The 66,479-nt window shown below is 32.6% G+C and overlaps 4 protein-coding genes across 5 annotated transcripts; 1 reads left to right on the top strand and 3 right to left on the bottom strand.

Moving 5' to 3' along the window:
- Positions 1 to 7,737: 7,737 nt before the first annotated feature.
- On the top strand, positions 7,738 to 11,479 carry LOC107868275 (GTP-binding protein YPTM2). Its single transcript, XM_016714931.2, has 8 exons — positions 7,738 to 7,923; positions 9,577 to 9,649; positions 10,101 to 10,148; positions 10,234 to 10,281; positions 10,509 to 10,580; positions 10,669 to 10,824; positions 10,928 to 11,031; positions 11,122 to 11,479. Exons 1-8 carry the CDS (start codon positions 7,910 to 7,912, stop codon positions 11,216 to 11,218), a joined length of 612 nt encoding a protein of 203 aa, XP_016570417.1. The 5' UTR covers positions 7,738 to 7,909; the 3' UTR covers positions 11,219 to 11,479.
- Positions 11,480 to 20,233: 8,754 nt separating this feature from the next.
- On the bottom strand, positions 20,234 to 23,222 carry LOC107865261 (pentatricopeptide repeat-containing protein At4g16835, mitochondrial). The gene has a single exon (XM_047393989.1). The coding sequence runs from the start codon at positions 22,383 to 22,385 to the stop codon at positions 20,391 to 20,393; it is 1,995 nt and encodes a 664-aa protein (XP_047249945.1). The 5' UTR covers positions 22,386 to 23,222; the 3' UTR covers positions 20,234 to 20,390.
- Positions 23,223 to 23,231: 9 nt separating this feature from the next.
- On the bottom strand, positions 23,232 to 28,091 carry LOC107868260 (RGG repeats nuclear RNA binding protein A). 2 transcript variants are annotated; one of them, XM_016714913.2, is made up of 7 exons: positions 27,659 to 28,091; positions 25,289 to 25,613; positions 25,077 to 25,142; positions 24,845 to 24,977; positions 24,368 to 24,526; positions 24,209 to 24,256; positions 23,232 to 23,716 (listed from the first exon to the last, which is right to left on the bottom strand). In XM_016714913.2, exons 1-7 carry the CDS (start codon positions 27,852 to 27,854, stop codon positions 23,531 to 23,533), a joined length of 1,113 nt encoding a protein of 370 aa, XP_016570399.1. In that variant the 5' UTR covers positions 27,855 to 28,091; the 3' UTR covers positions 23,232 to 23,530. The 2 variants fall into 2 exon arrangements, with proteins under 2 accessions (XP_016570399.1, XP_016570405.1); XM_016714919.2 differs by lacking the exon at positions 25,077 to 25,142.
- A 12,262-nt stretch (positions 28,092 to 40,353) lies between these two features.
- On the bottom strand, positions 40,354 to 42,187 carry LOC107868255 (phospholipase A1-Ibeta2, chloroplastic). Its single transcript, XM_016714903.2, has one exon. The coding sequence runs from the start codon at positions 42,081 to 42,083 to the stop codon at positions 40,431 to 40,433; it is 1,653 nt and encodes a 550-aa protein (XP_016570389.2). The 5' UTR covers positions 42,084 to 42,187; the 3' UTR covers positions 40,354 to 40,430.
- Positions 42,188 to 66,479: the final 24,292 nt, after the last annotated feature.

The following is a 66,479-nucleotide window of genomic DNA, read 5'->3' as shown; positions in this document are numbered from 1 at the left end:
AGTTATTGAAACAACAGATGACAGAGATGTACCAAGCTTGGTTGAATAGACAAGCCCCGCCTTCTTCAATCCCTGGACTTTCGACTTCAAATGATCCATTTTACCCACCAGGATTTGTCCCATTTGCTAATATGTCTGGTGTTGCTGGTACTTCTACTATGCGCCCACCAAATCCGTCTGTCACAAATAACCTGCTTTTTACTTCTATAGCACCAGCTACTGTGGGTACTCAACCGACAGTACCAAAGAATATAGGGGAGCCAAGTCATGATCTGTTGTATCCTCCTGAAATGACTTTCAAATCCCAAAATCCATATTATTATGCTTATCAACATGATTCTCCAATCATGATTGAGAAGATTGTTAAAAATGAAGAACAAGAGAAAGTTGCTAGGAAAGTAAGAAGTTTGGAGCAGAGTATGAGAAATATGCAAAGATTAGGTAGACCAAAAAGTATTTCATACAAAGATTTATGTATGTTTTCAGACGTCCATTTGCCGCTAGGGTTCAAAATGCCAAAGTTTGACAAATATGAAGGTCATGGAGATCCTGTAGCCCATTTGAAAAAGTTTTGTAATCAATTAAGGGGTGTAGGAGGAAAAGAAGAACTATTGATGGCTTACTTTGGAGAAAGCCTGACAGGAATAGCTTCTGAATAGTTTATTGACCAAGACATTTCCCGTTAGCACGTATGGGATGACATGGCTTGAGATTTCGTTCAGCAATTTCAATATAACATTGAAATAGTACCAGATCGCACTACGCTTACTAACATGAGAAAAAAGATGACTGAAAGTTTTTGAGAATATGCTCTCAGATGGAGAGAGCAGGCTTCAAGAGTCAGACCATCGATAAAGGAATTTGAAATGATCGATATCTTTCTGCAAGCACAAGAATTTGATTATTTCCATCACTTACTTTCTACTATTGGAAGCACATTTGCTAAAGTTATTAAAGTTGAAGAAATGGTAGAGAATGGAATAAAATCCGGAAAGATCATTAGTCAGGCCGCTTTGAAAGCAGCAACACAGGCAATTCAAAGTAGTGTAGGAAGTTTCGGGGGAAAGAAAAGAAAAGAGGATGTAGCAACTGTCGTGACAGGTCCATGATAAAATTGGAGAGGTGCGCGTCACCCTAAGCACAAAATCCATTATATTTCATTCCATCCCCCTAATATCCTATTTACAACGCACAACCATATGCTTGGGATCCTACTTACCCACAATAGCGTGCACCAGGCATCCAAAATCATCCACCGATTCCACAAGTTCAAAGAGGCCCTCCTAGGTCTAATTTTCAACCTAGAGCAGAATACAAAAGAGATAACATGGGCAAAGATAATTTCACTCCTATTGGAATATCTTACACCAGTTTATTTCATAGACTAAGGAAAATGAATGTTCTAAACCCAATTGAGACAAGGATTCCAAATCCTCCTCCGAAGAACTTGGACTATTATAGAAGATGTGAATACTGTTGTGATGCCCCAAGGCACGACACAGAGAAGTGTTGGTATCTAAAAAGATCCATTCAAAGGCTGATTGACACCCAACAGATCATGGTACAAAGTTCAGATGCTCCAAATGTCAATCAAAATCCGCTGCCAGATCATAGTGAAACAAACATGCTCGAAATGATACCCAGTGATGAAGAAGCCGCAATATCCTTCAAGCCGATCATTAAAATCAAAACTGATTCGAAAAAATCAGCAAATGTTGTAGATTTGACAAAAGAAAAAACTGCAGAAGCGGAGGTGTTAACAAAACCCAAATCATTGAACGTTCCCTTGGTGGTGGGGAAAGAAATTTTAGGAAATATTGGGTCAAACCAAGTAAAGCCAAAACTCATTGTTCCTTGAAGATCCCCTAAACCTCTCTTAATCATAAAAGGAGCTCCTATAGCTCCTATTGTTATTAAACCAGTGTCACAATTGCCTATGGTTAATACTAAGGTGGTCCTTTAGAACTATGATCGCGTTATGGAGATACACTAGGGGAAAGAAGTGATTGAAGATGTGGATTGAAGTAGGGGGATTAACTCGACTTGGAAGATGTTATGCCCCAGTGGAGTTAAGAAAAAATAAACAGGACCCTCCTGAAGAATGGGAATTTACTTTTGAACAGGACCCTCCTGAAGAATAGGAATTTACTTTTGAACAGGACCCTCCAGAAGAATGGGAATTTACTTTTGAACGGGACACTCTTGAAGAATGGAAATTTACTTTTGAAAGGACCCTGCTGAAGAATGAGAATTTATTTTTGAACAAGACTCTCCTGAAGAATGAGAATTTACTTTTTGAGCAGGACCCTCCTAAAGAATGAGAATTTATTTTTGCTCAGGACCCTCCTAGAGAATGAAAATTTACTTTGTGCACAGGACCCGCCTGAAGAATGAGATGTTATTTTTCTGTTTCACCTATTATTTTTAGTTCAGGAATATATTTTGAAAAATTAGAAAAGGAAATCTAGGAGCTCGCCTGAAGAACAAGTTGAAGAAAAAGAAAGTACAGGAGCCCGCCTGAAGAACAGGGTGAAGAAAAAAAAAGTTCAAGAGCCCGCCTGAAGAACAGGGTGAAGATAATTAAATAAAGTTAACTTTAAGATATTTTTTTTATTCTAATTTAAAAAAAATAAACAAAAATTAAAAAATCTTTTTCTTTTATAAATTTTTAATAAATAAATTAGTAGTTTTAATACTATTTTATTATATTTATATTTGTCTATTTATAAATTGTTGTTATATTTTGTTAAATATAAAATTAATTAATTTATTATTATTATATTTTTTATTTAATTTTATTTATTTATTATTATTATCTTTATTTATTATTATTATTATTATTTATATAAAAATAAATAAAAATATATATAATAATGATAAATAAATTTAAATTTTAAAATCTTTCCTTCTTATCTGCTAATGAACTTTCCCTCCCAGAAAAGTAATTGTTCCCCCCAAAAAATAAACTACTTAAAGGACTCTCACACCCCCTCCCCTTTTTTTGGAGAGAGACTACGTACTTCATCATCAACAATATCAGGTAAAAAGCAAAGTAAAACAAACTCAGATACTATATGACAGAGAAGAGAGAAAAACATCAGACAAAAGAGAGAAAAGAAAGAAGTTGGAGTTGAAATTCCGTTTGAAATTTTCGGTGATGAATCTTCTTGTTCAGTCTAAGTTATTCAGGTTTCTTTTAAATTTTGTATTTTATTTCATAAGTTTTGTTGCTAAATTGAATTATATCATGATTGTTGAATTTATTTATTTTTTTAGTAATTTGTATGAGTTGGTTATAGTGTATGTATATTGTACAAACCGTTAATAGTAAAAGAAAAATTTATTATGCAGTAAAATATGTGATTTTTTTTTTCTTATTTCGTATATGATGAAAATTGAATAAAATTATTTACTCATCTTTTCATACACACTTTACTGTTCACAGATTTAAAAATATAGATATTTAGTTTTTCATCTCATCATTCATGCGTACATCCAAAATACACTGACTATTTGTTTTATGTACACATCTAGACACAGTAAGGAAGGATAGAATGAAAAAAAAAATATAGTGTAAAAATCTGAGAAAAGATTAAAGATTTTTAAAAAAATCTCTTGAATTTTCCGACAAGTCCCTCACCGAAAACTACCCAAAACTTGCCGGAAATCGCTACATATCCAGTCAAATTCACCCAAAACCACTGTTGCCGTTGTTCCAGCCGACGAAAACAGCCATCAGCGACTGTCACCGGCGTCGATCTTCTACCTCTCCGGCGAAATTTCAAGTGCTGAACCTCCCTCTCTCTCTCGCATCGACGAATTGTCGAAACCACCAGATCTGCTGCCGTCATACCATCACTGGCGAGGAGCAGCCGCCACTCCTCTGCTCAGTCATCGTTCCCGATGGTCCAACGATACTTTTCTCTTTTTCATCGTATCACAGTTGACATATATAGATGTAAATATATATATATATATATATATATCAGAAAGTTGAAGTACTGTGAATACGTATGTGAGGATAAGAGGATCTTTATATATATATATTTTAGTAAATACCTAAGTCCCACCCAAGTCTTCATATTTTAAAGTATGAATAAATTTGATACTAGAAAAATTTGTTAAAGTGAAATATCATATATTTCAAATTGTTTATTTATTTATTTTAAAGAATGTATGTTTAAATTATATTTCAAGAATTTTCATGTTTGATTTATCTTATAATATATGATTTGAGTTTATTTAATTTAAAGAGATTAAATTTTGGGAATAATATTAAATTAAACATAGTATAGATAGATTTGAATATTTTATTATTTTACTAATAAAATTTAATAATTATTTATTGATTTAATTAATGGTGTTAAATGAATTTTGCTTTAATTTATTATTAAGAATTTAGGTAAATTTTAGACGCGTTTTAATATCTTCGTCTCAATTAAGAATGCGGCGTACGCATCTTTTCGAGACATTTAAAATTCAAGGATGTAAAAAATACACCTTGGCTAATACTTTTCTAAAATTAACTTGACAAATATTTTAAACTTTCACCGATTTATTTAATATGAAATAATAGACGAGTTTTAGTATAATAAAATCATTTTCTTGCACCAAACCACACAAGTTTACTACTATTATAATTAGTTGATAGTCGAGATATATGAGATCAGGAAAAAATGAGACAAAATTTGTTATCAGGTCAGAAAGTTCGACTGATTGTAAGATGAGCTCATAAAAATTTATCACTTAATAATAATTTTTTTAGGCGCGATATATCTAAGGCTTAGTTATTACTGAAAATCGTTAATTTCATCAAGCTTCTCGTAGAAGTACAAAATGTTATATATTGCCAATTGAGTATTATATTTTATTATGAGTAAGTTTAAAATTTCAAATAAAGGTACACATATATCCTCTTTTTTTTATATATAAGAATGAGTATGACCAATTGTATTTATTTTGAATTTGACTTTTTTAAACAACTAAATACGTTTATAACGTTTACACTCTAAGTAGTTAGCTTATGTTTAAAGTTGATGACAAAAATTATGTAAGTAAGAAGTATATGTCTTCAAGTTAAATTCTTTTTTTTTTCTTGTGTGGTTTACGAGCGATTGCATAATGAGGGATTTATTTAGTGCGCACAAAGTGTTCACCACAAAATACTCACCACAGAGTGCTCATCTAAAGGGTAGAGACTGTGGCAAAGGTTGTAGCAGCTGCGAATTTTTCTGGAATTTTCAAAAAAAAAAAAATCCTTTTTATATGTACGTAATTGAACTAGTGGAGTCTCCATTAAGAAAAAGTGAATTCATTAACCTCACTTTGAAAATGAGCTGGCTAATTACATGATTTAATCTTATACAAATGAATCTCTAAATTATTTTATTGGTAATTAAAGTACAATATTATATTTTGAGACCAAATTATTGCTTCAATCATTTGACATTTCTACAGCTCATTCCACTCCCTGCCCACATAAACTAAATAAATTCCTCTAACAATAAAATCTCAACTCGGAATTTTAAATAATTTTCTAGCATGTTCTATATTCTTTTTTCCTCTAACAATAAAATCTCAACTCGGAATTTTAAATAATTTTCTAGCATGTTCTATATTCTTTTTTTGGTAAGGTAGATAGATTAAATAAATAAAGTTTAGTACAAACTATATTTGTATACTCGCAAAATATTCATAGGAGCACATTTATTCCTTAAAACATAATTATATTATTATTTTTAAAAGGAAAACATAAAAGAGATACATATATGAGCTCAGATTTAAAGTCAACAACGACGTTTAGTGAAATTAACCATTTAACTTATTTATTATAAGCTAAAATCAAATTGTTTAATTTACAATTTTAAATTACATGTATTAAGAATGACGAACGATCGAATTTCTTAATTAAATAATGAGAATCAATCAAACTATCCTTTGCCCCCTTTTTTTTTCCGAGTAAATTATAATATCTTTTCTTCAATTATTTGAAACTAAAACGTTCTTAAAATTGTTAAAGAAGCCTCAATAAGTACTTCAATTGTCCATTTTGTCTTTCTATAATCTTTCTTCACACACAAAAAGATCCATAAATTGAGTCTCAAAACGTGTCATCTGCAATTTCTTTGATGATTATCAAAATAGTTCTTCGAAAAGTAAACAAAAACCAAACTAATACACAAGCTTAGAATTAATTAACGTGATAATTAAGTTTGTATTTTCTTTTATTCCAAACGTTGCCGTAACTCTATCTGATTTATTTAGACTTCTGGAATAATTAGTTCACAGCATTTGAATATATCTCCCTCACGTTCTCTCCATTTTTAATTTTTTTTTCTCCCATTATATTTAAAATCTTGCTACAATTTTTTTTTTATATAGCTTACATCAATAGTGTAAATGAATTTTTATTATGGATATAGTTCAACCAGTTATATCTAAGTTACTTATAATTTTATATTTCAAGCTTTATATCAATGCTCATCCATACAGCTTAGAAAATCCAACATTTCAACATGAGGGAAAACTTGTCATATTAGAAAATCCAATAATTTCAAATAAATAAACTTGTCTGTTTTATGCTGGAAAAGAAAGCTTTTTTCACACCAAAAAAAGCGAATGAAAAATTTAAGTATGTAATAAGTATTGACTAATCAGACTTAATATAAATATCAAACATCATTTATTGCACCTTGTAATATAAATAAAATCTAAAATAACATTCTGAAGTTTCTGAGTTACATACTTATTAAACAAAGATGTCTCTTAATTTATTTTTGATCATGCTGTAAAATTACAATTGTTATTGTCATTTCTTATCCTTCTAAATATTTAGGTTTTGCACATCCAATATTTTTCGAATTTTTATCTGATTACTTTGGTATGTTAATGGTAGTATGATGAATCAGTGGCCTTTTAAAATCACTTTCATATCATGAGGATCCCACTGGATCTGTAGGTTCCAGAAATCAGATTAAGAGGTTCGAATTTTAAATTCGATAGATATTAATTGATCGTATATATTTTATTATAGTTTTATGATTCAGAATAATATCCTTGTATCTAATTGAATAATTTAATGATTTTCTTTCATAATTGATATTGTTTAGCTCGGAAATCAATATGTAATGAAATTCTATTTGCTTTTCTGATCAATATAGCAAATAATAGAATAGAATTAAGAAATCTTCTATTTAGTGAATAATAATTTTTTTTGTTGACAAAAGAATATCATTTTTATTTCAAGGTGAGGAGTTTGATTTTTCCTATCGACCTATTTGTTTGCAGATTTACCATTTAATTCCTTTTTTTCTTGAAACAATATTGAAATGGGAGCAGGTTTATCCCAAAGTTGAGAACTCCAAAAGTGAAAACTCAAATGTTAAAAAAGATAAAAATAATTACGAGAGTTCAAACGTGATTTGAATTAGTCGGACTTCAATATGAGTATCGAGTACCGACTAAAAAACCAAATTTAAGGAGAAAAAAAAAAAGTGGCCTGAACAACATATAAAATAAAATTAATAAAAATGAATTTCATCATGTTCAAAATTAGTAAAATCAACTCCATAAAATCACATAGTAGTATTTAGCAGTCAACTTAAGGCTACTACAAAATGCCCAATTTAGTAATTGTATTGCCAATCTGTATGACACGTGGCAACCATCCATTTAATTGCCACGTCACGCCAACCACCTCCAATTTTTCTTTAAAATGAATTGAGACTTTTTTTTCTGCCAAAATCATTATTTCATCATTTTTGTCCCTCCAATTTTTTCTCTCTCTTTTTCTCCGGCGACCCGTTTTTACTCCGGTCAGTTATCCGCCGGAAAATCCTAAAATTCTTGGTGTACTCACAGCTTCTTCAATTGTACCTCCGATCCCCCACTTTACATTTATTAACTCATCATGAATCCAGAATAGTAAGTTCTATTTTTTATATCAAATTTAGCTGTTTTTTTTAAAAAAAATTATTTATAATTTTTTCTTTTGTAACCCTTTTTAGATCTGTTTTAATTTTGCCTCGTGAAAAAAAGAAAAAGTCAACAAGTTTCCATTTTTGCCCCTTGTTTTTGTGGTATTCTAGTACATGTTGGGGTGTTTCTTGGTTTGTTTAAGGTTGTTTGGATGTGGGGGTTGAGCTAAATTTCTAGATCGGGAATTATGTTGGTTGATTGATTTTAAGCTATTTGAGTTGACCCTTTTTTTTTCTTGGTTGGAAAGCTTAGGAATTAGTGAAAGATCAATTTTTTGTTCATAAATAAGCATTAGTTGTAGTTATATATATTGATTTAATCTTTTGCGGTTCTATTTTAAAGAGATCAGTTAGCTATGTGGTTAAGTATCAGCTATTGTACAAATTTGGGAACTGAATTGTGAAGTATGGAGGCTGTTAATGTAGATCATTCAATTATTGTCAGTCCTAAATCCTTCTCGTAGCTTAGTCAATGTCGTAGTATGAAAAAGAAAAATCCTAAGGTGTGTATGGTCGGAGCTAAGAAAATTTGTGATGTGTTTTTAGAGAATTTGTATGCCTATTCATGGTTATTTAATGTATATGTAAGTTGTGTTCTCCTTTGTGGTGTGTTGCGGTTTATCTTAAGTAGTCATATGTTGTTTATCTGCTAAAACTTGTACAAAAATTTTAGGGTACAAACTTCTGTTAACAAGGTTTAGACTTGAAGAACGTATGTTATTTTTCTATAGCTCGACTGATATGTATGTTTGTTCTTACTTTAGTGGTAAATCAACCACAACATACCCGGTATAGTCGCACAAGTGGGGCTGGGGAGGGTAGGGTGTACGCGAACTTCATTCCGTAATGCCCTATATCTGGAATTTCATGGAAACCCGCCTAGAATAAGCAGAGAGCTGAGCAAAACCTATAACTCAAAGAAATATGGAAATCGTATTTTTATTCTAAATGTAATGAATGAAATTTAATAAGGGCTTTAACGGGATATTAGGTTACATTACCACTCGTCTAATAGATGAATGCCTTACTTAACTTCTAGTACTTGTGTTAAACTTTGGGTGAAGCTTTACCATTGGTAAAAGTCAGGATATATCCACATTATTGCAGGACTACTGCAGAGGTTCTTTTCCCATGGAACTGGTAGTGTGTATTTTCTGCTATTTGATATATTTAATGTTTTAAATGCTTTATTTGTTGTGTCTGTTGCTTGCGTTTAAGAGTATTAATGCTTCTTGGTGTTGTAACTTTCATGAATATTTTTCTTGATAAGGTAAAGTATAACTTCTCGCGAATATTTATCATGGTCCCCTACTGACTTTGAGTAAACAATTTTATTCAGCAAACATAGAAATGTAACACGAGTCTTCTGCATGTCATAAACAGTACCTGTTTTAGTTTGGGGAATTGGGGTTGGGAGCGGGAGATATTATACTTTTTGGATGCGAACGCAATGGGTCAATGTTAAGGTGCTCTGTATCCTTGACTGAATAACTGCAAAATTGTGCCCGTGTCAATATGGTGCTACATCAATCTAATGAACTTGTTTTTCAGGACGTTTTTGAACTTATGTTGCTCAACTGACATTACATTCTTACTGCAGCGACTATCTTTTCAAGCTTTTGCTTATTGGAGATTCTGGTGTTGGAAAATCTTGTCTGCTCTTGAGATTTGCCGTAAGTTATTGTTGAATTGTCTGACCACTCTTCTTTTCATACATGTGAAGATATTTTTTCCCCTTTTGTGCCGTCTTGTATTAGTTTCTTGCTTGTGGAACTTGTTTCCCCGGATATGCAAAGTATTTCTCCTTGGCATTGTGATTTTTTTTAAAATTAGCCCTTTTGCTGCTGGTAATCACCAAAATGCACTCTCCCACCCTCAAATAAAAAATATACATGCGCAGACAGATGCCTATGTCTTTGTGTATGTCTAATTTTCTATCTGCTTTTGGGTGTTAGGAGTTCAACTTATGTAGGGTGAACTGCTGAAGCAATGCTTCTGTTTCATTAAGCATGATTTGCTGACTTGAATGTCAAATACAACTACCCCATTATTACATTGTAAAGTTTGACAATCTTTGTGGAAGCAAATAGGCTTTTCTCATTGTTGGTTCTTTTCTCTTTTCAGGATGATTCATATCTTGAGAGTTACATCAGCACCATCGGTGTGGACTTTGTAAGAGAACCTTCCTGTTCTTTGTAATGTCTCTTATAGTAATAGTTAAGCAGGATATTAGTAACAATTTTCTTTTTTCTTCTAGAAAATCCGCACAGTTGAACAGGACGGGAAAACCATTAAACTTCAAATTGTAAGTATCGAATTCTTCCTCCACCATTCATGAGAAGTTCGCATGCATTATGGTCTTTTATTTTGATAATAATGGCAAACGAAAAACAATGAGCCATTCCCTATAGTCTGCTATGCTTGCTTACTATGTATATTAACCTTAAATTGTGATCCATTCTCCTCTTGATTTTGTTCCTTTAAAAGGCTAATGTCTTTTCTGATGCATTTTCTCCTCCCTGATATATGCAGTGGGATACTGCTGGTCAAGAGCGTTTTAGGACAATTACCAGCAGTTACTATCGTGGTGCTCACGGCATAATCGTAAGTTGTGTTTCCTCAGATATTGTTTTCTGACATTGTAGTATCTCATTTGTCACGAGGTCTTACTCTGATGGCATCTTTGTCACAGGTGGTTTATGATGTAACCGATCAAGAGAGTTTCAATAATGTCAAGCAATGGTTGAGTGAAATAGATCGATATGCAAGTGATAACGTGAACAAACTTCTGGTTGGAAACAAGTGCGATTTGACAGCACAGAAGGTAGTTTCGACAGAGACAGCTCAGGTAATCAGTCTGCCCCCGTCATTGGTTACCTGAATAGTTTGTCCAAGGATGCCTCCATCTTGTTGAGCTGTATTTCCCAAATTGATGGCCAACCTTTTTGTAGGCTTTTGCTGATGAGATTGGCATCCCTTTTATGGAAACTAGTGCGAAAAATGCCACCAACGTTGAGCAGGCTTTCATGGCTATGGCTGCTTCAATCAAGAACAGGTTTGGAAATTTTCAGTTGGAAGTTGCTTTCGTCATAGTTACAGTTTGCTTTTTTCTTGAACGGAAACTTAATATCCTATGCATTTGTAGAATGGCAAGCCAACCGGCATCAAACAATGCGCGACCTCCAACTGTGCAGATCCGCGGACAACCTGTCAACCAAAAGAGCGGCTGCTGCTCATCTTGAAAATACGACGACGCTCTGTCGACTCGATGATGATTCTAATGTGGCATGTAAAATTAGTCTCTCTTAATGGCTCGATAGGACACGACTATTCACCGTCGTTACTTCCTTTCAGACACTTCTTCAAAACACTCAATTCTTTTCAATGTATTTGGATAAACAATTTGTAAGAAATCTAGAAATATTGGTGACCACTAGTATTTGCGTTCTATTCTTTGGACCTTCATCAAAATGGTTTAATATGCAACTGTTCAAGTTTAGCTATTGGTGTGTGTTTCTGTGCTTATGCTTTTCCACGTGGTTGGTTGATTTTTTTTGCTTTATCTGTATGTTTTGATAATGGTAAGTTGATTATCAACATCGACCAAACTGATACATAGATTTCAACTTCTTCTCTAGTCATACCAGTTTAGCCATAGCTACTAATCACCATGTTGAAAGAAAGTTTTTCTTGTTAAGTCCTTGCAACGACATTAAATCACAGACGAATAATTCAAAAAAGCAAGAGACATGTTGAGAAATGATTCAAAAAGATTCTTGATCAAGTCTTCAGGAAGTTAGTGAGTTGTTTGTTAGTTTTCTATATTCCAGAAAGTTGGATAGTACTGCAGATTATTAGCTAGTCAATAAATTAGTGGGTTAGTGGACCTAAAGTTTAGAATTTTTAGTTTATTGTGAGCCTATTTATAGGCATGTCTCTTTACTTTCATATACAATCAGAAATAAAGAAATCATTGCAGTATTTTCTTCTCTTTGATCTGTTTATGTCCAGCTGTTCATTTAGCTTCTTTTTTTCCTTTTCAACAAATCTGGTATCAGAGCCTAGTTTCTTTTTGAAATGACAGTGAATTGTGAGGTTTCACAACCACTCATGCCAATTTTTACTGGTGGAAAGTATGAGTTTTTGAGTATCAAAATGAAAACTCCTTTCAAATCACAGGGGGTTTGGGAGCTGGTAGAAGCAGGCTTTGTGGATCAAGCAGGCTCTGACGAAGAGGCAGACAAATTGAAAGGGATCAAAAAGAACGACGCCAAAGCGTTGTTCCTGATTCAACAAGTAGTCCATGACATAATTTTTATAAGAATTGCAGCAGCAACTACATCTTCGGAGGCATGGAAGATTTTGAAGAAGGAATTTGCCAAGGTGATTACGGTAAAATTGCAGACTTATCGTCGTGACTTTGAAACTCTTTAATGAAAAGTAATGAATCTGTTCAAACTTATTTATCTAGAGTTTTTTCTCTTGTTAATCAACTGAAGTCTTATGATGAAAATATATCTGAGGAAACTGTTGTAGCAAAAGTTTTAAGGAGTCTTACTCCAAAGTTTGAACATGTTGTTGCTGCGATAGAGGAATCTCATAACTTATCTGATTATACTTTTGATGAACTAATGAGTTCTTCGCAAGGTCATGAAGAGAGGATCCTAAGGTCACATGAGAAAAATAAAGAGAAGGCATTTCAGGTGAAGGGGTGATACAAGCACAAGGAGCATTAAAAGCACAAAGTATGGTCTAAGGGTCAAATCTTTGGAATTAGCAAGCAATTGAAGACTTTTCAGAGTATTTTGAAGCCTTGGTCAAGAGAAGGAAGGAAGGGAACTTATACACTCAAGAGGCACCCCAAGTGAAGGGTATTGAAGTCATTATGAACTCTAAAACAACACTCAAGAGGCGCCCCAAATTTCCTCCCTCATTAAGGGCATTTTTGTCCATTAAATATAATAGTATAAATCGACCATTTTACTTCTCTTTTCATTAGACTTTGATGAATTGAAATTGAGTATTACTCATATTTTTTAGCTTCAGTCTTGTAGTTGTAGCTCTTAGAATCTGAAACTAAGGTCCAAGAACATTTGAAGTTAGGGTTTCACGTGTTTTGGATGATTTGTCAAGAAAGGTGTGCTTGAGGAAGTGTGAGTCCTTTGGGTCACCTAAGAGGAAGGTTTGAACTTTCATTTGTAAGGTGTGTTTGAAGATTTGATTCACCTTCTAGTGCTAATCATATAGTGAAAGTAAGGGTCTTTCTATCTATCCTTTAATTTCAAGCATTCTTCTTCTTCATCTCCATTCTATGTGTTGTTTTCTCTTTATTTGATTGCTGGAATTTGCATCTAAGTGACCAATTTCGTGTATAGCCTACCTTTGGGCTATCATTTGGTATCAAAGCCTTGGTTAGGGTTGTCCCAACATCCCTAAATCTTGATTTTAGTGTTCTTATTAAGAAAATCCCACAAAAAGAGTCAAAAAATCCGAAAATCTCAAAAAAAAATTGTGTTGTCTTGTTGTTTGTTGTAGATCCGAAATTTCCAAGTTGGATCTACAAGTTTTTATTGTGTTTTGATAGTTTCTAGTGTTAGATTCTTGTTCTCTAACACTAAAAATGTCTAGATCTACTTTTATAGTGAAGTTTGGTTGAATTTGAGCTTGATCCACCATTGTTGTGCTTTATTTGAAGCTTTTGAGGTGGGATCTTGTTTTTAGTCATCTTGTTTGTGGCATTTTGTGGCTGATTTTATGTTGGTTGTGTTTTTCTTGGCCTAAGGAACCTAGATCTAAAAGAAAATTCAGATTTGAAGTTCATTTGCTTGTTGGTCAAACTTGGTCAACACTTGAATATTCATCTTGTTCATCTATGATCTTCATATCTTAGTGAAGAAGAATATTCAAAGTGTTTGTTTGATCCAAAAGAAGGGAAGAAAGAGAGTATGCTTGTTGTTAGTCCAAGAATATTCCCTAGTATATTCCTAATCCATCCAAAAGAAAGGACGGACCAAAGGACAAATCAAGTACACTTGTAATTAATTGGGGGGGGATCATTTCGTTTTAATTTCATTTAGAGTCTTGAAAGGGCTCCAAATTGTTTACTTACCCCCTCAAATCTGAAAATTCTTCTTCCCAAAGTTGATACTTGGCCGAAACATGGGATTGGGAAATGAAAAAATTTGAAAAAGAGTCAACCAACCACGTAGTGCCATATCATCACTTGTGATCAACCAAATTCATTTCTAAAATTAGATTTTTCTTAGTTTCTCTTTTTTGATTCTAGTTCCTTGTGTGTTAAACTCTATTACTAATTAGCAAACTAGTAACTACCTACTAGGTTGAGAATTAGTCTTGGGTCCGTTTGATTCGTATCTTCGATTTTTTGTGTGCTTTTTTCATTTTTAAGTCGTAGTGTTTTTTTGGTTCAAGTCCGTGCATCACTTTATTTAAGTCGTTTCAAACAAAGATCGATTCTGATCAAAAGCTTCTTACCTCTCAAGTATTGTCGATTCTCCAACACTTGTGAAGCCAAGTGTGAGGTGAGGTTGAGTGTGAGTAAAGTGAGGCTTTTGAACTAACTTGTTTGCTCGTTTTGTAGATTGTGTTGCTTGCTGTTTTTTTTGTTCTTTTAGGTACATTTCCCATGGAATCCAAAGGTACTACTTCCCAACCTTTGGGAAATGATGCTATTGGAGCCTTGATGGCTCGGTTTGAGGCCTTTTCCCGAGAAATAAAGAATGATAATGATGCCTTGAAAAGTAATGTGGATTCTATGAGGGGTGAAATAGTTTCCTTGACAAGTGGTGTGATTAGATTGAAAGCGAGGGTTGATAGATTATATCCACCAAAGCCTCCACAAAATGTAAACCACCAAGTCCCAAATCCACTTTACCAAAGACCTCACACTCCACAAAATTCCATGCCACAAATCCAAATACATCACCAAGGTAATCTAATGCCTCCTCCCCAAATCCACTAAACCAAAATCACCCCATACAACTAAGAAAAGAGATGGAGATAGAATCGAAGGGTGATGAGGTCGGTTTTAAAGATGGAGAAGCTTGATGTTGAGATTCAAGAAGAGTGTGAAGAAAAGAAGGAAAAGAAAAGGGAAGTCGCGGGTAGTGAGGTTGAAAAGGAAAAAAATTGCTTGATTGTGGGTTTTGTCTACAAAGAACCTTTGTCACTACCTAACTCAAAAGCTAGCATTTTGCCTAGCTTTGATTCTTCTTATGTGCAGGTACTAGAAGAAATGATAATCAAGAAGGATCCAAAGGGAGCTCCACATGAAAGCATGAGAAATGAACTAGAGGCTCAGTTGACCAAGAGCGCCAAAAAAGTGGGCTGCCCAAGCCTTACCCAAGGAGACTTTGCTACCCTCAACACTTCTTTGAACTTCAAATATTGTGATTTAATGTCTAATAAAGTGGTTTTGGGTTTGCAAGTGCATAGTTCTTTCCTTAGTAACTCTTTTGTTATGAATAATGACCAACTTTCTCTTAAAACTAGTTCACTACTTGAGCATGAGAATGGTATGTTTGAGAATTTCCTAGTTAGTGATGATGCTTGTATTGATGATCTTGGTATTGAACATGGACGTTTGAACTTGTGCAATGAAACCCATGATATTAGTCTTGTTTATAGTGGTCTTGTGTTTGTCAAAGTTGTGCATAATGTCTTGAATGATTGTGAACTTGATAACCTAGTGAAAGGAATGGGCCATCTAGACTTAAACCTTTATCATTTTCTCCCATTTGACCCCGGCATACTCTTGAGATGTGAAGGTTATAGTTGTTGGTTGTCCTCATTTATTCTTGATATTGAGGCTATTCATGTCTTTGGTATCCTTTATGCTAAGCTTTTTATGTTAAAAACCAAGGATATGTGTATGTATGTTAAGTGTGAGCAACCATGGGTTGATGATATAAGTGTGGTACTAATGCTAACACTCCTACTAAGGGGATTTTGTGTTTTGTTTTTGCTCACTTTTTGGTTTTGCAAGATCTGAATTTGAGGACAAATTCCTTCAAGATGGAGAGGATGATACAAGCACAAGGAGCATCAAAAGCACAAAGTATGGTCTAAGGGTCAAGTCTTTGGAATTAGCAAGCAATTGAAAACTTTTCAGAGTATTTTGAAGCCTTGGTCAAGAGAAGGAAGGAAGAGAACTTATACACTCAAGAGGCACCCCAAGTGAAGGGCATTGAAGTCATTATGAACTCCAAAACAACACTTAAGAGGTGCCCCAAATTTCCTCCCTCATTAAGGGAATTTTTGTCCATTAAATGTAATAGTATAAATCGACCATTTTACTTCTCTTTTCATTAGACTTTGATGAATTGAAATTGAGTATTACTCATATTTTTTAGCTTCAGTCTTGTAGTTGTAGCTCTTAGAATCTGAAACTAAGGTCCAAGAACATTTGAAGTTAAGGTTTCATGTGTTTTGGATGATTTGACAAGAAAGGTGTGCTTGAGGAAGTGTGAGTCCTTTGGGTCACCTAAGAGGAAGGTTTGAACTTTCATTTTTGAGGTGTGTTTGAATATTTGACACATCTTCTAGTGCTAATCATATAGTGAAAGTAAGGGTCTTTCTATCTATCCTTTAATTTCAAGCATTCTTCTTCTTCATCTCCATTCTATGTGTTGTTTTCTCTTTATTTGATTGCTGGAATTTGCATCTAAGTGACCAATTTCGTGTATAGCCTACTTTTGGGCTATCATTTGGTATCAAAGCCTTGGTTAGGATTGTCCCAACATCCCTAAATCTTGATTTTAGTGTTCTTATTAAGAAAATCCCACAAAAAGAGTCAAAAAATTCGAAAATCTCAAAAAAAAATTGTGTTGTCTTGTTGTTTGTTGTAGATCCGAAATTTTTAAGTTAGATCTACAAATTTTTATTGTGTTTTGATAGTTTCTAGTGTTAGATTCTTGTTCTTTAACACTAAAAGTGTCTAGATCTACTTTTATAGTGAAGTTTGGTTGAATTTGAGCTTGATCCACCATTGTTGTGTTTTGTTTGAAGCTTTTGAGGTGGGATCTCGTTTTTAGTCATCTTGTTTGTGGCATTTTGTGGCTGATTTTATGTTGGTTATGTTTTTTTTGGCCTAAGGAACCTAGATCTAAAAGAAAATTCAGATTTGGAGTTCATTTGCTTGGTCAAACTTGGTCAACACTTGAATATTCATCTTGTTCATCTATGATCTTCATATCTTAGTGAAGAAGAATATTCAAAGTGTTTGCTTGATCCAAAAGAAGGGAAGAAAGAAAGTGTGCTTGTTGTTAGTCCAAGAATACTCCCTAGTATATTACTAATCCATCCAAAATAAAGGGGGAACCAAAGGACAAATCAAGTACACTTGTAATTAATTGGGGGGATCATTTCGTTTTAATTTCATTTAGAGTCTTGAAAGGGCTCCAAATTGTTTACTTACCCCCTCAAATCTGAAAATTCTTCTTCCCAAAGTTGATACTTGGCCGAAACATGGGATTGGGAAATGAAAAAATTTGAAAAAGAGACAATCAACCACGTGTGCCACATCATCACTTGTGATCAACCAAATTCATCTCTAAAATTAGCTATTTCTTAGTTTCTATTTTTTGATTCTAGTTCCTTGTGTGTTAAACTCTATCACTAATTAGCAAACTAGTAACTACCTACTAGGTTGAGAATTAGTCTTGGGTCCGTTTGTTTCGTTTCTTTGATTTTTTGTGTGCTTTTTTCATTTTTAAGTCGTAGTATTTTGTTGGTTCAAGTCCGTGCATCACTTTATTTGAGTCGTTTCAAACAAAGGTCGATTCTGATCCAAAGCTTCTCATCTCTCAAAGTACAATCACAAGATCGACGTAAGCTTGATGAAAAATGTGAAAAATGTATCTTTGTTGGATATAGTACACAATCCAAGGCTTATAAGCTATATAATCCAGTGAGTGGCAAAATTACGGTCAATAGAAATGTTGTGTTTAATGAAGATTCAAGATGAAACTTTAATTCTGAAAATGAAAGTTCAAATATTCAATTATTGCCTTCTGACAATATTGTTGATCAAGAGTATGTAGCAGATCCTGGTTTGGCAAATCCATCGACTACCTCATCAGTTGCACCACCAACTTCTCCAATATTAGAAGAACCTTCAGCTGAGCCAACTCCATTAAGAAGATCAACAAGGGATAGAAAACCAAATCCCAGATATGCTGACAGTACATCTTGTACTTTTTTTTGCTTTACTTGTTTCAGATCCTATTTTCTTTAAAGATGCCGAAGGAGAGGATAAATGGTGCAAAGCTATGGAGGAAGAGCTGTTAGCTATTCAAAAGAATCAGACTTGGGACTTGGTAAATTTGCCTGAAGGAAAGAAGGCTATTGAGCTTAAATGGGTGTTTAGAACCAAATATCATGCAAATGGCAGTATTCAAAAACACAAGGCAAGGCTTGTTGCAAAGGGTTATTCTCAACAGCAAGGTATTGACTTCGACGAAACTTTTCTCCTGTTGCCCGCTTTGAAACTGTGAGAATCTTTTTAGCCTTGGCTGCGAAATTAAATTGGCCATTGTACCAATTTGATGTTAAATCCGCCTTTTTAAATGGTGATTTGGAAGAGAAAGTTTATGTCTCACAACCTGAAGGTTTTGTAGTAAATGGTAAAGAAGATAAGGTTTACAGGTTAAAAAAGGCACTTTATGGCTTGAAGCAAGCGCCGCGGGCATGGTACTTCAAAATTAATTCTTATTTCCAGGAGAGTGACTTTGAAAGGAGTAATAATAAGCCTACTCTTTATATAAAAAGAGGAGGTAAAAATGATTTTCTGGTTGTATGCCTTTATGTAGACGATATGATATATATGGGTTCAAGTGAGTCTATTGTCATTGAATTTAAAGACTGCATGATGAAGAATTTTGATATGTTCGATTTGGGAATGTTGCATTACTTTCTTGGTCTTGAGGTGAAACAGGAAGTTGATGGCATATTTCTTTCACAAAGAAAGTATGCAACGGATCTTTTGAAAAGGTTCAATATGGTAAATTGTAATGTTGTTGCTACTCCGATGAATATCAATGAGAAGTTGTGTCGTAATGATGGTTCTGAAATGGCAAATGCAACTTATTTTAGAAGTCTGGCTAGTGGTTTGAACTACTTCTCTCATACAAGACCAGACATTGCTTTCTCTGTCGGTGTCGTATCCAGATTTATGCACAATCCAAGCAAGCTTCACCTTGGAGCTGCAAAGAGAATACTTAGATATATCGTTGGGACATCAGATCATGGAATTTGGTATTCTAAGGTAACAAGTTTCACATTAACTGGATTTACTGATCGTGACTATGCAGGCAACATTGATGACAGAAAGAGCACCTCTGGTTTCTTGTTTAATCTTGGATCTAGAGCAATTTCATGGAGTTCAAAGAAGCAGGAAATGGTGGTCTTGTCAACTTCAGAGGCTGAGTATATTGCAGCAACTTCTGCAGCTTGTCAAGCAGTTTGGTTAAGGAGACTTGTTGCAGATTTTAATCAGAAATCAGCTGGTGCGACTGAGATTTTTTGTGACAATAGATCTGCCATTGCGATGACGAAGAAGCCAGCTTTCCACAGTAGAACAAAGCACATAGATGTTCACTATCACTATATTCGAAATCTTGTTTCTAATGGAGAAATTACTTTGAAGTCTTGTGATACAAATGAGCAAGCAGCAGACATCTTTACCAAATCACTTCCGCAAGCAAAGCACGAGTTCTTTAAAGGTCAACTTGGAGTTTGCAGTTTTGAATCAAGGGGGAGTGTTGAGAAATGATTCAAAAAGATTCTTGACTTGTGCTGCAGATTATTAGCTAGTCAATAAATTAGTGGGTTAGTAGACCTAAAGTTTAGAATTTTTAATTTATTGTGAACCTATTTATAGGCATGTCTCTTTACTTTCATATGCAATCAGAAATAAAGAAATCACTGCAGTATTTTCTTCTCTTTGCTCTGTTTCTGTCCAGCTATTCATTTAGCTTCTTTTCATTGTTTAAAAATATACATGAAGTATCAAAGCACAACTCTGCCTTCTGAACTACCACCAGTTATTAGTTCAGATATGAACACTTGATAGTTGAGAAGATTTGGTTATAAACACTTCCAAATATAAAACTCGCAAAAAATGGATATTTGAAGTGTATTTTTGACCATTCACCAGATAAAGATGCTTAATCGTAACATATATATACTTGGAAGTAAATACCTTTGACTCGAAAAAAAAACATATATATACTTGGAACTTCTACAAAACTATATGTCAGAATAACATCTGAAGAGAAATGCTAAAAACTACAGAACATCTTCCTTTAAAAAAACACAAAAAACACTCTTTTCGTCTTAAATCGAATAAAGAATGGAACTTTTTCCTATAAAAATGTTCTCCCTCTTAAAATAGTTTTACCAGTAATCACCACACGAACAAGCTCCATTTTTGAAATGGTGAAACCTAGTTGTATCTCTAACAATGATTTCCCTATTTTCTATTGCTGATATAACTTTAGTGGCTTGGTGGCAATCTCCACAAACTCTTAGGTTCTTGAAAATCCTAATTGGCATTCCTGGTGGTAACTTCATTAAACCAAAGGCAATTGCCAGTTTCTCACTGTGCCACAGAAGTAGCTGCTCTTTCTGTTCCTCCCCAACATCGTGTAATGAAGAGCTGAGATCAGGCACATAACCTGCTAACTTCATTTTCCTCTCAAGATCTTTGAGTTTCATACGTATGCTTTCGATATCTGGATGAAGTCTATCACCTGATCTGAACTCATGAACCACTCTCCCAACCTCCATCCAACTATATCCTGGTGTTTTGATAACTTTGTTCTCTTTCATTGATTTTCGAACTTTAGAAACACCTTCCCATTGGTTCTTGGCTGCATACACATTAGCAAGTTGAACATAGCCTGCTGCATTTGTAGGTTCAAGGGCAAGTAAGTTTTTGGCAGCAAACTCTGCCACTTCTAAGTTTCTGTGGATCCTACAAGCACCCAAAAGTGAACCAAATAGTGCTATATGGGGTTTGAATTGCATTTTTCTTATCAAATCCACAGCTTCGTTTAGCTTGCCAGCTCGTCCAAGGAGGTCAACCATACACGTGTAATGGTCTGGTTTTGGCTTAACACCATAAGCACTTTGCATTTGCTCAAAATATTGAATACCAAGATTGACCAAACCTGCATGGTTACAGGCTGATAAAACTCCAACAAACGTTATCCAATCTGGTTTTATCCGTTTACTCTTCATCTCGTCGAACAAGCTAAGGGCCTTCTTACTTTCCCCATGTTGAGCATACCCTGAAATCATTGCGTTCCAAGTGACAACATCCTTTGTCGGCATCTCAAGAAACAACTTCCACGCATCCTCCAAAACTCCACATTTGCTATACATGCTAATCAATGAAGTCCCCACCGTCATATCCAAGTACAGAGGGGACTTGACAACATGCTGATGAACTTGCTTACCCAATTTCAATGAAGATAAATTACTACAACCTAGTAAGAGACTACTCAACGTTGAGTCGTTCACCTTTATACCCGATCCCATCATTTCCTTTACCAACTTCATACCGTCCTCTGCCCTCCCATTCTCAATGTAACCCGAAATCATGGTGTTCCACGTTACCATACTCTTCCCCGTCATCTCCTGAAACATCTTTTCCGCCATTTCAATGTTTCCAGATCTCATATACCCCGTCACAATCGCTGTCCTAGCAATCACACCTTTCACTGGAGCTTCCCTAAACAACTCCAACGCCAATTCCAACTCTCCACACTCAACATACCCAGCTACCATAGCATTCCAAGTAACCTCATTCCTCACCGGCATTACCCGAAACAACTCCTCCGCTTCACACATCATCCCATTTCGACAGAACCCCGAAATCATAGTATTCCAAGAAGCAACATCCTTAACCGTCATTCGATCAAAGAAACTCTTCGCAGCCCCAATATCACCATTCCTCCAATAACAAGCTAACATAGTATTGTATGACACAACATTTGGTTCAGGAATTTTATCAAACAGTTGGCGTGCTTCTTTAGCATATCCATTTTTTCTTGAAAACCCAGCCAAAATTGAATTCCACGTGATCACATTCTTCACCTGCACGCTCTCGAACACTCTAACAGCAGAATCTAAATCCCAACATCGAATAAAACTGGTAATTTTCTTGTTCAATAATACAACATTGTCAATTTCAAGCTGATCATTTCTTGAAAAGTTTACGTTACTGGAGGGTACCAATTGGCACTTCCGCGCTGAAGGCGATGCTTGTGGGTTCGAAATGCCATCTGGGGTTCGAGAAAAGGAGGTGTAAAAGAGAAAAATATGGTGATTATACGACAAGAAAGTAAAGGAGGAAATTTTGTTTCTAAAGTGAAGTTGATAGTACATTTGTCTTGTTTGGTATTGTGTTGGACCTATGTGTATCAACTTCTAAATTTTATTTAATTTCATGTATTGATGCAAATATTTTTTACTCCAACTAAATTAGTTACAATGTAGAACACTTGTATCAAATGGATTGATTATAGTATTTATGGTAGTATTGTTCTGTTACTGTCTATTGTTTTGTGACTGGCGATTGTTTCTTGAGCTTCTATTACTTTTGTTTTGTGCCGAGAGTCTATCGAAAACATACACTCAATATAAAGAATTGCACAGACTCCCTCCCCAAACTCTATTTTGTGAGAATTCAATTCCAAATTATATACCAGAACGGAGCTAGGGGAACGTAAGGAATTCTCCCAGATTCTGTTTAATAAAATTATTTTTGACATATATATAGGGCTGAGCTAGCACTCGTGCTTGCGGGTTCGGCAAAACACAACACAATAGCTTTGATGTAAACCCTATATTTGCGTCCAAAATCATCTTAATATGCATAAAAATGATGAATCTAGGTTTCAACAACATAACCAATATAATCGTGGAGGGAAGAGAGGTTGTTTTGCGAAAACTCTCAGCACGCAAAGACTATGGAGGATTTTATGCATGTCAACAAAAACCAGCAAGCCTTGCCACCAAATTGTTTGTACATCCCATGTAGGCGGCTATGGCTACAAGTTTGCTATTACGTTCTATGCAGCAATCAGCATTAACTTCCATGTGGGAGACCTGAGACAGAATACAGCCTCATGGTTTGCGAGCAATTACACCGTGAGCATACAAAGGCTGGAGCAATTTTCCGAAAACACACCCATTTAAATTCTCCAGGCTTTTTAAGTGAATTAGAACATCTCAAAGGAACAAAATTGTTTTCAATAAAAAACAAAACTGATCCCACAACTAAATCAAAAATGGATCTAAAAAGCCTAATTATGAAGGGAAAGGGTATTCATGCATGTCGAAAGTCAAGAAAGACAAAAGGGTGTAAAACCCCCATAAGACATCTAAATTTACACTCTTAAAACAAGAACAATAAAGTTCAGATGATCTAATACATGAAATCCCCCAAAAGAGTTTGGAGATAGTGATGACAGGCCATCGTCGAGCACAAAAATGTTGAAAGAGCTCAGATGGCAGGTCCTGCAGCAGCCTTACTTGCCACCCAAGGATGGGAACTGGCCTACATCCTCAATCTTAGGGGCTGGAGCACTGTAGTTGCTACCGCCATTACCTCCAAAGCCACCTCTTCCACGGCCACCACGGCCGCCCCTACCACGACCACCGCGATAGTAACTTTCCCCATCAGCAGGCTTCAGGAACTCAGTTATGCTTTGGGTCTGCAAATCAATGAAATATAAGCTCAGTACAGCAACAGAAATTATATTTTCTTCACTACAGCAGCAATCTTGCACTTTCATTTACTCCACTTTTGCTGCAAATTACTATATTTAGATTAAAAAACGGAAACAAAAAGTTCACATGTATCGATGTAGAGCTACACAATATACATTTAAAACAGCTTCAACTCGTCAGGAAACTACATATTCCAGCACAAAATAAGTGCACAAGAAGCTACACAAAATAAAGAGATTGTCTGACCAAAAAATGCTAAAGCTTAGTACAAGCTTTGGATATCAAATCACTTGTTTCTAGCAGTGATCCTCACAGAAATTGTTAGGATGGCACTTGCAAATAAAAGGACAACACATATAGAAGGAACCAGGATCAAGCAATAACGGTACGGACTCTCCGTGACAAAACAAGATTCATGTAGGAATGTGGCCAGAATTCTATATCACTAGATTTAAATTCACAGTAAAAAAACATACCTTCTTGGCCTTTTCAACTGCCTCTTTCCGCTTATCCTTCTCGGAGACCTGACGGATCAACAATTGGCAAGCTAGATCAGTAGACTGACAGACAGCATTATTGAGATACTGATAAAAGACATCAAAGCAACAACAAAATAGCATCTGCCAAATGCTCACCAATTTGACGAAAACTTCATCATCATTCTTCTTGTTTGATAGGAGTTGCATCGATTCAAATTCCTTGTCCAAATTAACCTTTCTTTCTTCAGGCTTCAGAGCCAGCAAAGCCTTCCTCTTCTCCTCTCTTACTTTCTCATACTCCTCGAGGGTCATTTCCTACAAAGCAAGTCAAAATCAATATTGAACAGTACATTAGCTCAATTCTAGCTATTTACCAGATTATCTGCAGCTACTGTTACAGTACCAAGTCATTCTTCGTAAAATGGGCTTACATCTAGTTAAAATCATAGTCAAAACTATGGACCCGGTTGAAATAAGATCTCCAGTCTGAAAGATGGAACCAAAACCACCCCAACCCCAAAATAGCAAGATAGTGAAGTATGACGAAATGTCAATACGCCATGATGAAAGATTAGGTCACTTTAAAAGGCCAAAAATATGAAACTCATCTAGAAACAGAAAAGTAATAGTTACTTTCTCCTCCGGCTCCTTCTCTTCAGTCTCAGCAGCAGGAGTATCCTTATTGGCATCTCCAGCATCTTCCTGTCCAGCTTGTTTCTCAGAATCAACTATCTTCTCTCCTTCATTAACAGGCTCCTCTGTCTCCCTGACAATTGAAACAGAGAAAACCATTAAATAAGAAACAATAACTGGCGAGGAAAAAGGAAAGCAAGATAAGGAGACCAAATGAGATGACAATGCTCACGGTGCAATCTCATCTGTGGGCGTTCCCCAGTTCCCTCGACCAGCTCCCTCCCGTTTGAAGTCATTCCTATGCAAAACATTATAGATGCATATCATGCATTTGTGAAACCAAGTGTTGCCAATTTAACAACATAAATAAAATTTGAATCCTCCACAACCAAAAGAAGGACATGGAATTTGGTCACACAAAGTACTTCCAGCAAAACAACTTACCCATATCCCGTTCCACTTCGTCGTTCAAATACTCTGCGAGGGCGATCACCATCTGCGCCTTCATCATTACTAAAGCCGCCTCGGCGTCCCCCACGGAACCCTCCACGAGGGCCACCATATCCACCACCTCTCCTCTCAAACGGCCTTCCAGACTCCCCATCTTCTGGAGCTCTATACCCTCCAGAAAAACCATTGTTGCTGCTAAAAGTATTGTCACCGTCAGCAAAATCCTGGTTAAATCCACGTCCCCGTCCGCGACCACGGCCTCCTCCACGTGGACCCCCACGGCCGCCTCCTCGTTGGCCTTCATACCTGGACTCCTTCACTGCTTGTAAAACATAGCACATATAAGCAACGGGAGTACTATACACCCTCCGTTTCTATTTAATAAATAAATATGAAGGATTTAACTTGCGAAACAAAGATGTGAATACAACTTCATATTATTAGTGATGATAGAAAATTTTGACATAATGGAGCAAAAGCTAGTGATGGCATAGGATCATTTTCAACCTACTTTATCCATACAATAAAGACTGCAACTTCTCAACACAAAACTACAACATCATTAATTCCACCAATTACAAATATAACCAAGAAAAGTACTCAGTCAATTCACTTTTACTTGTCTAGTGCTCCAAAAACAGATCTCCACTTTTCCTTTATCACATTTAATATAACAAGAAAAGAAATTTATTTTTTCATATTTACCCTCAACATTAATTACTTATTCAACAAATCATTTCGCAAAACCTAAAATCATACACCAACTAATACGAAGTGTAAACTACTCATATTAATCGTTGTTTCTCAAGGGTTGTGCAAATTTCTAAGTGGACAAGTAAAAGTGAAGGGAGGGATTATAAGACTACTCAAATCAATCAAAAATAACAATACTCAAATGTTGGTCAGAATCTATACAGTTGGACTCGCAAGAAAGGAAATATGACAAGTAACATACAGTTTGACTCTCGGAGGAAGTACCACAAAGCAGCTAATAAACGAACAAAAACAAAGATAAACAAAACGAAACAAGCCAAAATACTGTGAAACATTATCAATTTGCTCAAAAACGACAAGAGACTCGGGCAATTCATCTCACTAGCTACGTTATCCAAACAATAAAGACTAAACCTTTACAACACAAAACTACAACATCGGTACAAATTCGCCCAACCGCATTATACAAAACCACTCAAAACCCATTAAAAAACACAGTACTCAAAAGGATATAACCAAAATTACCAACTTCAGAAGGAGACAAAGGCCGTGTCGGAAACGTTGCAAAACATTATCAATTTGCTCAAAAACAACAACAGACTCAAACAATCACCTAATTAAATACTTTATCCAAAACAATAAAGACTACAACATCATAACTAATTCCACCAACCCCATTAAACAAAACTACTCAAAATTAACTAAAAATACAAAACACTCAAAGGGGTGCAATCAAGAAAGGGTATAACAGAAAAAACCAACTTCAGAAGAAGGTAAAGGCTTCGCGCAAAACATTACAAAAAATTATCAATTTGCTCAAAAACAACAACAGACTCAAACAATTCACTCACAAACTAATTTATCCAAACAATAAAAACTAAACCTTTACAACACAAAACTACAACAACAGCATAAAATCCACCAACCCCATCAAGGAAAACCACCCAAAGTCAATTAAAAGAAACACACAACATTCAAAAGGGTATAACCAAAATTACCAGCTTCAGACTCGAACAATGCATCTCACTAACTACTTTATCCAAACAATAAAACTACACCTTTATAACACAAAACTACAATCAGCATAAATTCCACCAACCCCATTAAAAAAAACTACTCAAAATCAATAAAGGCCACACAACACTCAAAAGGGTGTCACAAAAAATTACCAGCTTCGGAAGAATGCGAAGGCTTCGTGAGAAACATTGCAAAACATTATCGATTTGCTCAAAAAAACAACAGACTCAAACAATTCATCTCACTAATTACTTTATCCAAACAATAAAAACTACACCTTTACAACATAAAACTACAACACCAGCATAAAATACACCAACCCCATTAAGCAAAACCAATCAAAATCAATTAAAAAAAAACACTCAAAAGGGTATAACCAAAATTACCAGCTTCATCCAACCCCAGTAAGCAAACCCACTCAAAGTCAATAAAAAAAACACAACACTCAAAAAGGGTATAACCAAAATTGTCAGCTTCATCTCCTAACTACTTTATCCAAACAATAAAGACTACACCTTTATAACACATAACTACAACACCAGCATAAAATACACCAACCCCATTAAGCAAAACCACTCAAAATCAATTTAAAAAGCCACACAACACACTCAAAAGGGTTTCACAAAAAATTACCAGCTTCAGAAGGAGGAAGCGGCTTAGTAGGCAACTTAGCAACAGCCTTAGCAGGTTGAGCTTGACCCTTAACTGGACCACTTTTCTTAGCAGCAGGAGCAACAGCAGCAGCCTGTTTCTTCTGCTGTACAGCAATAAACAAACTTGGGTCCTCAGCATCACCATCAAGAAGGTCAAATGGATTCACTGTCGCCATTCTTGAAATCTCAAATTACAAAAATACAACAAGATTCAACCTTTTTTGATTCTTGAAATTTAAAAAAAAAAAAAAAATCTAAAATTTGAAATCCATGAAAATGGGTATTGGAAAGTCGAAAGCTTTATGTGAAAAATGCGGCAGAAAAAAATTGAGTGAAGTGAAAGAAGCTAATGTTGAAAACCCTAGACAAGGGAGAATCCTTTATGAAGGAAGGTTAAATGTATAAAATAATATAATATAGTACAATGAGAAGTGGGCTTTGTTTGTGTTTATTGGGCTTTTTCTTTTTTTGGGTTTAATTTGGAAAATCATTTACTATTAAAGGTAAGATATGTTTGGGCTTTTATTGAATTGTTGGTTATATACTTTGCTTATGACTTGCGCTTTGAAACTTTCCATTTTATCATTGATTTCTTAAAGTATTCTTTTGGAGGGACAAAAATCTGGTTTATTATGTAACTGGTAACTGTCTAGGTGACAAAAGAAATTTAATAAAAATGGCAGTGTTTAAGGAAAAAAAAAAAAAAAGAAGGACCGCCTTGAAAAAAAGAAAGGAAATCACTCGATAAAGGCGATTTGGTTCATGCTTCAAACGATCAGGTTGATTCTCTATACAATTATCTAATTTTCTTTTATATATAGAAACGCATAAGAGCGAAGGTGGTTAGGTTGAATTTGTAAAGGATACTAAAGAATAAAAAATGTCCGCAGAAGCCCACGGGATATGTGAAGTATCGATATCATATAAATAGTGTATAACTGTGTATAGATGATGTATAACTATGTAACAAAAATGTACAACTCTATATATATAGTAATATTAGCTAATCGTAGTTAGTTAGAAGAATAGTCAGTAGCAATTGTTATTTGTGTTAGCAAGTTGTCACTGCCAGTTCTATTGTTATATCTAAAATTTACATATATATACACAAGGTAAAGTTACCTTATTACATTAAATCTCAATTTGGTAAAAGTATTTACACAAATCCCAAATTAATTACATAAATCCCTTATTTGATACTTTCTCTCTCTTAAACATTATACATCTAAAACACAGTTTTTTATTCCGTATTTTGCTCCCACTTGCTTCCATTACCCATTCGTATTTTCCTCCATATTTGAAACCCATCTTTCACGATAAAATTCAAGTAACGTCTACTTAGAGGTTACCAATTTGTAAGTTATCAAGCTTTAATTGATTTTACTGATTTACTTCATTAATTTTTTAAATTTTTTTTCAACTTTACCAATTCAGGAGTTTTCCCGATTTTTCTTTGGTTGCATGTTGATTTTGTATGAAATTACCGTATTTTGCCGTGATATTCAAGTTTTGTAGTTCGATTTTTGCCTTTTTTTTTCATATACTATAAGTTAGATCTTTGATTTTCTTTTTTTGTAGTTGCTACTGTTAAATCAATATAATCAATCGTATTCGAGGAACCCAATTTTGCAGAGAATCGTTCAAAGCACCGAAACGACCCCGTTACAATGAAGAAATTGAAGGAAGTTATGAGTTCTAGATCGAAGAAGTCAGATTCAAAAGCGGCAAGTAAAAAGAAGGTTGATGATTCTGGTCGACCACGCTTCCGAAGGTATTGATTATAAAGTTGATAATATAGGTTTATACAGTTTGCATATGTGTTCTATCAATTCAGTTGTGCATACATTATACATTACTTTATTTATCTGACTAATGTATGATATACCTTTTTATATACATAGAAAAGGCTGATCTTGTATTAAGTGGAATTATACATATCGAACCAATGAATTTTGCATAAGGTTACATTATAAACATATAGGTACATAATGTATGAGTTGAATATTTTTATATGTATAATATGACATTATACATTCTGGAGGTTTATATTGTAAAGTATAAGCTATAATATATAAGACATTATACATTAGTTATTTTATCCCCCTAATGTATAATACAGGTATTCTGAAATATATTTCAATATGTTATACATTGGCAATTCTGAATATCCAAACAACTATAAAGTCTTAATATTGTATAAGGTGACATTATACATTCTGACAAGCTTATAAGTCATACATATTTAAGGTGAAATTGTGTATTATGACATTATACATTACTGTAGTTTAATTTTTTAAATGTATAAATTACCCTCATACATGTCTAACCGTTGTTTAATTAGAGCCTGATTCATTTTTTTAAATGTATAAGTTACCCCCATACATGTGTAACTGTTGTGTAATTACGGTCTGATTTTATTTTTTCAGGGCATGAAATACCTACTGAACCGTCTAAGTAAATTTGATTTTTTTTTACATGTATAACGATGTTATAATTATTGAACGGACTGTTAATTCATTTTATTTTTTTTAAATCAGGGACTATGGTGTCTTTGTGTCTGCCTATGCGAAAATATTAAGTGAAAGGCAGCAAGTCCATTCATATGGGTTTGATGCTGGAACTAAACGTGCACGCTATGTTTTATTACTATGACATTACAGAGTGACAAAGGCAAAGAAGGCTACACGAATGATAATGATGATCCTCCTCAGCCAAGGGATAGTTATCTTCAAAAAGTTGATGAAAGTGCACTTGTTACTTTAGAGTAACATTTTTTTTATAATAGTCGGCATAGAAACAACTAATTCTTGATTTTGCAGTTGATGTTAAATGGTTACAATGTTACTTTTTGGATGTTAATTCACATTTTATGGATGTCCTTATTCTTATTATACATATATATCTTCTGAAAAAATGTTTTACAATTACTTATACTATATTGTAAAGTTACTAATATAATTTGACAGTTATTGAGTTTGCCTTACATTTTATTATATATAACGTATAAAATTAAATTATAAAATAATGTGTTATTGTATATCAACAAATTGAATTTTTAGCAGCAGGTAAATTATGTTATAAGTTAATAATACATTGAACAAGTGTATCATAAGTTAAAACTTATGTATTACATAACATCATACATGATGTTAAACGTTCATGACTTAATAGAAAATAAAGAAAATATTTAACGTCATACATATTTATAAACTATAACACTATATCATACATTATTAACATACTTTTAAGGTATTTTTTACATTAAATACTTTGTGAATGTATCATACATTTACACGAAAGTATAATCTATAACCATACGCATAAAACAAAATGGAAAAGACAACTTAAATTTTTACAAATTATGTTACATTAGTCTGTCATTTCTTATATTATTTAAACAAAAAATAATACATGTGGTCAGTTAAAAATCATTGTTGTCAGTGAAACACCATACATGTTAATAGAGTATAATAGTATATCATGCATTACTTATATATGAAATGTTAATGTATAACTGCGTAATACACATTAAGTTTCAACAACTATTTACTGTAATAGTTGCCAAATTACATAGTATATACACACGTACGACAGGTTGACAAAATTCAAAACCCCTTATCATGGGATGTAAGGCAATAAACAAGTATTTAAACTCGTTATCTAATACCTTGTGCATCCGAATGTGCGATTCCAGATACACTTGGTTCAACATATAAATATAACGGGGCATTTTTCGATATCCATATGCTAGACCACCTCTAAGCATCGCAATTGCCTTCTCTTTTGCGTGCCAAGCTATCATGTAGTTTATATCAACTCCGTAAATAGCCTTCATCTCTTCAATTATGTCCGCTGGCGTGTGTAGTCTCTTGTGATTAATTAATTTTGGTGTTGTAAATTCACTCACAAAATCTGTTTTCGCAACCAAATTATTCAGCACTCTATCGCTAAGACTGCAACTATGCCTCAAATCAAATCTTTTTATCAAAAATATTTTTGAATATTCATACAAGACGCCTTCAACACCCACTTGCAGTCTATGTTACGACAGTGCAGTACATAGCTACATCAAATTTTTATACCGAGTCATTATATTATACAAAAGTTCTATAAATTATAATTTCACTAAAAATAAAAAAATTGGGTCTATCACAGTTTCATTATACATTCGCTCGAATGTATAATCATATGTTATACATTCAAAATTTTATGATTAAATTCACTAGAACACAACTTTAGAACATGAACTTTTTCAAAACATTTGATAGCATATTTTTTTTTTTTGGAAATTTCAGGAAAATCCGCAGCCGTTACACCCTTCGGATATGCGCACTGGATAACTCCCCCTGTGCATAGCCTGCAAGTAACATCAGGGGGTTTTAACCGCACTAGGTAAGTCCGGTGCGACAGGCTCGACTCAAAGGCCCTACCTGGGAATCGATCCCAGTTAGCTGTGGTTAGTTTTCAATCCCCCGACTAGTGAGCCACACCACAAAGGTGCAACATCTGATAGCATATTACCATACATTAAACCATCAACAAATAAAGACAACACTTTTATATCATACCTTTGTTTGTCGAATCGTTTCGCTTGGGTATTGAAGCTATTAGCTATTGCATATCTAGCTAATGACTTCAATACAAAGTACAACTCCTGTTTGTCTATCAAGCTTGATTTTCTTATTCGATTTGTCGAAAGCAAAAATACACAGCGGAAAATTATCCAATCCAGAAAATTATTTCTTCAATTCAACGATATATTTCACTTCAATTTTTTTATGTACTTCATCAAGATTTAATTCCATGGCGATCGTAACAGTCAATTTCAAGAAAGTTATGCTTTCCGAAACAATAATTGTGTCACTTTTATAGGATTGATAACTAATTTTTGGCTCCCAAATTTTAGAATGTCGCAACAATATGGGGATATTCATAATGATTTTAGAAGAATTGAAGAACGCAATAGAAGAACAATTTTTTATTTTTTTTTCAGATCTTAAATCCACAAACAAAAATGAAATTACTGTGATGTTTAAGAAACTTTTTGAAATTTAAATTTCAGTTACTAATTTTAATCATACACTACTTAATGTTAGCTAATTATTGTCATTAATTAAGTAATTGTCAAATAATTTTTAATTTATCTTGCCTTAAATATAGGATTAACTATTTTATCATACATTTGAGATACGCACGATGGACAGCCGAATGTATGAGTGTATTTGCAAAAATCGAGAGAGAGAAAATTTGAAGGGATTTTTATGTAATTAGTTTCACTAGGTAGTGAGAGCTCAATTAAAAGACTAGTCTAATAGATGAGAGAACTCATCTAACCTATAAATCCATTAGCATTTCCCTATTTATCTAACTAGTTTAGGTATACGCATCTCGCGCGTGTATCTCACTTTATTCAGTTCAAACATTACACTAAATATCATATTTGTTTAAATAATAAAGACGAATGCAATAATTAAATTCAACATTTTTGGAGAATTTATTTAATTAAACCTAACCTTTACCAAAAAAATTATTAAACCGAGCGACATTCATCTAACACCTGTAAACTATAACAAAATAATACGATAATAGATATATCAAAATAATACAACTAAACTTAACTTTACACAAAAATATTTTCAAATCAGAGATATAAATACAATACAATTAAACCAAACATTTATCTAAAAAAATTCTCAACATCGGTTGACATTCATCTACCACCTGTAAATTCATCTACGACCTGTAAACTACAACAAAATAATATAATAGTGATCGCAAAGCTTCAATTTTGATGAAAATAATTCTTATCTGAGCAAAAAATTTGACTCTAAAGAATGACTTGAATAATATATATATATATATACACACACACACACACACACGTTGAATTCTATTATGTTGACAAAAACAGTGAAGAAGTTGAGGGTTAGAAAATTAAGCATCTACCAATCTAGACATGCAATCGAATCAAGTTAGATGAGCATCGATCATATTTTTTCAATAAGTAAATCATTTTTTTCTCTAGTTTAACGTGTATCTCAATATTTATAGAAATATTTCCTTAATAGAGTCATATTTTAGGAGTATTTTTCTAATTGATCAATACAAAGAAAAATATTAATTGATTCTCATCCCATATATTTTACGAGTCCCATATATTTTAGAAGTTTAGTTAATAAAACAAAAATAATTAAATAATAAATTGAAGAAAATAGTGAAAAAACAGTTTTATCTAAAGAAGAGTCTTTTAATGAAGGACAAAAAGTTAAAATCACTTTTCTAAGGGTCATTACACTTTTAATATATTATAGGTATAGATTATAGAAATGGGATAATTGGCACATAACAATTGCCTACGCTTGAGAACCAACGATGTTATTAGTCGCGGCTGGACCAGTTGGTCAGGGTTGACACCCCTCTTGGGTCAAGGCCACCAATCCAAATCGCGACTCCACACGTGGACTCTCAATGAAAGTACCAATGTTATAAATTCAATTTATAGACACATTATAACGTATATTGTACTTACGGAGTTGAATTACAACTAATAATTTGAACAACAAAATAATAGCGACTAATACTAAAGGAAATGTAAAAATAATAAAGGAAGAAGATAACTAGAAGGGAATGAAAAGTTTCAGACACGAGAGAGAAGATAAGAGGAACATAAGGTTGCTTTCGTAACAATTTGTATGCCTCTGAAAACCGCAACAACAACCATTGTAACTCTACTCAACCTAGATTCCAAGAAAATTGAGTATTGAGTTGTCTAACTATTGGGCCTCTTCATGGTTTAACCCCAAGCCCAACAATTTGGTCAGCCTCAACATCTATATTGTTTTGGAAAAAATTACATAGCATAGAAAACATAAATCCATAATTACCATATACGGTCAATGTATTACTATCTATAGTTATTCATAGCTAAGCTCAACTATATATAATCCCCCACCCCCTCCTTACTATAATTTGAACTCTATCTTTTTTCAAAAAGAATCATACAAATTGTTATTAATTATTTATCATGTTTCTATTGTATATTCATATATGTAGCAGTTGTATATTAATTCAATATATGTTTCAATTAATATCCATATATGTATTGGTTGTATATTAGTTCATTCGTATATGTTTCAATTGTATTTGTATGTGTATAGGTTGCATAAACACATACTTAAAAGTAATTTTAAAAACTTGATAAAACACTAATTGCTGTTCAATGCTTTTTTTAAAAAAATATTGACCAGTATATTAACCAGCAATACTTTGTATATGTCCTCAAAAGAAGTAATAATTGTAGATCTGGCATAATATTCGTCGACCACCGTGAGTGTACAAACTCATTAGGAAATACTTGAACAGACATAAAATCTTTGGTTGTACTTGTTCATGATCTTGAAAATATAGTAATTAACCACATGATTATAAGATAGATTGTCCAAACAATGAGTCTGATTGTCTGAGTTGTATTAAATATTATGCTAGGGCACGGCGATCAAATACTTTCTTCGAATTACTTTAGGCATAATACATAAATATGGCCCTAAACTTTACACCAAATTATAATTTTGACCTTAAACTTTGATAGTGCACAAATAGGACATTTAACTATTCAAAACCTGAACAAATATGACCTTCAATTTTGCAACCCCATGTGTCAGTCTCACTCGCGCCTATGTGGAAAGGTAATTCAATCACACGATGCCACGTCATTAAAAAGGCTGACTTGGAGGGAGGTCATATTTGTTCAGTTTTACGTAGTTAGTCATATTTGTGCACTGTCAAAGTTTTGTTTTTTGTGATAAAATGTTTTTTTTTTAAATTATTATTATTATTATTATTATTATTATTATTATTATTATTATTATTTCTATAGCAACAACACCTAGCAGGGATCGAACCCGCGCAATAGGCTGAAGGAAGCGCCTAAGAAGAGCAAATAACACCACTGGGCTATCTAAGTGTCTTGTTTCATGTGGTTCAACATTAATATACGTACATAAATATGCATATTCCACCTTATATATACAAGGTAATTTTTTTACCGAAGCGGTTAGGGTGAACCCCATGGAAACCACTTAGGTATGCCCCTGCGTTAATTTAATAACGTTTTAATAACGTTAATTTAATAACATTTTAATAACGTTAATTTAATATACTACTACTATCCTTAATAACGTTAATTTAATAGCGTTTTATTAAAACTATAATTTTTTTTTTTATTAGTATAGTTTCATCTTTAATTTATTATTTAAATAAATTATATTTAGATATATTATATAACTTAAATTCACCCTCTGCTTTATAATATATATATATATATATATATATGCATATCCGCATGATTTTTTTGTATGAGGCTGAGCCACCTAATTAATAAATCTTCAATATTGCTCTTCTTCCGCAATTACAAAAGAAATTAGATGCTATTTTCATCTTTGAGCCGAAAATAATGAAAAAATAATAGTGAAAACTTATTTAAAGGTCATATTTATGCAATTTTGAATAGTTAAAGGTCATATTTGTGCACTGTCAAAGTTTAGGGTCATATTTATGTATTACGCTCTTAGATTTTAAGCTGAATGCGTCCAGTTTTGCGTGTTGAACACGCGTTTTGCCACGTAGGATCGGAGGTCATATTTGTACAGTTTTAAATAGTTAAAGGTCATATTTGTGCACTGTCAAAGTTTAAGATCAAAGTTATAATTTAGTATCAAGTTTAGGGTAAATATGTATTATTTATCATTCTTACTAAAAACAAATGATGTACAATGCTTGTCATTTTAAAAAATTAAGTCATTAGCTGTTTGTTTCTATTATTAACGCTAATCATAAATATGAAGAGCTGTTAATGTAGTGCAAAAAAATAAATAAGTATTAAATTGAAAGAAATAATATATAGGGATAGTTTAATCATAAATCTAAGACTTGCTAGTTAGACCATTATATCCGGTTGTTAATTACAACAACAACAAATTCAATATGTTTCCACAAAGAGGGGTCTGGGGAGGATAAGATGTATGCAGTCCATATCGCTATCTCTGAAGAAGTAGAAATGTTATTTCTGATAGACTATATCCGTTTTTTAATTCTTTAACATAATTTTGTTATAGCCACTAAAACATTACTATACAATATACATATCACAAAGTTGCAATTAATATTTTTAAATAATAATTAGTTTCTTATATAGTGTTGGCATTAGGTATGTAGTGGAAAAATTAAAATTTTAATTTCTAATTAAATAAAAATAAAATTTTATTTGATATTTTAAAATTTTGAATTAAACTACTTAAATCTTCACATCTATTAATAAGATTTTAGACAACAAAAATCAATGTATTGCATTACAATAAATGCCTAAAATGTATTAACTTAAAAGAACATTTTCCAAGTTATATAACAAGGCATGATACACAACCTTTTTGCATACAAAAATATAAATGATTAATACATACTAATAAATAATTATATAATAATAACTATACTGACTATTTTAAGCTTAATGTGGATGCTTTGTTAAATAAACACATCGCGAGGTGTGGTATATAGAGATAATTCTCAACTCTAATGGGCAATGAGTCTCCGCTATTATATAATTTCGTTGTTGATTTTGCAGGTAGCTGCTCAAGAAATTGAAGAGTTCGATACTCCGACATAATTTTCAACATGCTAACGGTGTCGCTGATTTTTTGTGTAAGAGGAGTATCAAGTTAGAAGTGGATAATGTGAATATTTTGTTATATCCTCCAAAACAAACCAGCCAAGTGATCTAAACGGAATTTTCATGTACTAAATTAGCATCTAGAAATATTTGTAATAACTTAGTTACTTTTGGCAATATGTTCGTGTCTATAATAGCTAGTGCTTAAAATACTATGAATTTCTTTCTGTTTAACGTTTGATAATTATATATCATACATTTTGTCTTTGATATTATCGTTATCGTTCAGCTATCCATCAACATTTAAATAAATGATAGATACATATAAATTAACATTTTGGGCAACAAATTCAACATCACAATCACCTCGATCAAAGATTCTTTTATGCTAGTTATGTAGCAATAGTTTACCATTGTTATATCTATAATGCAGTACCAACAAGTCACGACTTCCTCCAGCCAATCTACATTTTGCCACGCTCCTTATCGAATGTATAATGACTCCATGCTCCAGGTCTTGTAGCATGATTATGGCCTAATTAATATGAAAATAAAAAGTGAATGTTTGAGATTTCACTATTCAATATACCGTCATAAGAATACGATCAAACTCTATTTAATCAAATCTAATAACATTATATGTTCACCAATATGGGTTGTGGTACAGTGAATGAGGCTGCTTCACCCTTAACCAGAGGTCGAGGGTTCAACCTTGCGTATGGAGAAAACTCTGTTGGGAGCGCTGCCACCTTAATGGGCCTGCAACGCGCGATCCAGATTAGTAGGGGCTCCAATGCGGGCACGGAACACTAGATGGAAAAAAAAAAACATTATTTTTTGTAAAAAAATTTTTTAGCTATGAAAAATAGTTTATTTGACTCTCTTAAAACACTTATTTTCTTTCGTAATTTGACCAAATATCTCAATTTTTTAAGATAAATATTTTTGAAGAAAAATAAACTTCGCGAAACAGACTATATATAGTATGGATGGACGGTTATCTAGAATAAATTTATAAAAGACAAGGAGAAATCCTATTTGGTTCTTTAATCTTTGAGGTGATTTTCACTTAATCATTTCTTCTTCTTCTTTTTTTTTTTTTTGTGAAAAATTTTAAACAATCACAAACACACAAACTACGTATAAAAACAACATTATATATCACCACTCTGATGAGTTTGACAATTTCTCCTATTTGGTTCTTTAATCTTTGAGGTGATTTTCACTTAATCGTTTTTATTTTTTTTTGTGAAAATTTTTAAACAATCACAAACACACAAACTACGTATAGAAACAACATTATATATCACCACTCTGATGATGAGTTTGACAATTAACTATTTTTTCTTTTAAAAAAAAGTCGAGTTTTGAGAGAAATATTAAACAATAGTACTTCATAGTGAAATAAAATGGACTGGAAGGCAGACAATCATCCGTATTACTTTATATATTTAAAAAAAGTTAAGGAAACATATAATGTTTATAATAATAAGCTATTACAACGTGGATAGTTTAGAATTTAAATCCAAAAGACAATGAGCTATGAGCAGGTTGAATATGCGTTAGGTGGTACATGTTGAAGGTGATAACAACCAATTATTTGGATCTAATAGTACTTGAATTAAGTGCACCAAAAAGTAGTTGGCATTGGTATTTATGAAGTGACAGTCAACCATATTATAATCAATTAGCTAGAGCAGCAAATGACATAATATCGAAATTGTTCAAGGAAAATTTCTTTCGATTTTATTTTATACGTGTCAACTGTCAACAACAACAACGAACACATATATTAGTGTGGATGTTCAAAGGGTAAATAATCAATTGTTGAGGGTGTAAAGTATAAAAATTAGAATATGTTTCAAAATTATTCTCAAATCTTCAGGTAAAGATCAAAGTTTGAAGTGTTTTTGGTGGAGGATCTTGAAGTAACAATAAAATTATCTTCATAATGAGATCTATGAGTTACACATTTGGATCGTGAAAAACAAACGCTAATACTTATTTTAAATAGATTATCGATTACACACCTCTTTAGCTGTGGCCTTTTTCGGAATTCTACGTGAACCCGATATACTGTATGTGTGCATTGAGCTGCCCATGGTAGGAGGAGGCATGGTCCATGTCTGGTGTCTTCTTGATTTCATTTTTTAAATGGAGTAATGTAAACAAATTTGCAAGTAGTGTAACTCTTCAAATTTTTAAATCTTTTGTGATGCATTCCTATCAAAGGATTTTAACCAATAATGTAATATTAGTATATGTTTATATTCCCCCATCATTAATATAGAATTGTTCAAATCAAATTACTAGTAATATTTTATGACTCGATCTCAGGTAAAACAATGCCGTGTAATGAGTCAGAAAAAAGTCTATTATATTTTATCGTCCCCAAAAATGTTCAGTGGTTCCACTCGTTTTTCAATAATACTCCATTATTATGTGCTCCATTCCATATAATACATTCTTGTTGTGAAGCTTTTTTTCGAATCCTATATACAATGAGAGCTTTTAGTGTATCGAATTTTTTTTAATTTTTTTTTAAATGTGTTATTTTTTCTCTTTGCGAAGTGGGCAAAATAACTATTGAATCTCTTCTCTAGCGTGTTTGGACATAAATTTTAGATTACATTTTTAAAATTTGTCTCTAAATATTTATATGATCATGAAATTTGATCAAGTTTTAAATATTTAGCTTCAAAATATTCTCAAGCTAGTTTTAAATTTGGGAGTACGTAATTTTACTTTCACTCACAAAACTTTAAATTTTTTCCAAGTAAAATGTTTGTTTCAAGTTTCAAAATTTAAATTCAAAGACTCAAATTTTCAAGTTTGAAGTTTCAAGTTTCAACTTCAAAATCATTGGCTAGACGGTTTCTTGCGGTCTAAAATTTTTATTCTTCTTGCTTTATACCCTTTCTCATAGCACCATGAGTGGAAATTTTCGAACTTTAGAACTTTCATGTTATTTGATCCCAAGAAAAAAAGAAGATGAATAAGGAAAAATGAAATTACAAACAGAAAACATATACTTCTCATAACTTCTTAAATTTGTACAAGAAGCATACATATCCTTATCCTATTAAACTCAAGATGAAGGACTAGGCAATACACTAGGACTAGGCAAACAACTAGGCCTAGGAAAACTAAATTCTCTATTAAGATTGAGACTACTCAAATCTTTACCCTTACTAGTGTATAATTTCTTGATATTAGCACTTTGTTCATTTAACAACTTAGCAAGGCTCCTCTTGGCATTTGGTCTAAATGATTCATTTGATCCCAAATATCCATCCACCAAATGCAAATATGCTTCCAAATCATGACAACATGCAACATCTGCATCAGGCTTCAAAAATGGAGACTTTGTTGTGTCAACTCTCAATTCTGTGCCAACATGTGAATAAGCCCACGGCATGCTGTTGTCGAGCAAGTTCAACACCCCCGATGCTCCGGTTTCCCTTAATTTTTTGTCGATTGCTTCGCTTACAAACATGCCTGGAACTTTAGTGATCACGTCTTGCTTGTTCACTATACGAAGGACCTTAACGTTCTTGGATTCTATGCGATTCGCGAAACCTTTGTTGCCTACTCGAGGACCACCAAAGGAAAAAACTGCGACTGGTGGAGCATCTTGTGTGCATGTACTTATGTCATCTGCTACTAATAAGGCTAATGCAGCACCAAGACTATGTCCTGTTACTGTGATACTTAGTGACTCCCCTTTGTACGTTTCAGTAAGTCTCCTCACTTCATTCACAACAGATTCAGCTAGGCTTGGGATTTTAGCACCACCTGTTTTGTACAAGCTTAAAAATCCACATTCTACTTTTGGTTGTCCTTCAGTAGACTCATTTTCCCCTGGCATTTGAACAAGCAGGTCACGTAGATTTTCCCCCCACTCTAGACACGTGGCGGTCCCACGCAACGCGATGACAATATCCCTCCTCCCCATACGTTGGATCTCGGCTTTATCGTCGCACACCGCGACGTACCCGATCCAACTAGACCTCTGGGTCATCCACCCGAGGTCGGGCGCCACGTCATCCACCCACTTCGGCAGACCAATGGATGACGTGGCGTAAAGGCTCTTGGTCACCTTGTATGACCTGTCAGGCAACGACACGTTCCTCGCCACGCCAGGGTTCTCGTCTGCTGACGTGGCGGGGTCGGAGTGGAAACAATGGTAAGCCGCCTGAATAAACTCCCCGTACCGGACTAACTCTCGCCGGAGATTCTCATCCAATGGATCAAGTAGTCCCAGCCAGTCTTTACAACCATGGTACTCTTTCCACCTAGTACCAAGGTTGTTCCTAGGTGAATATTCCATGGACTTTGATGACAACATCCTATGTAGCCTTATCAAATGTCTAGGTGACATTTCTTCAGCTGCTTTCATTTCAGGCCAAATTCTAGACAAATTTAGCCCTTCAAGCAAGTTCCTTCCCCTGTTCTCCTCTGTTTTCCTATGTCTTCCCCTGTTTTCCTCTGTTTTTACTGGCTCTGGCTTTGATTCCTTTTGCAAAAGCTTTTCAAGATTTGCAAGATGCTTCTTTGTTATCTCTGTTGGTGTTGGTGCTACTGGTGGTGGTGATATTGTCTTTAAGCTTTGAGCGTTTACAGTAGAAGTAGTTCTAGTTATTGGATTCAATGGTGATGAATAACCATTGCATTTGAAACTTGCTCGACGTGTCTGAAAAAAATGGACACCGGTCGCCGGAAGTGTTGCTGCTACCTGCATGATTGGAGGGTGGTGGTGATGGAGAAATTTGTATTATTTAGAGAGAGAGAGAGAGAGAGAAAGTCAATGAGTTAATGGTGAAGTTGTTAGTTTGGAACTATGATATGGTGTTAAGGGGGTTTGTTAAGGTATATATAGAGGAAAATATTTCAAGAAATGGGATTCGAGGGGTATATTTTGGTTATATTTACGGAAATACCATATAGAAATTAATGGATATGTGGCGAAGGGTGAGGGTATTTGTGTAAAATGATAACTAATTGACTGCTCTAATTAGGAGCTTGAATTTAATGTCTGAAAAGTCTGCTTACACGGTCACGTAAGTGATTAGACTAAAATACCCTTTCAGGTTTTACCAGTTTGTTTGTTTTTGACATTTAAATGTCAAATTTACCCTTCATGGTTGACTAGTGACTAAAAATTATTTATGGACTTCTCTTGTTCACACTTTATTAAAAATACATTAGATTTTCCAGGTTCCACCATGCTAATGGTTAGTATATGAAAATAAATAATACTAGGTTGAGAATTTTGTTTTCTGTTTCATAAATGCATTTACATTTCTTTTAAATAAATAAATATGGTTACCTGCTGAAAAAGAAACATATCACATCAAAATAAATGCCTTCAACATAAAAAAAAAAAAAAAAATTTCGTATAATTAACCAAATTTATTTGATACTTCGAAGAAAACAAAGGCCGGTGTTCATGACCTTTATTTTATTTTAATTTTTTCAGTTTTATGTTCTAAATTTTGAGTTTGTGACTAGTAAGAAGAGAAAAAGATATTTTAATTAACTCTTAATGGCTCTAGTATCAATTGTCCACCTCTTTGTTAGTTTGTTAATTATGCCTTCTCTATATGTCATGGAAAATTCACCAAGCCAAAGAGGAAATATAAGAATTCAAAGCAATTTCAGTTTCTCCAACAAAAAATGAAGATTTTTCTTTGTAATTTTCAGATACTGTGCATTGACTATTGCAGAGGCGGAGCTAGAGTTTAGATTCTTTATCAAAATGTTTGTATTAGGATACATTGTCTACATACACCTTTTAGGGTGTGTCCCTTCCTTCGATGCAGTATTAAGAGAATGATTAGAATTCCGAACTCATACGTTTGAAATCTTGCTCTACCTATGTTGACGAATGTCATATATGTTGTCTTAGTTTTAGTTTTGTGCATGTCAAAGTCATAGTTCAATAGGATAAACATTGTGATGGTCAGGGGGAAACAAATTCTTCAGGGAGTTGATGAAGTAAAACGTTTGAATCTTGAAAAATCTTTATTTACCAGTACAAGTTATTATAGTAATAAAATTTCAAAATATGATTCAAGTCAACTAATTTAGTGTATGACTACAAATTTGGCAACAAAGTACTGCATGCATGGTTTAATTTCCTTTTATAGGTTACGTCTCTCTTTCTATTTTTTCCTTTCATTAAGCTTTTCTTTTTAAGTCCATTTTGCTCAAAACTTTATAATATAATGTTGCTTCCTATGAGCTTCGATTCGATATAAAAAGATGGTCTTATATTTTGAAAGTTATACATATTTCTTTGAAACTCTTGATGATTGAGTCTACGCTGCTAATTAGATGGCTTCTCTAAAATTGACATGTGTTAAACATATATAGGTTGGCGTGGCGGTATGAAATATTTTTATACTATCAATGCATATATCTAACAAGTTATTGCATGCAAATGGTATACCATAATTTCGAGTTTATGTAACACTTTCTATGAACAAAATTACAAGTACGTATATATATTTTAGTGACTTCATTGTTTAAAGTACTTATATTATTTTAGACGATTACTATATACAAGTTAAATTCAGGAAAATGTGTTCTTCGTTCTTCATCTTTTGTAGTAAAAACGTGCATTTTATCTAACAAATATATGTACTGCAAGTTGCTCATAATTTAATTAACTTAACACGACATGAGCTTGATGATGCTTATATATATCGATTCCTAGATGGGTTCTTCGTCTATCATTGAAATTTCTAGTTGTATTAAAGATTATATTTGTAAGGTTTAGGAGTCTTAAAAAATTATAGGCTTGTTCCATGCATGTAGTTTAAGTTATATAATACGAACACTGGCCAGTAAGGAAAGTAGCTACTCCAGTCGATCTAACCGCAGAGGATCCAACTTCGTTAGCGTAAAAGAATTTTAACACATGTGATGGTCAGGGGGGAACAAATCCTTGAGGAAAGTAGATGAAGTAAAACATTTGAAACTTGAAAAATCCTTATTAATTCCCACTTACCAGTACAAGTTATAGGAATAAAATTTCAAAATATGATTCAAGTCTACTACTTTATGTATGGCTGCAAATTTAGGCAAGAATAAAGTATTACATACATGATTTAATTTCCTTTTCAAAGGTTACGTCCGTCTTTCTATTTTTTGCCTTTCATTAAGATTTTCTTTTTGTTAACTCTATATTTTGTTCAAACTTTATAATATAATGTTGCTTCCAATGAGCTTCGATATAAAAAAGAGGGTCTTATATTTTGAAAGTTGTATATTTCTCGTCCAATTACACTTTATTTATCTACGTACTTATAATTTGAAACTCTTGATGATAAGTCTATAGGTTGTTTCTCTATAAAATGGACATGTGCTGATTAAAACATATATATATACGTGGTGCAAAGAACTTTTACATCGTCAATGTATTCTAACCAATTGTTGCAAGTAACATACCTTATGAAAGAAAAAAACCAATAATGAGTATATATTTTAGTGCCTTGATAGTTTAAAGTACTATTCTAAACTGTTAATGTATAAAAGTTACTAAATTCAATGAAAATACTCATCATTCTCTCCTTCTTAGTAAAAATGTGCATTTTATCTAACAAGCATGAACTCATGGCTCATGCACACATGCTTTAACAAAATAACATTGCAAGTTTTTAATTTGGAGTCTATCATTGAAATACATTTCTTGTTACATTAACGATAATATTGCAAGTTTTGGGAGTCTTACTATTATAGGCATGTCGCGTATATACAGTAAAGTTACATATATATATACATTATTAGTGCAAGAAATTTTCTACGCTATTAGGTTATCCAAAGAAGATCTACAAATAAACCTTCTTAAAATGTACTAACATTTATTATAATATTGAAATTAAATAAAGTTACCTAGCTACTACAATCGCTAAATGTAAAAATACCTAACATTGATGATATATATAACTTGTTGGTGGACCTTGTATAGTGTAGCTAAGCCAACTCGGATGGAAGTTAATACTAATTTTTTTGAAGTTTATTAATTCTTTTTACATATGAAAAGTATACTATTTGCATTTCTTTCACGTTTTTACTTTTGTCAATAATACATACCACACAAATAAAAAAAAATCTTTATGTAGGGTTTCCATCAATATATGTCCTTGCCAAAGCACTATAGAATTGAATGGTTTAGTGGGCAATATCTTTTGGTTCAAGCAAGTGCTCGAAGAAACCCTTCATAATCATAATCATTTTTATGGAGAAAGTGAAAAGAGCCTTTTTAATGTTCACTTAAATTGCCCCCAAACAACATACTATTTATATTCCTTTAAAAGATTCCCACTAGCAAGCACTTTTTTTTTTGTGCCATCATCGTGTCTTTTTCACTAAATAAGGAAAAGATTGCACGCAAATGAACACTTCAAGAGTTTGAGGTTGACTCTTTTAATTATTTCTTTAAATTTTTTACTGTACATTTTTTCACTTTGGTTTGGGTTGGAGATGTAGTGGAGAGGTTGAGTAAATGTCCATCACTTTAGTTTTATAATTTATAAAAGCAACACTTTTATTTCACGTGGTAAAGTTTTATAAAAGTTTAATCTATATAAAACTTTATGGAGTGTTACTCACCCCAATCTCACATCGGCGGGATTTACATTTATTACTTTTTTATATGATATTAGACAATTCAATTCTTACCCGTTGAGCTCTTTTTTGTGGTTCAATTAGGCACAAAATTTATTTTTCAAATATGATATCGGTCTTGGATTGAGTCTCACTACCGCTACTCATTATTATCAAAAGTTATTTATTATTTTCTCTTTAAAAGTTTATTATCTTTATTATCTTGATCAGTGAAGTATTGATTAACGAAGATGTTTAAGGGGTGATAAAAAGTAATTTAGACAACATTATTGTGGTTAAGACATATATCTTTCTTATGAAGAATACAAAAATTTAAAACATATTGCATAGTAGAGTGGTGATATTATTAAATGCAAAATTATCGTGCATGAAAGTTGGAGGAACGAATTTATTGTTCATCGAGTTTTAAATCATACGCTAATAATCTTCGAGAATTGTCTAGTTTAATACGCGCAAGAAGTGACCCTTTTTGGAGGTTATTGCTCAATACAATAATGCAAATTTATTTAATGGTTTTGGGATGGAAGCTTTTAGTTGAAGCAAGTGTCCAAGTGATATGTATTAATGCTTAATATTATTAGTATATTATTATTGCAAACTGCAATAAAATATAGTATAATTAGAGTTTGGATCTAAGCCAAGAAGAAAAAGTTTTTAGGCTCTTGTGAAAATGGGGCAGATATTTAGGATCTTGTCTTTGGAGGTGACATCCTTAAGATTTAGGATAAGATTTTACCATCATTTTAAATTTTCTAAGTAAGGAAAAAAAATGCAGGAAAAACTTTTGCGATAAAGTTATCTTCGTGGAATATAATTTAATTATAGGTCGTGAAATTAAATAAATAACTAATATTTGTGTTAGGGTACACTATATACATCATACATTATTCTTGGATGCGGCCTTTCTCAAATTACGTGTGTATGCATTATATTTTGTGCATTGCATTTTCTTTTACTAAAATTAAAGAAAAATAAGTAATCATAAAGAGTTTTTTCATTTTCCCTCTCCTTTGGCTTAAAATGATACTAGAATTTATGACAAATGGATTATGAAAGTTAAGCATGAATGAATATTGTTAAGCCATGGAAAGTGAAAATAATAAAATTTTGTGGGGCAAGAGGGGACAAGAGGATACTGGATGTAAAGTGTCCATTAACTTTGTGTAAATTAATAGTGGAGCAATTTTCGTGGAGATAAATGATGAAACATATGACATATATGTATAATCATAACATAATCTTGTCACCTCATCCACTAAATAAACACTTGTTGGAGATTTTTCATTACTTTAACCCTTTAAGTGCCAACAGAAAAGAAAAAAATAAAAACAAAATGAACTCAACCATTATATATATATATATATATATAGGTTTTTCACTCACGACTATATATTTATATTGTAAGTACAATTAATTTAAACTTATGTCATCATAAAACTCGTTAAAAAAAGCATTTTCTATATAAAAAAGGTTAATATATAATTTTATATATATATATATATATATATTCAAAACTGGAATTTAAAATGTTAAAAGGGACCTAAGAATCATTTTATTTCTACGGTACACGATCATTTTATTTATAGTTGGCTTTCAAAACGTGGAAAACTTCTAAACTTCACTTGGATGGGACAGTATTATTGTTCTTTTGAGGCTTTCTCGCAGTAAAGTGCTTAGAATAATAAATTTAAATTATATGTATGGATTTTATATAATAATCACATGCATTGTATAGTAAATATTTCTAATATTCAGACTATCTTATAAGATAATATAAGAAGGTAAATATGTAAAAAGCTTATATTATCATTCCTGTGAACAGAATTTAAACTCAAAATTTATTTGAGCTATAATTTCTTATATTTTTCATCTTTAAAAGCGCAACAATTTTATACTATATAATTAATTAGAGAAGAAAAACTAATATATATACCTAACTTGCCTCTTCAAATAATTGAAATGACGTAAAGTAAAAGATGTATAGTGCATATATGAGTATATGACACACACGTCATAGGATAATGCGGCACAAATCCAAAAATGGTGGAAGCTCAATTGAAAAATATACTATCATGATTTTCCATTATTCATTGTAGAGAAAACATAATGATAACAACTTCACCAACAAGAAAATTGAAGAGGCTAGAAGGGTCAATTTACACAACAACTAATTATTTACTTCTAAATTTTCCATCTCCGTTTCGATGCATGTAATTTGTCTTTATTTGTTAACTACTTCTAATAAACTATATAATAACACACAAACTCTTGTCTCACATATCATATCATTTCTATCTGCTTCTCATAATATATTTTTTTTTAAATAGTAGTAGTTATATGTCATGCGTACTTTAGCGTTATTAGAATGGAGAAGTACACATGGTACATTAATAAATTCAGGAAAAAAAAACCACGTACAAAACGACAATATTTGAGTTAAATTGTAGAGTACATTTTTTGGGTGCAAAATATAATTATATTATGGCCATGCAATATTTATGATCAACACTAGCTAGCGCTGTCACACGGCGGAGACAAACATTATAATAAAATTATGTATATTATTTGACACGGTAGAGACACAACATTATAATAAATATTATTTTAGTAACATTTACATTGAAAACGTTTACGTGTAAAAGAGACGGGATAGTCAATGAATATCACTTACACAGTTCAGCAAAATTAGGCCTTAAAATTAAAATTAGAATAATTAAAAGCCAATAAAAATAGACCACCGGCTTATTTATTTATTTATTTAATTGCTTCATTTTAAATTGATTGAGATATTTTGATTTGACGTAGAGTTTAAAAAAATAACAAATACTTTGAATCTCGTAGTCTTAAATTAAAAATATGTCAAATGTACCAAATTGTCCTTTGTATCTTGTGGTATTAAAAATGTTATGTGGAAAGTTGAAAGTAACGAGCTGCTAAAAAGCGAAAGGATCGTTCTTTCTGAATCAGATTAAAAAGAATTAAAAGTTAATCAAATAAATTAAAACGAAAGAAATATTATTTTCTTAATATAATTCGGGACGCGTCTGCTTTATGTGTCATGCAAAATCCCTCTGGTTTAAGGATATATTATTAAATAAAGTAAATACAATAAAATATGAAGGAAAATTCAGCTTGTGTCCTACATGTATAAATTTTTACAGATAATGACACATATAGGAGGCAAAATTGGAAAGATTGTGTATAAAATTTGGGGTTTGGTAACACTAAGAGCCGCAAAGTTGACTTATTTATAATTCATATACTATACTATACTATATTTTAATTAGCTAGATTATTGTTTATTTTGATTCAAAGACACTCTTCTCACCTTTAACTAAAAAACGAGTGAGTACTGCCATGTGATTACTTTAGGCCAATTAATTATGCCTTTTAATTATTTTATAATCATATTTGAAAGAAATGAGATTGGTTACGATAAGAATAATTTACAATTAAGATAATTAAAGCTCTTAATTGTCGAGATTTATGATCTGCATTTAAATAATACAGGGTGATGTTTGTAACTTTTTTGTTTGCCACTTTAGGTTGTTTTCCATTATCAGCTCATTAGTTAGTCATTGAGAAATTGGAATGACATAAAAATATTCTTTTGGATGAAAATCATTTTTTCTTCCAACTTAATTTGTATTACAATCAAACTTAATAAAGCTTTAAGCCTACTCCATTCATTTTAATTTGTTTGTTTTATTCTTTTAGATTTCATACCACGAAATATGTATAAGTTTTCCTCGTTTATGTTTTTGACTTGCCAATATATTGTTCGACACATCTATACATCATAAAAAGGGCCGTGCTACAACTATGAACAATATACATTATCACACCCCTATTTTTATCATATCCGACCCCGCTAGGGAAGTTGGTTTTATAGAAAATGAGTTTTTTCAATTAAAGTGACGTTATGAAAAGGGATTATTTATTTTACAGAGTAACCACTTGGAATTGAGTTTGAGTGTTATAGTCACCTTATTGAATCCCGATTCAAAAGGAAATGACTCTTAATTTTTGGTTTGCGAACTAGAAATCCAGATAAGGAATTCTATTGACCGAGGGGAAGGTGTTAGGCACCCCTCGAGTCCCGTGGTTCTAGCACGGTCGCTTTAATGACTTACGTCTGGCTTAAATTAATCTTTTAGATATATAAAATTTGTTGACCCTAAAAATGCTCGCATCCCGCTTTTATTTATTTTTGAATATATTTAGAACTGTATTGATGCGTGGCTTGCCGATAGTAGTACTTTTCGGCCTTACCACGAGTTTTGATGTATATATCTTACGCCATTGAGGCATTTATGAGTCGTCTCATTTTTTCAAGTCTAGATAAGCACCTAACAAGTTTAGAATCTACCCAACCCAATTCAATCCACTTCAAATGGTATATTAAATTTTATTATAACGAATGGTCGGTAGCAGGGCTTTCCAACTTCATCGTTAATTAAAATAAACCCAAAACTAACTAAACTACAATTATACATAACCATTTGGTATCTCTCTGGATATAAAACTAAAGGAGCCTATAAATTTAAACTCTAAGATCCTAACTAATTAACATGACACTAATATATCCTTATAAATGCTAATAGAAATTACAAAAAAAAAAAAGAATCTTGAGCTAGACATAATTACGTAGAAAGAAAATTAATTAAAAGGATACATAACTAGTACGTAACATTGCTACCAAACTATCATTAGAGGATAATTTTGTTAAAATACGCAAGCAACTAATTAGTCAATTTGAACTTAAACCAAACAGACACACATACACTAAGAAGATGGGAAAAGACCTAACTAACGGGACATCCACTCACGTATACAATGAAATCAAATTAAAATAAAGAAAAATTAATGACACTTTGAAGAATTATGTAATATGATGGAATGCAGTTCATTGATATTTAAGTTGCCACTTTTTTTAAAAAAGAAAATAGATGGAAATGCTTAATCCATAAATTTATTCTAATACCAGTCGATCACTATTTGATGATTCTTTTCAATTGTTTTCTGGTCAATTAATAATGGTTACAAAGAACCATGAAAGAAGCAATGATTTTAATATTATTAGGATAACCATTGGCGTGCATAATGCCAAACTAATGATAGATAATCATAAGGTAATAATGATGGTAGCCAATATTATTTCTTAGGTAACAAATAATATACAGATTCTATTCAATTTTTAATCTTTTCACGTGTGTCTACTTGCAGCAATAATAAATTGTTTGAATTCTCCATTAGCATAGGTTGGGTATCTGTATTACCAACGTAATTTAAAATAAGCCGAGCAGCAACTCTAGACATATACATATCCACAATTTTGATAAATTGACCAACATGAAATCACGTAAGCCATTTCATTCATGCTTTAATTCACGACAACATTGATAAAATAAACTAAAACTTTAATTCACGTCGTCTCCAGTAACTCGAACGAAACCCGAACTTGAACTCAAGTCAAGTCGCCATTCTTTTTCCTTTAGTTTTTCTTAAACTAAAACACTGATTTTCTCTTGTTTTTCTTATCTTTCCTTTCTGTTTCTTTTTCTCTAATCCCTTTTTCTTTTGCTTTATTTTTTTTTCTTCTCCTTGTTGTCTTCTCTTTTTCTTAATGTTTTTCTTGTTTTACCCGTGTAATCCCCTTCCTTGTTATGTGCTTGTGTTTATATAGTGCATATGTAGGAGTTGTGTCGTGTGGAGTAGAGGGAAAAAAAATGGGATAATGGGGTGTGAGTTGTGTTATGTAATGGAGGTAATGGGTAGTGGAGGTAATGGGTGATGGAGTTGTTTTCATTTTTTTTTTAATATTTTAAATAAAAATAAAAATGATAAAATCTATTTAAAATTAATAAAAATATAAATAAGTTAAATAGCTAGCCTTAGAAATATGATTAAAAACTATTTATATCACTAGATTCTTTATTAAAAGTTAAAATAACAAAAAAATATAATTTTTGTTATTTTTTAAAATAAATAAATAAATAAGTAATAAAATAAAAGCTTATTAAAATGTGACTCTATTTTTTGTAGTTTTCAAAACTTTTAACAAACCTTGTAAAATAAGATATAAACCTAAAATATTTAATTTAGCCCTAAAAATAAAAAAATAAATAAATTGAGCACTGAAATGATATAAAAATGTTAGGTTTGGTAAAAAATTAGGTGTTTACAGAATGTCCCTCTTTGCTTGAAAATATGGAGAATTTTCAAGCAAATAAGTAAACATGACTAATTTTTTGCTCAACCATTTATTCAGAAATAGAAAAAATAAATATTGGGAAAGAGGTTTGACCGAGCCCTTGCTTTGAGCAGCCTACATTCTCGGGTTATGAGAGAATCAGGTCACGTGTAGTTCAAATAGATGTTGAAATGAATGGATGAGTTAGAGAGTCGAGTTGAGGTCCCGTTGAGTTTCGGTTCGTTGCTCCTTTTATTACATCAAAAATAAAACTAGAAATAAAGGTACAAGATCCTATCTATTCTATTTGTCTTGATTCTCTTGCTTCAGATCTTCTTCTTGGATCTTCAGTTATTGCCTCACCTTCTTCTGGTGGGTACTTTGATCTCAAAATTTGATCTTGAAGTTAGGATTTGAGACTTGAACTTGAAACTTGGATTGAGTCATTGACACTCTACCAAAGAACAGTTCATAGAATACTTTGGATGCTTGCTCTCCTGATCAGAAGCTAAAAAGATGTCTCTTGAGATGTTGGGCCGCTACAGATGCAGAGCCGACTCTAACTATCTTCAACCTGATCATTCTTCTATATTTTGACCGGAGATGAAATTCCATTCTCGGCATCAAACCTGTGCTTTGCAGAAAAACATGCAAGCCATCAAAGAAAACAAAGTAGAATGAACAAAATTTTCTGCCCCAATTTGCACTAGAAAATTTTTGTGAGTTATTAGAAAAACTATAAACAAATTTAAAAATAAATAAAAATGACAAAAATCTAGGCTAGGTACGCAATAAAATAAGAATCCTATTCTCAATAATGCAACCAAAGGAAGTTATGCCTTATGAATGCATGAAAAAGAGTTAGGATATTTGCTCCTTAAAATGCAACTAGGGATTGTCATACCCTATGAAGACATAAAGAAGAAAAAATAGGAAGGTTTATTTCATAAAATGTCAACTAGGGGATGACGCCCTATAAAGACGAAATAAAATGTCAACTAGGGGATGACGCCCTATGAAGATGAATAAGATGTCAACTAGGGGATGACGCCCTATGTAGACGAAATAAAATGTCAACTAGGGGATAACGCCCTATGAAGACAAAATAAGATGTTAACTAGGGGATGACGCCCTATATAGACGAATAACATGTCAACTAGGGGATGGCGCCCTATGAAGACGAGATAAGATGTCAACTAGGAGATGGCGCCCTATGAAGATGAAATAAAACGTCAACTAGGGGATGACGCCCTATGAAGACGAATAAGATATCAACTCTGAGATGACGCCCTATGAATATGAAATAAAATGTCAACTAGGGGATGACGCCCTAGGGGATGACGCCCTATGAAGATGAAATAAGATAAATTAGAAAATGGTGTTTCCTACAATGTCAACTAGGGGATGGCGCTCTATGAAGACAAAATAAAATGTCAACTAGGGGATGACGCCCTATGAAGACGAATAAGATGTCAACTAGGGGATGGCGCCCTATGAAGACGAAATAAAATGTCAACTAGAGGATGTCGCCCTATGAAGACGAATACGATGTCAACCAGGGGATGACGCCCTATGAAGAAAAATAAGAAAATTAGGGAGTTTTTTCCCTAAAGAGTACTCAGGAGATGTTTTACCTATTGAGGTAAGTGAGATTTTTTATTTTTAAATAAAAATATGCCCCAGTTTTGGATGCGAGGAAATTTGAATTCTTTAAAAAAAAATGCCCCAGCGTTATACCTTTCAGGAATGTAAAAACTTTTATTCAGCGAGACCGAACCCTATCATAGGATTGCCTACGAATCTTGCGTAGCAAGAATCAGGTCTAACGTAGTTCACAAGAACATAATATTTTTTATTTCATCATTTTTTTGGGGAAGTATGTGCTTTGTAAATATCTAGGGAATGAAAGAATGAATAATTCATTTCTTGATTTCAATTGGTACCAACAATTAGCATTATGGTCGAATTATCTCTAATTACTTTCAAGCAAAAATCAAGATCAACTTAGAAGTGATCCCTATAGTTTCAAATGGTACCTCGAATATACTTAATTTTCGACAAGATATTTTTATCTTGCTTCAGTTAAGTGTTTAAAATTCTTCTTATCCTCAAGTTTCAAGTGTCCTTACCACAACTAAAGTCCTAATTTACTCATAATAAAAGAGTTCAGATTTGAGGGCATTCAAGAATCACTCATACTCAGAAAGATATTCAACGTATCAATGAGATAATATAAGCTTGACAATCATGTAAGTATTCACTAATGTGAGAACACTCAAAATGAAATCGTGTAGGACTTGTCATTGGTTGATATTGTAGGCTTAGGGGTAGGTAGGATGATATTTAGAAGTAAAGTGACTAATTCCTCAATGAGCACTGCACTGTTTTCGGGTTTTTGCTATTTGTTGCGGTTAGACGCTCGATTTTCTTTGTTGTGCTTTTTTGCCCCTTGTTTTATGGTTGTTTTGATTTTGTTTGAACCTTGTGCTGGAGTTTCTCCTCTTTTATTTTTGATAAATGTATTTTCTTAATCTTTTTTTTATGATGATGAGGACTCTCCATCTTTGTTGGAGGTTTTTTTTCATCTTTTTTTTTAATGGGGTTTTGCTCTTTCTTCTTTGAAGCCGTCTTTTGTTTTTGTTCTCCTAGGCTATACATTTTTTGCCTCTGGTGCCTTTGATCTTAAATATTCATTTGCAACTTTTACTTATTTAGTGCGCTCAATGAAGTAGGCCAAAAGAGGGATAGTGCATATAAGCACTCGAAAGGTATAGGCTCAGATGTGGTTATCCAAAGAAAATGTTTAAGGCTCAAAGGGGAAAGTGCTAGGAATTAATGTCATTCGATGGGTTTTGGAATGCACAATCGGATCAAAGAAGGCCTACAATCCTTTCCCAAACCAAGTGTATCTCAAAATTTCACCTCAACAAACATTCAAGCCAAGTTCTAGATCAATAGAGTGATGCCTTTGAATTTTCAATCTAAAGCTCACCAATCAATGCACATGAAACAGTGAGGTAAGATTTATTTTAAACTTGACTTAGAACAAGAAAAATGTGCAAGTGAACTTTAGTATAATTAGAGGCATCAAAAGAATCTATAGTTCACAATCAAGTTGGTCCACTCTATCGTATCTCATAATACACTTAAATTTTTTTCAATTCATATTTTTAAGTATGTTGGTACCAATTATTAGGTCAAGATTTATTTTTTTAGATGAGACCGAACTCAAAAGAAGAGTTGCCTACGTATCTTATTGAAACAAGAATCAGGTCAAACATAGTTCAGGAAGCTTAAAAGATGAAGCAAGAACTTTTTTTTTTTTGAATTTTGAATTAGGAAAAACTTTTTTTTTCTTTTCTATTTTTGTTTTTGAAATCTTAATAAACACCTTTTTTTCACTTTATATAAGTATTTCTTTTAGAAGAAGACTAACGCCCTTTATTTTTTAAAAAAATTTAATGAGGATCCCCGAACCTAAGAAATGTTGCCTACGTATCTCACTGAAATGAGAATCAAATGTGCATAGTTCGTGAAGCAGGAGATGTGAAGAAATCCGTTTTTTATTTGGAAAGAAAATAATTTTATTGAATTTATTAATAATAATTTATTTAATTTTTGAAAACAAATTGATTGATTTTTTTTTTCTTAAGAAAATACAACCTTCGTTTTCGTGGATCACCGAACCCGTGGAGGCCGCCTACGTATCTCACTGAGATGAGAATCAGGTGTGCGTAGTTCGTGCAACTAGGGACAATTTCGATAATTTAGAAAGAAAAAAATTCTTTTATTGTAAAAGTAACTCTCGCACCTCATTTGGGTTTCGAAAAAGAATAGGTTTTAGAGAGCAATTTTCAGCCTCTCTTACGTTAATGGATTCTAAAGTCGGTCAACATTCGAAACAGCTTGATTGTTAATACAACTAGTTGCATAGAAAATGGATAGTCTTAAAAGAGGGTACTTTTAGGCATTCAAACCTTTGTCGAGCCTCCACTAAGTCAAAAATGCATGTAATGCAAATAAAATAGAATTCAATAGGGATAATCATGTCTAAGATTCGGTTCCACTAGATTTAACCTGATGGAGGTAGGTATCTAGACTGGTTGTAAAACGAGCGGACAAATCGAGTCGGGCAGGGACAGCTTTACCGATAGCATTGCTTTCTGGCCTCACCGTTAGCCCTTCCCATCCTAAATCATGTGTGACTATAGAATCTTTCCCAGGAGCGTTGCCGCATCACTGGTATCTCAAGGCTCGGGAGTGTATACCGCATCTCCGAATATAAAGTATCTCAGAAGACTCAGATGGGTGCGTGAGAGAAGACAGTTTATATTGCAACTCAAATAATATCAAAACAGTTAAACATGTAGGCAAATAACTTATTTAGTCCAACAATATACAATATCAAAATTAAATAAAGCCAAATAAGTCAATATAAAAGCTCCAATTTTGGTTATCCCCAGCAGAATCGCCATCTGTCACACCCTTATTTTTGCCGCATCCAACCCCGCTAGGAGAGTTGGTTTTAGAAAAAATGAGTTTTTTCAATTAAAGTGACGTTTTGAAAAGGGATTATTTATTTTACAGAGTAACCACTTGGAATTGAGTTTGAGTGTTATAGTCACCTTATTGAATCCCGATTCAAAAGGAAATGACTCTTAATTTTTGGTTTGCGAACTAGAAATCCAGATAAGGAATTCTATTGACCGAGGGGAAGGTGTTAGGCACCCCTCGAGTCCCGTGGTTCTAGCACGGTCGCTTTAATGGCTTATGTCTGGCTTAAATTAATCTTTTAGATATATAAAATTTGTTGGCCCTAAAGACGCTTGCATCCCGCTTTTATTTATTTTTGAATATATTTAGAACTGTATTGATGCGTGGCTTGCCGATAGTAGTACTTTTCAGCTTTACCACGAGTTTTGATGTATATGTCTTGCGCCATTGAGGCATTTATGAGTCGTCTCATTTTTCCAAATCTAGATAAGCACCTAAAAAGTTTGGAATCTACCCAACCCAATTCAATCGACTTCAAATGGTATATTAAATTTTATTATAACGAATGGTCGGTAGCAGGGCTTTCCAACTTCATCGTTAATTAAAATAAACCCAAAACCAACTAAACTACAATTATACATAACCATTTGGTATCTCTCTGGATATAAAACTAAAGGAGCCTATAAATTTAAACTCTACGATCCTAACTAATTAACATGACACTAATATATCCTTATAAATGATAATAAAAATTACAAAAAAAAAAAAAAGAATCTTTAACTAGACATAATTACGTAGAAAGAAAATTAATTAAAAGGATACATAACTAGTACGTAGCATTGCTACCAAACTATCATTAGAGGATATTTTTGTTAAAATACGCAAGCAACTAGTTAGTCAATTTGAACTTAAACCAAACATACACACATACACTAAGAAGATGGGAAAAGACCTAACTAACGGGACATCCACTCACGTATACAACGAAATTAAATTAAAATAAGAAAAATTAATGACACTTTGAAGAATTATGTAAATATGATGGAATGCAGTTCATTGATATTTAAGTTGCCACTTTTAAAAAAAAAAATGGATGGAGATGCTTAATCCATAAATTTATTCTAATACCAGTCGATCACTATTTGATGATTCTTTTCAATTGTTTTCTGGTCAATTAATAATGATTACAAAAAACCATGAAAGAAGCAATGATTTTAATATTATTAGGATAATTATTGGCGTGCATAATGCCAAACTAATGATAGATAATCATAAGGTAATAATGATTGTAGCCAATATTATTTCTTAGGTAACAAATAATATACAGATTCTATCTAATTTTCAATCTTTTCGCGTATGTCTACTTGCAGCAATGATGAATTGTTTGAATTCTCCATTAGCATAGGTTGGGCATCTGTATTGCCAATGTAATTTAAAATAAGTCGAGCAGCAACTCTAGACATATACATATCCACAATTTTGATAAATTGACCAACATGAAATCACGTAAGCCATTTCATTCATGCTTTAATTCATGACAACATTGATAAAATAAATAATGCAAGATGGGATGGAAACCTTTATGACAAATTAAACCAAGTATTGAAGCAAGGACGTCGTCTCCAATAACTCGAACGAAACCTGAACTTGAACTCAAGTCAAGTCGCCACTCTTTTTCCTTTAGTTTTTCTTAAACGAAAATGCTGATTTTCTCTTGTTTTTCTTGTCTTTCCTTTATGTTTCTTTTTCTCTAATCCCATTTTTTTTGCTTTATTTTTTTCCTTTTCCTTTTTCTTCTCCTTGTTATCTTCTCTTTTTCTTAATATTTTTCTTGTTTTCCCCGTGTAATCTCCTTCCTTGTTATGTGCTTGTGTTTATATAGTGCATGTGTAGGAGTTATGTCGTGTGGAGTAGAGAAAAAAAATGAAATAATGGGGTGAGTTGTATTACGTAATGGAGGTAATGGGTAGTGGAGGTAATGGGTGATGGAGTTATTTTTTTAAGAAAATATTTTAAATAAAAATAAAAATGATAAAATTTATTTAAAATTAATAAAAATATAAATAATTTAAATATCTAGCCTTAGAAATATGATTAAAAAATATTAATATCACTAGATTCTTTATTAAAAGTTAAAATAACAAGACAAATATAATTTTTGTTATTTTTAAAAATAAATAAATAAATAAGTAATAAAATAAAAGCTTATTAAAATGTGACTCTAATTTTTGTAGTTTTCAAAACTTTTAACATACCTTGTAAAATAAGATATAAACTTAAAATATCTAATTTAGCCTTAAAAATAAAAATAAATTGAGCACTAAAATGATATAAAAATGTTAGGTTTGGTAAAAAAATTAGGTGTTTACAGACATGAATTTCTTGAGGAACACTTGAAGTGAAAAAGAGAAAGAGCTAAAGCAAAAGAAAAAAAGAAGGGACAGGCGCAAGCGGCGAAAAATTTTGAGATAGATATCTACTCAGAGCAAATTGTCATTTCCCATTTACAATATATCATGAATAAATTTGACATCGAGGAAAAGCAATTTTCTCTAGCTGTGTCTCACTTGCGTGATCCCAGCTTTAGGAAGATGTTTCTCCATATGACTGAAAAATTACAAATTCAATGGATTAAAAGCTTGGAACAAATTTTGAGAAACTAGTAATCGTAATTATTTTTGTTGTAGTCTATTGCGATGAAACGCTAACTTTTTGTGTGTGTAATGCTTATCTATGTATATCGATTCTCTATGAAAAATTCACTTAAGTGCTTGATTTATAGTAATGTATCCATCTGATATTGAGTTTCATTTGATATTGTGCTCCTATAAACTATTTGTTAGGTTGTCTGGTCCAATACTATTTTATTAATATTGTGTTCTTTCACTATTTGTAGGTTGTTTGTAAGCGTACAGTGAAAGATATGAGCATATCCAGCAACAATACCGAATTTGACAGTGATATTGAATATTACATCTTATGCATTGTATTTTTTGATCAGTGTGAACAAATTTCTTAAGAACATAGGTTATTGATTTTCTTCATGGACATCGCATGTGTATGTATGACATTACACGTTTCTATCCTGAAATATTTTATCGGCTAATCAACATGATAAAATAAAACAACTTGTTACCAACGAACGAACGTCACACGTTTCTGTTGAGGAGTCTATAACTATTTTTTAACTATTATTGCACGTAACGATAGTCAACGGTCGACAAGTGAATGTTTTCAACATTCCCTCGAGACAATTAATCAGCATGTCAGAAGAGTCTCTAAAGAAATTAGTCGACTGACACCAATAATTATATGTCCAAGAAATATGTCGAGCATGCATCCAAAGATTCGGTAGAGTAGCCATTTTTTGTCTTACTTTAAGGTAAAATTTAGAGCTTTTTCTTGAAAATGTTATCATGTTTGTTTAGCTTTAACAGTTTTATGATCATGTTTGGTAGGATTGTGTTGATGCAATTGATGGGACACATGTACAAGTGGAGGTGCAAAAGGATAAGCAACAAGCATATCGTAACCGTAAGAGATTCACTTCACAAAATATCTTATATGCATATGATTTTGATATATGATTCACCTTTATTGCAGTTGGATGGGAATGTGTTGCACATGACAGTAGAGTACTTGAGAATGTGATTGTTGATCCAGAGGCAAAATTTTCTTTTCCACCACACAGTATATATTATGATAGATAAATATTATCTTCAACATAACTGGAAGCACATTAATTTTATTTTATTTATTATGATAGATAAATATTACGCTGTTGATGTTGATTTGCGGAACGCGAAAGGATTTTTAGGTTCGTACAAAGGAATACGATATCATTTGCAGGACTACAGAGAGAGTGAAGGAGAGCTTAAAAATGACAAAGAGTTGTTCAATTATAGACATTCATCTCTACGCAATGTGATTGAGAGAACATTTGGAGCGTGGAAAAGTAGATTTAGAATATTTCGACAAGGCATGAACAATTATGATATAAAAACGCAAGTTAGGATTGTAATTGCTTGTGCCATCTTGCGGGAATATCAAAGCAGTGATGGAATATTTACAAATTATGAAGATATAATTGTTGACGAACCCAGTGAACTGGGATAACCAATGTTGTTTCATTTTCTCGCGCAGCTGATAGAGAAATGCATTGCCTACGAGATGAAATTGTTCACATAATGTGGGAAGATTATATTAAAGAGTAACTTAAAGAGTGTTGAATTAATTTTCACATGAAGTTCCTTAACTGTTATCTCCTAATGTGTAATCTCCTATTTTTTGTAGTTGGTTTAAGATTTGTGCATCAACTTGAAGATATGCTATTCAAGTAAGACATTTATGACATTGTAATCCTGCTTACTAATGAAATGTATCAGTATAAGCTATCAACTCTTCAACAGACTTTTGTTTTTCAGGGTCCTAAATCATTTTACAAAATCACATCAAATTTAAACTTCTGCTTTTTCTTTTTTTCTAATGTTTTGGTGTCAACTAGGGGAGGGTTCTGGATGGATAATTCATATTTGGCTGAAATACTTTTTGAAAATCTCTAGTTGAGCAATCTAATAGTATTAAGCAATGGCTATATACTGCAGTGTTTGGAGATTTTATGTCTCTACTTGGTTGAGATGTTTCAGATATGGTTATATAGCTTGTGTTATTAATATGGTAGAATTTTTCGTTGTTCCGGAAGGAATTGATACACCAACCTTCTACTTTAGTCTGCAAGATAGAAGGGCTTTTGTTGCATTAGCTTTTCCTTGTAAACTATTTGCATCTTTTGCACTTATTAGAAACTGCATGTTAACTGCCTCTTTTTCTTGCCCATTGCATAATACTAACTCATCAAGAAATATGTACACTGGTTACTATCTTGCCTATTAATTTTATAGAAATGCTTAGAGGACGTTTGTATCAAGATGTTTCAAAAGGCACATAGTGCTTATGCTCATCCTGCTGAATGCCCTGCAGTAACATTGCACTCAAAATACACCTTTTTTGGGGGAAGGAGGGGGGGTTAAATTTGCCTATTGTTTCGTTCTACGGCCGTAGATGAATCATTAGTACTTGGAGTAAATGAATGTCTCTACTTTAGTTTTGACTGTGTTTACAGTGAGATGAACAGTAACATTAGTTGCTCTGGAGATCAGTAAGCTTGCAAGTTGCATCAACTGTTGTGGGCAGACTTAGCAAATATTTTTTATACTTATGCTTTTCAGAGATTCAAGTCATATTTATCTTATTGTAGAGCTCTTTGTTATCTGTAGAACTCACTTCTGGAACCATCACCACCATCACCTGCAGCAATTTCTGTTGTTTTGGAGTGTCCTACACCTGAACCTGTGTCATCAGCAGATGGATTACCTCCTCGCGACATATTTTTTTTGTAAAGTGATAAAAAAGTTCTCTTCTTTCTCTACTCTATTTTTCTATGGTTATGCTTTTGGGTCAGGTTTCACATTATTAGACATCACAAATTATGATTATGAATAAAAAACATTTCTCCTCATAATGACATAGATCCTTTTTTTTTCTTTTTCAACATAAGATCAAGTTGGGGCTTATGTGCCGTCAAATTGGGTGGCTCATCGTTATTCTATGATTACAAGCATGTATGGATGACTATGGTGGCTAATAATTGCATGCTGCAAATTCAAGAGTTCAAGAGGGTGGTATGACAGTTTGATATGAAAGCAGATTGCAAGTTTTTGTCTTTCTTTGGGAGAACTCGAGTAAGATAGTTTTTCTAAGATGACTATAAACAAATTGATTCATCCTTATATTAAGATAAGGATGGTTCCTATCCGCTGAAAAATGAAGTGCTAGAGACATCTTACTAGCAAAGTAAAACTGGTTGCATATGTTGTATAATCTTTACTGCTTAATTTTATAGTGAGCCAATGATTTGTTGCGAACATGTTGGTAATGGGATTGGATCTAGGACAACAATGAATTTTTTTAGAAAATTGAAAATATGATATATCTATGAATGAAAATGCCTCCTGTGTTCGCATCCGAAAGATTGTGAAGTTCTGATGTACAGATTGAGTTATGAATTTTTCTTTCTCGACCTTCCGTTCCACTCTTACATTAAAGTTTTCTTGCTCTTTTGAATCCTGTTGCCATCTGGTCAATAGGTGAACTTGTCACCAGTTAATTTCTTGAGAGTTTGATAGTCTGATTTGCTTGAGATGATTCCTCCATAAATAGTTTTGACCTCTTAAATACTGTGACTAGCTTTAAACTTCTACCTTTCAAAAAAAAGAAACTGTCTTTCAAGTTATTCTACTTACCGCAGAATTGACTGATAAGTATTGTTCGTTGGCTATTGATCAAGTTTTTTGCATCATTTTGCAATTTGCAGGAATTCCATTTGAAGATGTCATGATATACTGCAAGAGTCATGCACACTTATCACAAGATGAACGATATCTCATAAATACAATTAAACAGTATTACCCTTCACGATGGTTGTTTTTATAGTAAAACTTGAAAAAAAAAAAGTAGAAAGTTCTGAGTTATTTTGGGAGCAATTTCGAAGTTTTCTATAATCAAACACTAGTTAGGTCTTTGAAAAAAAAATAATATTTCTACTTTATAAAGCCAACAATATTTCTAATTTATAAAGCTGTTTGCTCGTATTTGAATCTTCATCTTCTACTGATTGGAACTTTAGCAATGCATTAATCAGTTGAAAAATAAAATTTAAATCAATAAGATTATAATGCGAATTTGACACGCAGAATAATAAGAATAACATTTGATTTTATGTTAGTAGATAAATTAGTTAGTTGGGCAATTTTGATAGTTTTTAGAAGTTGGGGGCATAAAATTACATTTAAAAAGGGTTTTTCAAAAGTCTAAAAATATCTTTCATAAACACATGAGCAAACACAACTCCAACTCCAACTTCAATTTTTTTTTAATTTTTATGGTCAAACGCCTACTTATAGTATTATATTTCACATAGTAATATTATTATTTATAATAGTAAGCATTGATTCAAGTTAATAATATGTTAACCATGCACTTTAAATAGAGTACCTTAGATTTTATTGTAAACATATTATTTATTATTATAAAGATTTGAGTAGTTTAATTCAAAATTTTAAAATATTTCTATTGAATGATGATAGTTTTTATTTTTTACTATATTCAATATTGTCAAAAAGAAAAGAAAATTATAAAATTAACAATTAATTTTTTTTCTTGAAGCCTTGAGATTTTGAGGCCTAAAACAAAAACTTTATCAGCTTCACCATTGAGCCAACCCGGATCTTATAAGCGTACTTTAAAGAGAATAAGCTTACTTTAAAGAGAGTGTGTATACATACCCACCAAGCAATCGAATCAACTAATTCTCAATTTTGTCCATGGAAAATATCGATATTCATCGAACACAACCTCGCACATCCTGTAAAGTCAGCTTGGTGGATTCTTTTTTTGAAAATGTGGATTAACATTAACTTGATTATTTTTATTTTTAAGCAATATAAACATATATAATTGGTGGACATAATTACTTCTGTTGTTCTTCTTTATTGAATTCCTTATTGGAACCTGTCGTGTATTGGTAAATGTAGGTCAGGTCTGAGTAGCATAAATTACATCTCTTGCACCATTAATACATGTACCCTTATCATATGTAATGGCTTTCCAATGAACCAAAACGGGGCAGCTCAAGCATATTCGTGGCATAAGGCGGAAATTAAACCAAGATCTTAAAATTTAAGAAAAAATAACTTTCTTTTACTAAACTCTATTTTAAAAATTATATAATCGATTTTTTCTAATTATTCTTTTTTAATAATAATATAATTAATGCATTTAATTTTTTTTGAGACATAGTACACTAGATATATGAGCTTCTAATAATTCTTTCCTTTTATGTAAAAAATTTACTTTTTTTATAAATAATATTTAATTTTTTTAAAAAAAATATTTATATTATTATAAAAAATAAGGTCCCTCAAATTTGGAGCTTAAAGCGATTCCCTATTTTCTTACAAGGCAGAAGCGGTCTGGCCAGAACATAATGCATATAGGTATTTTTCGATGCAACATAGACAAGGCGACATGATGTATTGCACGATCATATGTACGTACCTAAGTGTTGTCAAAAGCGATTATCAATCAGCCTATTAGACCTCCAAAATTTTTGAAAAATATGTCGTGCCTCTAATTCAACTCTAAATTAAAAGTCAGTTGAAAATGTGAGGATTGTTTAAGTCATATTAAGTGTCTGTTTGGATTGACTTTTGACTTATAAGTCATAAGTTAGAAATTCTAACGTATAACTTTTGGCTTATTTTTAACATTTTAAGCCAAAAGTCATAAGTTAAGTTTAACTTATGACTTTTGACTTATTTTCGACATTTTAACTTAAAATTAAGTGTTTATAAACACTTTTTAAATATACTCAAATACTTTTAAAGTGCTTAAAATTCAATTTTGATTTAAAAGCACTTAAAACAAATCAATCCAAACGGGCTCTAAAGAGACCATTATTTTTTAAATGACTTAAGTCATACACAGGCACCTAAAGCTATCTCAAAAATTCACTTAGACCCCTCAACTAAGACCTGTACCTATCAGGTCCTTAACCCACCCAAATTTTGATCCAATCAAGCTTTTTTTTACACAATCAGCAAAACGTACATAGAGTGTGTTACACTCGTGTGACGTGGCACAAACGACATATTAAACGATGACACTTGGCATTGAATTCAAAATTAATTAAAAAATATTCCATAACTAATTAAATTATAATTAAAAAAATTATATATTTTTTTTAAATAACCCCCCCCCACCCCCACCCCCACCCTCCTCTTCTTTACAATTTTGTTGAATTAAATTTACAATTTTGTTGAATTAAATTTATATTTTTGTTGATTTGTGGAAGAAAATGAATATACATTTTTCTGGCAAAGTTTTATTTTTTCCGGCAAAAAATGGTGGAAAAAAATTAAAAATAAGATCAAACTAAGAATAAAAAAATTCAAATCGAATTCAAAGATAAATTCAAAACTAAGAACAAAAAAGAAGAAAAGGTAGAAAAAATGGGAGGTAAATTGGCAAAGTTTTATTTTTTCCGACAAATTAATGGCGGAAAAAAAATTAAAAATAAGATCGAACAAAGAATAAAAAAATTCAAATCGAATAAAAAAATAAATTCAAAACTAAGAACAAAAAAGGAGGAAAAGAAAAAATGAAAGGTAAATTAAGTATAAGAAAAAAAAAATGAGGAAGAAGAGTGAGAAAGAACATGAAGAGGGGATGGGGGTATCGGATTGGGTGGAGGGGAGCCTTTTTAAAAAAAAAAATTATTTTATTAAAAAAAAAATTGGACCCTCTGTGCCTCTTGACACGTTTTAATTCGTTATTTATTCAAAAAAAAAACGTATCTCACGTGCCCCTATTGAGTGGACAACACGCGGAGTACCACATAGGAAAAAAAAGTCCTGATTAGATCAAATTCAGGTTGGTTAAGAGTATAATAGGTACAAGTCTTAGTTGAGGGGTCTAAGTAAATTTTCGAGACAACTTTAGGTGTCTGGTGATGAATTAAGCCTTTTTTCAAATAATACTCCCTCCGTTTCATAATAAATGAATTATTGAATTTTGACATACATATTAAGAAAAAAGTATTAAAGACATAAATTTAACACAACTTTCTATTTTTACCCTAAAAAGGAAAAAAATGATCTTGTAATACATTTTCAAAAGTTAATTGGCTGTCAAATCATAAGGACAAATTTAAAAAAAAAAGAAAGTAATGATTCACTTATTTTGAAATTTCAATAAATACCC

Source organism: Capsicum annuum, chromosome 1 (assembly GCF_002878395.1).
Source record: "Capsicum annuum cultivar UCD-10X-F1 chromosome 1, UCD10Xv1.1, whole genome shotgun sequence".
Lineage (NCBI taxonomy): Eukaryota > Viridiplantae > Streptophyta > Magnoliopsida > Solanales > Solanaceae > Capsicum > Capsicum annuum.
The sequence above is the reverse complement of the archived record's forward strand: the minus strand, read 5'-3'. Positions and strand labels throughout refer to the sequence as shown.

Excerpts from the sequence above, each read along its gene's own strand:
- LOC107868275 (XM_016714931.2), top strand. Across the intron at positions 10,282-10,508 it reads AAACCATTAAACTTCAAATT|TGGGATACTGCTGGTCAAGA; the intron begins GTAAGTATCGAA and ends TGATATATGCAG. Across the intron at positions 10,581-10,668 it reads GTGGTGCTCACGGCATAATC|GTGGTTTATGATGTAACCGA; the intron begins GTAAGTTGTGTT and ends TCTTTGTCACAG.
- LOC107865261 (XM_047393989.1), bottom strand. The coding sequence starts at position 22,385 with ATGTACTATCAACTTCACTTTAGAAACAAAATTTCCTCCTTTACTTTC.
- LOC107868260 (XM_016714913.2), bottom strand. The coding sequence starts at position 27,854 with ATGGCGACAGTGAATCCATTTGACCTTCTTGATGGTGATGCTGAGGAC. Across the intron at positions 25,614-27,658 it reads GCTTCCTCCTTCTGAAGCTG|TGAAGGAGTCCAGGTATGAA; the intron begins GTAATTTTTTGT and ends TTTTACAAGCAG. Across the intron at positions 25,143-25,288 it reads CGAAGTGGAACGGGATATGG|GAATGACTTCAAACGGGAGG; the intron begins GTAAGTTGTTTT and ends TGTTTTGCATAG.
- LOC107868255 (XM_016714903.2), bottom strand. The coding sequence starts at position 42,083 with ATGCAGGTAGCAGCAACACTTCCGGCGACCGGTGTCCATTTTTTTCAG.